The sequence below is a fragment of the Salmo trutta genome, chromosome 18 (assembly GCF_901001165.1).
Source record: "Salmo trutta chromosome 18, fSalTru1.1, whole genome shotgun sequence".
NCBI lineage: Eukaryota > Metazoa > Chordata > Actinopteri > Salmoniformes > Salmonidae > Salmo > Salmo trutta.
In genome coordinates, this window is record NC_042974.1 from 45,830,959 (window position 1) to 45,890,650 (window position 59,692).

At 42.8% G+C, this 59,692-nt stretch overlaps 3 protein-coding genes and 1 pseudogene across 4 annotated transcripts; 2 read left to right on the forward strand and 2 right to left on the reverse strand.

Annotated features, from left to right (window-relative positions):
- Nucleotides 1–252: 252 nt before the first annotated feature.
- Nucleotides 253–18,550, forward strand: eif4e1c (eukaryotic translation initiation factor 4E family member 1c). Of its 2 annotated transcripts, none has more exons than XM_029698773.1 (7): nucleotides 253–343; nucleotides 2,445–2,545; nucleotides 11,886–11,981; nucleotides 12,541–12,604; nucleotides 15,924–16,037; nucleotides 16,410–16,549; nucleotides 17,320–18,550. In XM_029698773.1, exons 1-7 carry the CDS (start codon nucleotides 326–328, stop codon nucleotides 17,432–17,434), a joined length of 648 nt encoding a protein of 215 aa, XP_029554633.1. In that variant the 5' UTR covers nucleotides 253–325; the 3' UTR covers nucleotides 17,435–18,550. The 2 variants fall into 2 exon arrangements, with proteins under 2 accessions (XP_029554633.1, XP_029554632.1); XM_029698772.1 differs by having other exon boundaries at nucleotides 254–358.
- Nucleotides 18,551–25,027: 6,477 nt separating this feature from the next.
- LOC115153376 (transmembrane protein 150A) lies at nucleotides 25,028–36,867 on the reverse strand. The gene is made up of 7 exons (XM_029698774.1): nucleotides 36,523–36,867; nucleotides 32,160–32,207; nucleotides 31,722–31,784; nucleotides 31,323–31,390; nucleotides 30,219–30,349; nucleotides 27,132–27,309; nucleotides 25,028–26,756 (listed from the first exon to the last, which is right to left on the reverse strand). Exons 1-7 carry the CDS (start codon nucleotides 36,780–36,782, stop codon nucleotides 26,569–26,571), a joined length of 936 nt encoding a protein of 311 aa, XP_029554634.1. The 5' UTR covers nucleotides 36,783–36,867; the 3' UTR covers nucleotides 25,028–26,568.
- A 3,872-nt stretch (nucleotides 36,868–40,739) lies between these two features.
- LOC115153377 (NFU1 iron-sulfur cluster scaffold homolog, mitochondrial-like) lies at nucleotides 40,740–48,218 on the forward strand (annotated as a pseudogene).
- Nucleotides 48,219–53,797: 5,579 nt separating this feature from the next.
- Nucleotides 53,798–54,975, reverse strand: LOC115152685 (rhomboid-related protein 1-like). The gene is made up of 2 exons (XM_029697422.1): nucleotides 54,927–54,975; nucleotides 53,798–54,069 (listed from the first exon to the last, which is right to left on the reverse strand). Exons 1-2 carry the CDS (start codon nucleotides 54,973–54,975, stop codon nucleotides 53,798–53,800), a joined length of 321 nt encoding a protein of 106 aa, XP_029553282.1.
- Nucleotides 54,976–59,692: the final 4,717 nt, after the last annotated feature.

The following is a 59,692-nucleotide window of genomic DNA, read 5'->3' on the forward strand; positions in this document are numbered from 1 at the left end:
TTCATTGTTAGTTAGAGCCGCCACTTGAATATCAATCTGGTCAATATAATAAATAATCTTTCTTCAGACAACCTTTATTATAGCAAGACTCCTGATATACTCGAAATGTGAGGAATTTTCTTTTGTGAACAGAAGTCAACACATTTCCATATCAGTCTGTAATGGAAATTGAAAGAGTTGTTATAATTGTCCATAAATAGTGATACAAGTCCTGCGTGCGGAAAGTATACCCTCAGATATAGTGGGCTTACTCGGTTTCCGTAGAATTTTTTAGTGGTTCGTGACGCACTAGCGCCGAACGGACAGGATAATTTTGACAGGCAAGATGGCGACTTCGGAGCCGGTAAACGAGATTGAGGTATATGGACATTTCGTGGTACCACACGACACATAAAACAAAAAATAAAACCAATCATGTTTTTATATTAAGTTTAATCTTATGGCAGTTAAATATACCTGGTTGCAATTGAATATTTGGCTTCGGAAGCTGTGAAACCTCGGGTGTCTGGATACAACATGTTCAGCAATGGATGCTAACGTTAGCGATGGATTTAGGGGGTGGCATTGGTGATAAGGAGGGACTGGACATCGGTGGTTCACACTTGGATCTTTAATTCAATATACTTTGATATATCACACTACCTATCATTTTAATTGTGTCCTTTCAAAGATATTGATCGTATCTGTGATCGGTTTTATTTACACTAATCAAAAACTGGTGACATCTGGACACGTGTGTCCGTGCTGCCTGTGCTAGCTAGGTTTTACATTCATTTGCTAACTAGTTGCTATGGGGCTACCTAGACCATTTTGAATCGGAAGGATTTGTCCAAATGTAACTACCTGTTCTGGGGCCATGGGGCTACCTAGACCATTTGAATCGGAACGATTTTTCCGAATGTAACTACCTGTTCTGGGGCCAATCTTAATGAATTTGCAACTGATCTATCATTAACTATTCGAATATCTGTAGCTAACTAGTTAGCTAGTTATTAGCTTCCTTTCTAGGCTAGGTAGCTAACGTTAGCTAAATGGTGTTCCTAATTTGAATTAGCTAATGTTACCTAGCTAGCTACGTAAACTAGCTAACGTTAGCTATACGACATACTCTGACATTAATTAATTGGGTAGCTAGATGCCAACATTAGTGTTTGAAAGTGGTTTAGGTAGATAACGTTAGTGACGTATGTAGACACCTGTTCGTCGAACATCACATTCCAAAATCATAAGCATTAATATGGAGTCGTCGTTCGCCCCCCCCCCCCCCCCCCCCATAAGTCTCCACTCTTCTGGGAAGACTTTTCACTAGATGTTTGAACATTTCTGCGGAGACTTTCTTCCATTCAGCCACAAGAGCATTAGTGAGATCGGGCACTGATGTTGGACGATTAGGCCTGGCTTGCAGTCGGTGTTCCAATTCATCCCAAAGGTGTTAGACAGGGTTGAGGTCAAGTTCTTCCACACCGATCTCAACAAAACATTTCTGAATGGACCTGCACAGGGGCATTGTGATGCTGAAACAGGAAAGGGCCTTCCCCAAACTGTTGCCACAAAGTTGGAAGCACAGAATCGTTTACAATGTCATTGAACGCTGTAGCGTTAAGATTTCCCATCACTGGAACTACAGGCCCTAGCCCGAACTATGAATTTAAAAAAACAGCCCCAGGTCATTATTCCTCCTCCACCGAATTTTACAGTTGGCACTATGCATTTGTACAGGTAGCATTATCCTTGCATCCACCAAACCCAGATTTGTCTCTGACTGCCAGATGGTGAAGCGGGATTCATCACTCCAGAGAACACATTTCCACCGCTCCAGAGTACAATGGCGGCGGAGCTTTACACCACTCCAGCCGATACTTGGCATTGCGCATGATGATCTTATGCCTCCATCACACCTACAGCGTCATTGTGCATTGCAGGACTTACAGTTGACCAGGGCGGAAATTTAATGAACTGAATTGTTGGAAAGATGGCATCCTATGACGGTGCCACATTGAAAGTCACTGAGCTCTTCAGTAAGCAGACTAGCTACCCAATGTCTCCTCACCCAAATTAGGGCAGTGTGTCAGTCGGAGCTTGTTCTTGATCTTTCAATAGTGAAAGTCTAGATCTTCACCACTCCTACAGAGATGTTGGTAGATATTCAGTAGGCATGTTGAGTCATTGTATGCATCATTCAGTTGTAGAAATGGCGGACATGGATCTAAAATTCTAGGTTTGGCTTGAATCCAAATTGTATATTCTAGTCAGACATGGATGGAATACCTGCACATTTAGTATTGATCTAGTATCAGAAGTAGTTAGTATACATGATTGTCCTTGATCTTGATATGATTGTAAATGTTTAGAACTATTGGCAGGATGGGTCTAAGGATATTAGTGTCAGATTTCCTGCAAACAGCTTATATTCTATTGATTGTTTTTGGTTTCATCCCACCCAGAATGCACCTGAAACAGAAGAGCCCCAACCTGAAGTTATCCTCACTGCACCACCTGTGGTTGCTGGTTCTCAGCAGTACATCAAACACCCCCTGCAAAATAAGTATGGACACCGCTGGGTGTGTGTGTGTGCTTGTCTGTATGTCTGTCTCTATTTAGGCATTACAATTAGTGCATTTTCCATCGAGACAAATTCTTGTGTAAGTTAGCACATGCAACAATTAGTGACAAAGGTAGACCGAAACATAAGCTTATTACTTTGCAGAATAACGGGTTTATATAGCATGCGAGATAGAACTAGAAGAGAGAGAATGTGACCTAATGTAATCTACTCTCAGTGATTGCCATATTATTCACCATAGGTTAATACACAGAGAAACTGCAGTGTTTGCCACTGTATCCCGTGACACACTACAGCAAGTAGCTGAGACTTTCTCTCTGACCCAGGTGGTGTACAGTAGCTGTGTAAGACATATGACTTACAGTGCATTCGGAAAGTATTCAGAACCTTTCGCTTTTTCCACATTTTGTTACCTTACAGCCTTATTTCAAAACGGATTAAATAAATGTTTTTCCTCATCAATCTACGCACAATACCCCATACTGACCAAACGAAAACAGGTTTTTAGAAATTGATCGTCCTGATGTTTCTACAACTCAGTTGGAGTCCACCTGTGGTAAATTCAATTGTTTGGACATGATTTTGGAAAGGCACACACCTGTCTATATAAGGTCCCACAGTTGATAGTGCCTGTCAGCGCAAAAACCAAGCCATGAGGTCGAATAAATTGAGCGTAGAGCTCTGAGACAGGATTGTGTCGAGGTACAGATCTGGGGAAGGGTACCAAAAAGGTCCCCAAGAACACAGTGCCCTCTATCATTCTTAAATGGAAGAAGTTTGGAAACTCCGAGACTCTTCCTAGAGCTGGTTGCCCGGCCAAACTGAGCAAGCGAGAGAGAAAGGCCTTGGTCGGGGAGGTAACCAAGAACCCGATGGTCCCTCTGACAGAGCTCCGGAGTTCCTCTGGGGAGATGGGAGAACCTTCCCGAAGGACAACCATCTCTGCAGCACACCATCAATCAGGCCTTTATGGTAGAGTGGCCAGACGGAAGCCACTCTTCAGTAAAAGGTACATGACAACCCGTTTGGAGTTTGCCAAAAGGCACCTAAAGGACTCTCAGACCATGAGAAACAAGATTCTCTGGTCTGATGAATGCCAAGCGTCACGTCTGGAGGAAACCTGGCCTACGGAAACCTGGCCTACCTACGGTGTAGCATGGTGGTGGCATGATCATGCTGTGGGGATGTTTTTCAGCGGCAGGGACTGGGAGACTAGTCAGGATCGAGGGAAAGATGAACGGAGCAAAGTATAGAGAGATCCTTGATGAAAACCTGCTCCACAGTGCTCAGGACCTCAGACTGGAGAGAAGGTTCACCTTCCAACAGAACAATGACTCTAAGCACACAGCCAATTTGATATTTCAGTTTTTATTTTATACATTTGCAATCATTTCTAAAAAAAAAATGTTTTTGATTTGTCATTATGTGGTATTGCGTGTATATTGGGGATAATAATTTGAAAACGTGGAGAAGGTCAAGGGGTCTGAATACTTAACGAATGCACTCTGAGTCCTGTAGATGTTTCAGCTTGAAGCAGTGCTTGTTTGGTACAATAGTTCAACTTTTTTGATAACTGGCTGCTGATTACAACACACTTGCTGCTCATTGTTGACACCAGGGTTGTGTTTATTCATTAGGCATAGGCACCAAACGGAAGAAAATTAAGTTTTGATTTCGGTTGCAAAACGTTTTAACACGTTATTGTGTGCCCAAATGAACACGACCCAGTTGGGATACTAGGGTCACGCTCACTAGGCCAATAAAACGCTTTGGTGCTTCCCAAAATGTTTTTCCCATATTTCCCTTTACATTTTCACAGCTAGCTTTAACCCTAAACCTAGATGAAGAACAAAGCTGATCATACTTGCGCTCTACAGATGTGACATTGTGATATCACCATTTTTGTTTCTTCTAGCACATCCCATCCAGTGGCTGTCTATTCAATAGGGCGCTAGGCCATAGACTACTGTAGGCAGTACAGCAGGCTGGGTAGAACTGCTGACATAGAGCACAGCCTTAGGATAGACCCTCTCTAGACCTTTCCGTCTGTTCTGTCCCTGCCTCTCAGGTGGAGGCGGTTCCTCCCTAGCCACCGATTCTGGACTAGTATGATGCTTTAAAACTCCATGGTTCTGGTCTTTTTTCCTGTTTGAAAACGTGATCTTAGTCCAGTGGATTTCAGATTCTATTGGTTTTGGTGTACTTTGCAGCCCTCTGAATGTTACTTTGGGGTGTCTTTGCACCAGAGAAAAAACAAGGCCAAACACTGCCTTGTGAAACCTCTTCCTCCTGTTTATTATGTTTTTCAGGGTGATACCAGGGATTAGGAAGCCTGGAGTCACTCAACACACACTCACACTGTGTGACTGTAGTAGGAATTACCTAAAGTCCACAGGCTTTACATCAAGTGACACATTAGTGTTTGTTTACACATCTGTCTGTGACCTCACCCTGGTTCACCAGACGAGTCATGGCACAAGCCGTCTTGTTTCTCAACATTATTGAGGATTTGAGAAAGTCGCTAAAAAAGCTTGTGCTATGTTCTTTTTCTAGTATTCGTTTCAGTATTTAACTTATTGGATACGCCCCCAGCGTATTCGTCAGAAGCCTTTATTACACTATGTCAGCCATGATTGGGAAAGGGGGATACCTAGTCAATTGTCCAACTGAATGTATTCAACTGAAATATGTGTTCTGCATTTAACCCAACCCGTCTGAATCAGAGAGGTGCGGCAGGTTGCCTTAAAACCTGTTGAGGACAGACGTTCTGCCAGCGGGACCCCTCGCCAACAGCCAATGGAATAGCAGGGCGCGAAATACAAAACAACAAAAATCTCATAATTCAAATTTATCAAACAATCAACTATTTTACACCATTTTAAAGATAAACTTCTCTTTAATCCAACCACATTGTCCGATTTCAAAAAGGCTTTACGGCGAAAGCATAACATTAGATTATGTTAGGACATCACCTTGACAAGAAAAACCACACAGCCATTTTCCAAGCAAGGAGAGGCGTCACAAAAACCAGAAATACAGCTAAAATTAATCACTAACCTTTGACGATCTTCATCAGATGACACTCCCAGGACTCAATGTTACACAATACATGTTTTGTTCGATAAAGTTCATATTTATATAAAAAAAAAACATTTTACATTGGCGCGTGATGTTCAGAAAATGTTTTGCCTCCAAAACTTCCTGTGAATGAGCACATCAATTTACAAAAATACTCATCATAAACGTTGATAAAATTTACAACAGTTATTGAAAGAATTATAGATAGACCGCTGTGTCAGATTTCAAAACGGCTTTACGGCAAAAGCACATTGTTCAATATTCTGAGTACAGAGCTCAGCCGTCAAAGCAAGCTATACAGTTACCCGCCAAGTTCTGGAGTCAACAAAACTCAGAAATAGTATTATAAATCTTCACTTACCTTTGCTGATCTTCGTCGGAATGCACTCCCAGGACTCCCACTTCCACAAGAAATGTTCGTTTTGTTCGATAAACTCCATATTTATGTCCAAATACCTCCGTTTTGTTTGCGCGTTCAGATCACTATTCAAAAGGCACAATGCGTGAGCGCAAAACCCTAGACAAAAAGTCAAAAAGTTCCATTACTGTTTGTAGAAACATGTCAAACGATGTTTACAATCAATCCTTAGGGTCTTTTTATCATAAGCGTATTCATTACAGAGGAAAAAGAAGGAACGGCGTGCCTGCGTGACCGCACAGTAAACAACTCATTGGCCTCAGGCAGTCCACTTGTTGAGTCAGCTCTTATTCTCTCCCCAGTCACAGTAGAAACATGAAACAAGGTTCTAAAGACTGTTGACATCTAGTGGAAGCCTTAGGAAGTGCAAAATGACCCCACCGACACTGTAGCTTGGATAGGCAATCACTTGAAAAACTACAAACCTCATATTTCCCACTTCCAGGTTGGATTTGTCTCAGGTTTTTGCCTGCCATATGAGTTCTGTTATACTCACAGACATCATTCAAACAGAGTGTTCAGAGTGTTTTCTATCCAAATCTACTAATAATATGCAAATATTTGACTCTGGGCCCGAGTAGCAGGCAGTTTACTCTGGGCACGCTTTTCATCCGAATGTGAAAATACTGCCCCCTGTCCCAAACAGGTTAATCGACGTCCACGTCTTCGGGGAACAGTGGGTTAACTGCCTTGCTCAGGGGCAGAACGACAGATTTTTACCGTGTCAGCTCAGGGATTCGATCCAGCAACCTTCCGGTTACAGGCCCAATGCTCCAATGCTCAGGGCTGGACGTCGAGACGTGTGCGTTGGGGAAGGGTGTCCCTCCTACCCTATAAAAGGTCAGACACAGCATCTCAGTCATTCAAACACATCTCGCTTTTCATCAGAAAGCTTACTGACATGACTGCATTTTCCAAAATGAGCTTAAACCTGTTGCATCTAGACGTTCCGCTCACCAATATCCAATGGTAGAGCGTGGCGCGAAATACAAAAACCTCAAATGCAATAATTTAAATTTTTCAAACATACGACTATTTTACGCCATTTTAAAGATAAGACTCTTGTTAATCTAACCACATTGTCCGATTTCAAAAAGGCTTTACAGCGAAAGCAAAACATTAGATTATGTTAGGAGAGTACATAGCCAAAAATAATCACACAGCCATTTTCCAAGCAAGCATATATGTCACAAAAACCCAAAACACAGCTAAATGAAGCACTAATCTTTGATCTTCATCAGGTGACACTACTAGGACACTATGTTTGCTTGAAATTTTCTCAGGTTTTTGCCTGCCATATGAGTTCTGTTACACTCAGACACCATTCAAACAGTTTTAGAAACTTCAGTGTTTTCTATCCAAATCTACTAATCATATGCAAATATTTGACTCTGGGCCCGAGAAGTAGGCCGTTTAATTTGGGTACGTTTTTCATCCAGCCGTGAAAATACTGCCCCCTATAGCGAAGAGGTTAACTGCGCACAGACAGAGCTTACAACCCACTCACCGGGCGCTATTCTCGGGACTGTGAGGTGGTGGCAATTTTCCTTTTCCTTAACCATAGTTAGAGGGAGGAACGGCTACAGCTGTAACACAGCTAACTCGTTCACGACCAAGTTAGCTGTATCCAGTGACTGGTCGTTAGCTAGCTAGCTTTTGTGGTTTTACTATGACCATTTACTTTTTTTTTACTAGCTACACCAAGCTATCTTTTCTTTTCACTGAGTGCCACCATCGGACATCCCTACTGGCGATTTCCTGGTTTAATGCAGTAGCGGAAACCACCACATCCCGCTACGAGGGTAAGAGGATACCCAAAGCCAAACGGGCAACCAGGCAATTAGTACCAGTCTTCCCAGAATGCCTGGATGAGGTTACCTGTAACTGGAGTACACCTTTCTCCTCCAAGAACCCTGTCCAAGGTGGGTCGGTGTTAGCCTGTGTTGGCATGGAAGGGATTGGGCTATATTTCTGTATTTGAGATTCTTCAAATAGCCACCCTTTGCCTTGATGACAGCTTTGCACACTCTTGGCACACTCTTGGCATTCTCTCAACCAGCTTCATGAGGAATGCTTTTCCAACAGTCTTGAAGGAGTTCCCACATATGCTGAGCACTTGTTGGCTGCTTTTCTTTCACTCTGCGGTCCAACTCATCCCAAACCATCTCAATTAGGTTGAGGTCCGGTGATTGTGGAGGCCGGGTCATCTGATGCAGCACTCCATCACTCTCCTTCTTGGTCAAACAGCCTGGAGGTGTGTTTTAGGTCATTGTCCTGTTGAAAAACAAATGATAGTCCCACTAAGTGCAAACCAGATAGGATGGTGTATCGTTGTCAGAATGCTGTCTTGAATTCTAAATAATTCACTGACAGTGTCACCAGCAAAGCACCATCACAAAACCACCTCCATGCTTTATTGGTGGGAACCGCACATGTGGAGAGCACCCATTCACCAACTCTGCACCTCACAAAGACACGGCGGTTGGAACCAAAAATCGCAAATTTGGACTCATCAGAACAAAGGACAGACTTCCAACGCTCTAATGTCCATTGCTCGTGTTTCTTGGCACAAGCACCTGAGTGAGCTGGGTGTGCAATTACGCAGGTACTTTCCCGAAACGGACGACACAAACAACTGGATTCGTTATCCCTTTCACATTTTTAAACAGTACGTTTATATTTTCCAACGGGGCTATACATTTGGGTGAGTTTTTTTTGTTGTTGTGTGAGTAGCCTCGTTTCACTGCCAAAAATAAAATGTAACCATCTAGTGTTCAGCGAAATAACACAATGTCAAATACAGGTAGCCTAGTCAAATAATTAACATCCAATCACATTAACTGTTACTCTCTCGCGGGAAACCTTCATTCTTGCGCAGACATTTAAAAACGAAACATGACAACTTGAAAAATAAGCCATAAGTTTTTTGAGCGAGAATTAAGACGACTTTTGAGTAGTCAGACATTATTTAAAAGCAACAAATACCATTAATTAGTAGGGGCTAGAAGCATCTTATATGGTGAGCTACCGAGTGGCTAGGACAGGCAAGCTCCATAGCATTTTTTTAAACATTTTTACATTTTTAGTCATTTAGCAGATGCTCTTATCCAGAGCGACTTACAGTAGTGAATGCATACATTTCATACATTTTTTCTCCGTACTGGTCCCCCGTGGGAATCGAACCCACAACCCTGGCGTTGCAAACACCATGCTCTACCAACTGAGCCACACGGGACCACTGTGGAGGACTTAATTCTTCCTGCTGCCGCGGATATGGCTGGGACAATGCTGGGGGAAAAGGCCAAAAAAAGTATATAGACAATGCCTTCATCAAACAACACTGTTTCACGACGCATCAGTGACATGGCAGGAGATGTTTTGAAACAATTACTGCTTCGCATACAAGCCAGTGAATTATATACGTTACAGCTGGATGAGTCAACAGATGTGGAGTGCCTGGCACAGCTCCTGGTATATGTCCATTACGTTTATGGGGGGTCAATTAAGGAAGATATCCTCTTCCGCAAACCACTGGAAACCAGGACAACATGAGAGGATATTGTTAAAGTACTGGACAGCTTTGTGACATCAAATGGACTTTGGTGGTCAAGATGTGTTGGTATCTGTACTGATGGCGCAAAAGCCATGACAAGGAGGCATAGTGGAGTGGTAACGTGCGTGCAAGCAGTTGCTCCCGACGCCACTTGGGTACACTGCAGCATCCACAGAGAGGCTCTTGCTGCCAAAGGAATGCCTGGCAGCTTGAAAGACATTTTGGATACTGCAGTGAAAATGCTTAACTTTGTTAAAGCAAGGCCCCTGAACTCTTGTGTATTTTCTGCACTATGCACTAACACTTTTACAACATACAGAAGTGCGCTGGTTATCAAGGGGCAAAGTATTGACACGTTTTTCTTTTAATTGAGAGACGGGCTTCAAGTTCTTTACTGACCATAATTTTCACTTGTCTGACCGCTTGCATGATGACGAGTTTCTCACACAACTGGTCTATCTGGGTGATGTTTTTTCTCGCCTGAATGATCTGAATCTAGGATTACAGGGACTCTCCGTAACTATATTCAATGTGCGGGACAAAATTGAGGCTGTGATTAAGAAGTTGGAGCTCTTTTGTCTGCATTATCAAGGACAACACACAGGTCATTGTATGATTATTTTTTTTTGTGTGGAAAGGAACTCAAGCTTACGGGCAATGTCAAATGTGATATAGCTGAGTGAGTTGGGTGTTCAATTTATTTTATTTAACCTTTATTTAACAGGGCAAGTCAGTTAAGAACAAATTCTTATTAACGTTGACGGCCTAGGAACAGTGGGTTAACTGTTCAGGGGCAGAACGACAGATTTTTACCTTGTCAGCTCGGGGATTCGATCTAGCAACCTTTCGGTCACTGGCCCAAAGCTCTAACCGCTAGGCTACCGGCCGCCCCTGAAAGAATGCAGGTACTTTCCCGAAACGGATGACAAAAACAACTGGATTCGTTATCCCTTTCATGTCCTGCATCCAATCCACTTACCAATATCTGAACGAGAGCCTCATCGAAATTGCAACAAGTGGTTCTGTGAAAATAGAATTGAATCAGAAGCCACTGACAGATTTCTGGATTGGGCTGCGCTCAGAGTTTCCTACCTTGGCAAATTGCGCTGTTAAGACACTGATGCCCTTTGCAACCACGTACCTATGTGAGAGTGGATTCTTGACCCTCACTAGCTTGAAACAAAATACAGGCACAGACTCTGTGGAAAATGATTTAAGACAGACTCTCTCCAATACAACCCAACATTGCAGAGTTGTGTGCATCCTTTAAAGCACACCCTTCTCATTAACCTGTGGTGAGTTATTCACAATGTTTGATGAACAAATACGGTTTTATATATAAGATGGCTAAATAAAGAGCAAAATGATTGATTATTATGATTATTTGTGCCCTGGTCCTATAAGAGCTCTTTGTCACTTCCCACGAGCTGTATTGTGACAACTCGCACTCATTCATATGTTTAATAAATGTGTCATATAGTGTGTGTGTGGCAGGCTTACAATGATGGCAAAAAACAACATTTGAGAGTGCGCTGACCCTGGTGCTAGAGGGGGTACGCAGCTGGAGGTTGAATGTTGAAGGGGTACGGGACTATAAAAAGTTTGGGAACCACTGCAATAGAGGAATGGCTAGGTCCAGTTTTTAACTTTTAATACATTTGCTGAATTTCTAAAAACCTGTTTTTTTTGCTTTGTTATTATTGTGTATTATGTGTCAATTGATAAGACAAACATATATTTTAATACATTTTAGAATAAGGTTGCAGCGTAACAATGTAGAAAAAGTACATTGGTATGAATACATTTCCGAATGCACTGTATAAATGTCTGAGCTATGTGTATGCATAAACTCTAATATGCGTATGCGTTTTTAATCAATCATCATCTTAGAAAGCTGTCCATTTCGTTGTTAGGCTTTGAAACAACATCCACAACAACCATGTTTTACACTCGGTTTCAAACAGTTGTTGAACTTCTATCTTCAAATTGATCAATCACAGTGATGTGAGTGTTTTTTATTGCAGTTGTATTGTCAGAGTGGTTAGATGGACAATTGAGTACTAGCCCATTAGCTTGGTCATTAGCGAGTTAGGTACTACCAATGCATGTCCGGAGTGCATAAGAGGAGATCACAGTTACTCAACGGTCACGTGGAATTTTACTGCGATCAGGTCTTATGACTGCTGATTGATGACAGTTAACGTCCAACCTGTTCTGTCTGTGGGTACTGGGGAGCACGATGGGGAATCTCTGACTGAGTCTTCTCTCCTCAGATGGGCCCTGTGGTATTTCAAAAACGACAAGAGCAAAAGCTGGACAGAGAACCTCCGTCTCATCGCAAAGTTTGACACAGTGGAAGACTTCTGGGCGTGAGTACTCGTCCTCTTTCTCTTCTCCTTATCCTCTTTCTCCTCTCCACGCTATGACGTACCCATGACAATCAGAGTGCATTGTACAGAATGGAAACAAGTTTCTATGTGGAGTAAATGACTGGCAGTTCTATGCATTGCATGGCTATCTATGCCTCATGTATTATTATGTATATATTTAACCTTTATTTAACTAGGCAAGTCGGGTAAGAACTTTTTTTAAAATTCTTTTTTATTTTTTTACAATGACGGCCTACCCCGACCAAATCCTAACCCGGACGTCGCTGGGCCAATTGTGTGCCGCCCTATGGGACTCCCAATCACGGCCGGTTGTGTTACAGCCTGGAATCGAACCAGGGTCTGTAGTGACGCCTCTAGCACTGAGATGCAGTGCCTTAGACCGCCGCGCCACTCGGGAGCCAAAATTAGTCATTAGTTCTCTCCAAATAGAAATGATGGAGAATGACATGGAACAGGACATTGATGTTTATAATCGTGGTGTCTAATATTGTTGCATATGGGCCTTTGTTTAAGTGTGCCTCTTGGTTTTGTGTTGTAGATTATATAACCACATACAGCAGCCCAGCAAGTTGGGCTTCGGCTGTGACTACTGCTTATTTAAGGTAAGTTCACTTCTGAAACAAACCGTATCCCTTCAGAGGACTTGTCGCTGTTCTGTTAAATGAAAACATCAGGGCCCGTATGCATAAACCATCTCAGAGTAGGAGTGATGATCTAAGATCAGGTTTCTCCTGTCCATTTAAATCTTATTATGATCTGATAGGCAAAATTGATCCTGGATCGGCACTTCTACTGTAAGACACTATGAATACGGGCCCAGGATCAGGGTTTCCATTAAGAAAATGTGGCGCCAGACAATATGTCTGTTAATTTACCGGCCATTTTGAGAAATGTACTGGACCCATATGCATTGGGTGCATAACTCATTAGGGCGTCTACCCACGGTGATCAGAATGACATAAATCACATTTAGATTATGGTAATGCATCTTAACAGAACATGCAACTCATGTAATGAAGCAGCCAATAAAACGTTATTTTCAAACATTTCCCAAAATACAATTTGGCAAAATAGCACACCTGGGAAAACACCACTGTAAACAGAGCACCTGGGAAACACCACTGTAAACAGAGCACCTGGGAAAACACCACTGTAAACAGAGCACCTGGGAAAACACCACTGTAAACAGCGCACCTGGGAAAACACCACTGTAAACAGAGCACCTGGGAAAACACCACTGTAAACAGCGCACCTGGGAAACACCACTGTAAACAGCGCACCTGGGAAAACACCACTGTAAACAGAGCACCTGGGAAAACACCACTGTAAACAGAGCACCTGGGAAAACACCACAGTAAACAGCGCACCTGGGAAACACCACTGTAAACAGCGCACCTGGGAAAACACCACTGTAAACAGCGCACCTGGGAAAACACCACTGTAAACAGCGCACCTGGGAAAACACCACTGTAAACAGCGCACCAGGGAAAACACCACTGTAAACAGCGCACCAGGGAAAACACCACTGTAAACAGAGCACCTGGGAAAACACCACTGTAAACAGAGCACCTGGGAAAACACCACTGTAAACAGAGCACCTGATAGTGGTTCCATTTGTGACAGAGATGGAAAACTTAGAGGGGGAATCTAAAGATGCAACAACTAAGATGTTGCTAATATGACTAGGATTATGCCTTTGGCTTCTGGACAATGAAAGACAGTTGCTATGAAAACCAGTAGAACAGGAGAGAAATGGCATAGTGGTGGGTCTAATAGGTAAGCAAATAGAAATACATTTGCCAAAATTATATAATTACTCCTGTCTATACAGAGAAATAAATTAAATAATTCCAAATACTTCACCAGAAAGCAGAACTTAGCCATAGAGGAATCGAGGATCATTAGCTTCTTGTAAAAAATTTGCTGTGGATTCTTTCAAATCACAAGCTTGGGAAGCCCGCCTATTTGGGAAGCCCGCAGTTTGGGCAGTGCGCGTGGCAATAGGCCTAGTTGCTTATTGAGTTAGGGCTGTCAGTGAAAAGCATCTAAAATATGTGTGAAGATAATGTGTCTTGAGTATAATTTAAACTGTTGCATCAACAAGAAGGGGAGGGGTGGGTGGCGAAGATATAGACGAGTCTCTCCAGAATGGCTCAGCTATATCCTGCCAATACTTGTGCATTCATTGTGTGAATTGTTTGCACTTAGATAAACATTTTAATAAATACCCATTTTATATGTCACCAGTAGTAGATGTACTATTAATCCCCACTTTGGTTACATTTATTTTAATGCATGTATTAGTCATTTGCCGTTCTCATTCTCGGAGTGGAAACGTTATTTGCGGAGTTCACAACCCGCTACACTTGTGAGAAACAAGTTTTGGTTTATTTCATAACCATCATTAATGAGATTTGTCAATTTTTTCATTGTCTTTTATTTGGAGTGCTCCGTGTGAGCAATGAGCATGCCTGGTTTCTCTGTCCTGATAATGTTGAGGGAGCGTGTGTGCCTGAGCACGCATAGAAGTACCTGGCCTGCTGCGTGGACATGAAGGAATTTTTTTTTTTTTTTTTTTTTACATCCATTGCGAATGATAATACACAATGAACAGAAGTATAAACGCAACATGTAAAGTGTTGGTCCCATGTTACATGAGCTAAAATAAAAGATCCCAAAAATGTTCCATATACACAAAAAGCTTATTTCGCTCAAATTTGGTGCACGTAATGTATTTACATCACTGTTAGTGAGCATTTCCCCTTTACCAAAATAATCCATCCACCTGACAAGTGTGGCATATCAAGAAGCTGAATAAAGAGCATGATCATTACACACGTGCACCTTATGCTAGGGACATTAAAAGGACACTTTTAAATGTGCAGTTTTGTCACAACACAATGCCACAGACGTCTCAAATTGAGACAACTGAAGAATTGCTGCTCAAACTGTCAGAAACCGTATCAGGGAAGCTCATCTGAGTGCTCGTCGTCCTCACCAGGGTCTTGACCTGACTGCAGTTCGGCGTCATAACAGACTTCAGTGGGCAAATGCTCACCTTTGATGGCCACTGGCACACTGGAGAAGTGTGCTTTTCACGGATGAATCCCGGTTTCAATTGTACTGGGCAGTTGGCAGACAGCGTGTATGGTGTTGTGTGGGTGAGTGGTTTGCTGATGTCAACATTGTGAACAGAGTTCCCCATGGTGGCGATGGTGTTATGGTATGGGCGGGCATAAGCTACAGATAGCAAACAATTGCATTTTATCGATGGCAATTTGAATGCACAGAGATACTGTGACGAGATCCTGAGGCCCATTGTCGTGCCATTCAGCCGCCACCATCACCTCATGTTTCAGCATGATAATGCATGGCCCCATGTCGCAAGGATCTGTACACAAAAATGGCCCCGTTCTTCCATGGCCTGCATACTCCACCAGACATGTCACCCATTGAGCATGTTTGGGATGCTTTGGATCGACGTGTACGACAGCATGTTCCAGTTCCTGCCAATTTCCAGCAACTTCGCACCGCCATTGACGAGTGGGACAACATTCCACAGGCTACAATCAACAGCCTGATCAACTCTATGCGAAGGAGATGAGTCGCGACACGAGGCAAATGGTCACACCAGATACTGACTGGTTTTCTGAACCATGTCCCTACCTTTTTTTAAGGTATCTATGACCAACCGATGCATATCTGTATTCCCAGTCATGTGAAATCCATAGATTAGGGCTAATGAATTTATTTCATTTGCCTGATTTCCTTTTATGAACTGTAACTCTGATTTTGTTTATAGGCTACTTTAAGGCAAGGTAAGACATGTCTCAAAATTTGCCGGCTAACGGAAACCCTGCCCAGAATGTACATTGGGGTCAAGTTAGCTAACGTTCCCCTACTGCTCTGTGTGTGTTTCAGGATGGGGTGAAGCCAATGTGGGAGGATGACAAGAACAAGCTGGGTGGGAGGTGGCTGATGACCCTCAGCAAACAGCAGAGACAAATCGACCTCGACCGCTACTGGATGGAGACGGTCAGCATCATCATCCTTAAACCTGGGTCCTGTTCTTAGACACCAAACGGAAGAAAATGGGACTGAAACAAGGATGGACTACCAGAACTGAAAGCTCATTTTCATTGCTAAATGTTTCCCGTTGTGTGCCCTGACGAATACGGCCCTGAGTTTTGAATAGTTCACTAGGACACACAAAAATATTTTTGGATGGTCCTGTCAGTTTTCTTCCATATGGTACCTAATGAACACAACCCTGCTGGAACTATCCATGACTATGCTTCCAAAGTATTGTCAAATAATCTAATGTATGGGATGGATTGCTAGAGGGTAACTTAACCTGTAAATAACATTTGATTAATTCCATAATATCATGTACTGTGTGTGTTGTAGCTGTTGTGTTTAATCGGTGAGTCGTTTGACGAGGCCAGTGAAGATGTGTGTGGAGCGGTGGTCAACATCCGACCCAAGGGAGATAAAATATCCATCTGGACCGGAAACTGTCAGAACAAGGAAGCCATCGTGACAATAGGGTAGGTCATCTCTCTGGCCCTTTGTCAATTGGGCAAAAGTCTGTCCTTTCCTCTACTCCTCTGTGACTTGGAAACCGATAATTGTTCACTTTTTTAATAAGTGAAGAGGATTTTCTTCCTCGAATGCCTTCCTCCAGTAGAGGATGCTCAGGTGTATCCTACCGCTGAAGAGTTTTGAAATCAGCCACACACCCTTTGTAACCACAGTTGTTTTCTAGAAGGAGAAAAGCGTGCACACATTGATTAAAAACAATATGCTGCTTATTATTTTATCCAACAATGTCTAGCACAACTAGCTCATTTCTTTTTACCACTTTACACATGTATTTTGGGATTGCACCCCTGTAAACGGAATTTTCTTAATTTCATACACGCACATTGGTTTCTACGTTTCCTCGCTTATCATTGACTTTTTTCAAATGGAGGTGAGGAAAAAACGTGAGGAGTTGATAAAACCCAATTGAGTCTCGTGCGCACACTCTTTTATCCATTACACATTTCATTTGGCACATAAGCGCATTCTGTATATTATGTGACTTGAACAGGTTCAGATAATCATATATGTATGTTATTGAAGTGTGAAACTTTTCAGATGAAAAGGTTTTCTTTTAAGTTAACCCGGGAGTGCAAAAAGTGTGTAGTTGGCAGAAATGCCATCAGTTCTGAGACTAACAACACTGCACTGTTTCTAGTTCCCCACTAAGTAGAGACAATGCATGTAAGACGGTACTGAGAACCTATTCAATATTATCTCACTCATCTCTCTCCAGACAACAGTATAAAGAGCGCCTGAGTATCCCCATCAAGCTCCTGATTGGCTACCAGTCACACGACGACACGTCTAGCAAGAGTGGTTCCACCACCAAGAACATGTACTCAGTCTGATCAACAACACCTACCCCCCCATCTCAGCTCAACTATCAACCCCCTGCACCACCAACCCATTAATACTTCTCAGTTGTCAACTGCTGTTAGTGTCCTTCCTTTTACCAGACGAGAGAATTGTTGAAACGTATACAAAATTAGAGCCGCCTCCCTGACACCCGATGGACCGGCTGGCTAACCTCCGGTTCTTGTCGGGAAGAAGAGGAAAGAAGGAAGGAAAGGACAGTGTCAGCTGAAGCTGTTGGGATTTGAGCTAGAAGATCGTTAAATAAGTTAATTTTAGAATTGGAGAGTATATGTGACTAATAATACCAGTGGCTTTCCCCCTACTAATGTAACTGTGGAGAAGATCTGTCATTTAAGGCTTGATTAAAAGACAGACAACTTTCTTAGCTGTAAAACCTTTTCCTTTTCTCATGCAGAGTTTATGATCATTCCCTGTTATGAAAAGTGTTTCTCACCAACCACCCAGGATAGAAAAGTAGACGAGATTCATTCATTCAGCAGATTTTAAAGGGCAACCAGTGTTTTAACCTTCTTTAATTGGAGGTGTTTGGCATGAGAAGGGATTGCAGATGCACCTGTTGCAGAAAAGACAACGGTACCTTCATTTTTTTTTGTGTAAAAGAATAGTAGCGGTAACAGAAGAACGGCCACATATAGTTTCAGCCATGCTGGGATTGTGGATCCTTTGCTTGTAGAACTATTTTGAACTTTTGTTTCCCTTACATGCATTTATGATATATATGCATTGCAGTTGAACTACATAGTTGGAGGACAACCATGAAAAAAAAACTCAAGTTCCTTACATTTTTTTTGTTTTTGAGGAGGTTAACGACATGGACTACTGCTTAATAATATAGAACATTTTTTACAGTGTATCATACTAAGTAAAGATGCCTGGACAAGTTTTAGGTCTGCTTCTTACCGTTTTCTTCCTAACAAACTGTAGAACATTTCGCACTACTCTGGGGCCTGTGCGAGTGGAGCAAAAAGGATATCTATCCATCGTGAAATGATTTAGCTTATAATGTATCTTTATTATCTGTAATTCCAGGATGTATATTACCTTCTTTCAAGTAAAGGTTAAGTGCTTTGCATTAAAACCAGAATCACACGGTGTCCTTTTCTGTGTCGTCTGTTTAGCATCACTTCCTATAGGGTCATGAGGGTGCGTTCAATATACACATTATACATAGATCAGAGCCCTATACCACATACAGTGCATTTGAAAAGGATTCAGACCCCTTGACTTTTCCACATTTAAGTTACAGCCTTATTCTAAAATGGATTAAATAGTTTTTTTTCTCAATCTACACACAGTACCCCCATAATGACAAAAGTTAACAGGTTTTTAGAAACAATTTCAAATGTATTCAAAAATAATAAATTACATAGGTATTTAGACCCTTTACTCAGTACTTTGTTGAAGCACCTGTGGGAGCGATAACAGCCTTGAGTCTTAGGTATGATGCTACAAGCTTGGCACACCTGTATTTGGGGAGTTTCTCCCATTCTCAGATCTTCTCAAGCTCTCAGGTTGGTTGGGGAGTGACACTGCACAGCTATTTTCAGGTCTCCAGAGATGTTCAAATCCAGGTTCTGGCTGGGCCACTCAGAGAGATTTGTCCCGAAGCCACTCCTACATGCTTAGGGTCGTTGTCCCGGAAGGTGAACCTTTGCCCCAGTCTGAGGTCCTGAGCGCGCATCAAGGATCTCTGCACTTCGCTCTGTTCATCTTTCCCTCAATCCTGAATAGTCTCCCAATCTCTGCCGCTGAAAAACATCCCCACAGCATTATTCTGCCACCCATGCTTCACCGTAGGGATGGTGCCAGGTTTCCTCCAGACGTGATGCTTGGCATTCAGGCCGAAGAGTTCAATCTTGGTTGTCATGGTCTGAGAGTCCTTTAGGTGCCTTTTGGCAAACTCCAAGTGGGCTGTCATGTGCCTTTTACTGAGGAGTGACTTCTGTCTGGCCACTCTACCATAAAGGCCTGATTGGTGGAGTGCTGCAGCGATGGTTGTCCTCCTGGAAGGTTCTCCCATCTCCACAGAGGAACTCTAGAGCTCTGTCAGAGTGACCATCGGGTTTCTTTTCACCCCCCTGCCCGAGGCCCTTCTCCCCCGATTGCTTAGTTTGGCCAGGTGGCCAGCTCTAGGAAGCGTGTTGATGGTTCCAAATGTCTCACATTTAAGAATGATGGAGGCCACTGTTTTCTTTGTGACCAATGCTGCAGAAATGTTTTGGTACCCTTCCCCAGATCTGTGCTTCGACACAATCCTGTCTCGGCACTCAATGGACAATTCATTTGACCTCATGGCTTGGCTTTTCCTCTGACATGTACTGTCAACTGTGGGAACTTATATAGACAGGTGTGTGTCTTTCCAAATCATGTCCAATCAATTGAATTTACTACAGGTGGAGTCCAATCAAGTTGTAGAAACATCTCAAGGATGATCAAATGAAACAGGATGCACCTGAGCTCAATTTCGAGTCTCATAGCATACTTATGTAAATAAGGTATTAATGTTTTTATTTTTAATGCATTTGCAAAAATGTCTAAACTTGTTCTCACTTTGTCATTATGGGGTATTGTGTGTAGATGAGGAATACAATTTCTTTAATCGATTTTAGAATAAGGCTGTAACGTAACAATGTGGAAAAAGTCAAGAAGTCTGAATACTTTCTGAATGCACTGATATGTGGTTTGAGCAGGTAGTTAGATAACTTTGGTCAACTGAGTTCAACTCGGGATAACCGGTACCATGAAAGTGGCTCACCTTTTAACCAGGTACATTTTTATGGTAACGAATCCTTTAAAACTAACCCCGTTTTATCCTGAATGAAGTGTCCAATTATTGGTTTATTCGGCTCCCCATTAGCTTTGCTGAAGCAGCAGCTACTCTTCTTGGGGTCCACACAAAAACGTAAAACACAACAAGTAACAAACACTGATACACTAATATACAGGAACAGTCACACAAATTATAAATACAATAGACAAACAATACTACTAAATTCTGTGTAGATTGTGTTTGTATGTCATGTCACAGTCCCCATGATGTTTTATTTAAAAAAATGTAAAGGTAATTTTGCTGTTTGCTTGAGTAATTGGAGATTTGAGTTCTATGCGATTATGGCTCTATATAATACTGTGAGGTGCCATGAATTTGTTTTGTACTTGGACTCTGAAGAGACCCCTGGAGGCTTGTCTTGTGGGGCAAGTATGGGTGTCTGAGCTGTATGTTATTTGACAATGCAGACAATCTGGAATTTATGACTAATATTTATAAAAACTAGAAGATAAGTTCATCTCTCAACCCTCAACCAGGAAAGACTGGTATGCATGTTGTTGATGTTCTGTAGGTGTAGTTAAGGGCAAGACGTGCTGCTCTGCATTGAGCCAGCTGCAGCTTTGCTGCACTTGACCATATTACTGGACGGTAATCAAGATGGGACAAGACCAGAGCAAAGCCCGAACAACTAGTACAGTTGATTTGTTATAACAGACATACCACCTCCCCATTTTTACAACAACTTTGTCAAGATGACTTGACCATCCAATGTTATACCTAGGAGTTTAGCTTCCTCAATTTGTTCAATGGTTACAGCCTTTATGCAAAACTCTGGTTTAGGTCTTAGAGAATGATTTGAACCAAATACAATGCTTTTAGTTTTAGATGTATTTAAGACCCGTTTGTTATTAATCACCCACTCTGATACTGACTAAAATATTATTTTGAATTTCAGTGAGCTCACTGGCTTTGGGTGCTGACAAAAGTGTGGAATCATCCATATATATATATATTCATTCAGCTTCGTGTAAGACCAGTGGCAAATCATTTGTAAAAATAGAAAACAGTAACAGCACAGCGCACTGTACATATCTTATGTTAGCGAAGCTCCCACTGAAGAACACTGGGTTATATTAGATTAATAACTCCAACCATATGATGGCAGTTTTTTTCAATAACAATGTATGATCAATGACATAAGACTACACTGAAATCTAACAATGCAGCTCCAACTACAGTATCACCTCACAAAAAAATATTGCCGTTTTGAAACGGCAGTAACGGTGCAGTAACTGCAGTCTACTGTGGTTTTTTGGATGCAGTAATTGCAGAATAACTGCAGTTATACTGCACTGTAACTGCAGTTATACTGCAAAATTACTTTAGTAAAAAAATAGTGTTATTTTGGACGCAGTATTTGCAGCATACTGCAGTTAGACTGCACTCTGACTGCAATTTTTTTTGTAAGGGTATCCATTTATTTTAACCAATCATCAGTCACCTGAGTCAGTTCAGTACAAGTTGAGTGCCCTTCTTTATGCATGCTGAAAGTCAGTAGTTAAAGTTTTCTCTGAAAAATGGCGTATTTGGTAAAACACAATTCTCTCCATCAGTTTACTAAGCGCAGGCAGCAAACTGATTGGGTGGCTGTTAGAGCCAGCAAAGGGTGCTTTAATATTTTTAGGCAGGGGAATTACATTAGCTTCCTTCCACGCCTGTGGACACACACATTCCTTTAGGCTTTGGATAAAGATATAGAAAATAGGGGTGGCAATACAGTCTGCCTCCATTCTCTATAGTTGCCCATCAAGGTTGTCTATACCTGGTGGCTTATCATTATTGATGGATAACAATAGTTTTTCCACCTCTCCCACACTAACTTTACCATTTATCTTGGTTTGATAATATAATTTCTTATAGTTAGTTTAAGTTTAGCCACAACATTTCTCAATGTACAGTATGTCAACCAACCTCTTTTGCATCATTTCTTCGAACCATACCGTTGTTTTATTCGTCATCAATCATTTCTTGAAGTGCTTGTCAACAATTTGCATGAATAATAGTACAAATACTTCAGAGCTGCAAGTTCAGGATAAATGAAATCAGAACCCCTCCCTTTTGCAAAGATTGCTTCATCATCCCATTCATGAGTAAAACGGCTGATTCAATAGTTGAATCATTTTTTTGTGTGTGTTTTAAACATTTGTAATGTTAAAATAGTGTAATGACCCTGGGTTTATAAGCGCGGAAATCGACTCTGCCGCTTGAGCATGCTTTTGCGGCACAGTCGATAGCGCGCCGGACTTCGGGCTTGAAGGTCGAGGGTTCGAGACCTGCTCCCTGCCTGTTCATTACAATACCTATCACATTACACATTTAATGACAGAATGCATTTGAAACTTGACACAGTAAAACTAGTGTATGACATAATACATTCATTTTATTGATATGAGTGGGGAAAATGTTGCTTGCGCATAGATAAGCACGCCTTAGAGTTAACAGTAGGCATTAACGATAAGTAATAAAATAAAGACAGCACTTCAACATTTCACAGCATAGTCTGCGGAATTTTCAAGAGCATTTGTCTATGTGCCACGGAGTCGCCCATAGATTGATGTGTCTGCATTGTGGCAATGAAGAGTTCAGCGTTCGTCTAGCCACGTGCGACATGCCCGCGTAATTTACAAGCCTGCTGGAGTAGCTTCGAGGTCCCCTGCTGGGGGACAACGAGACTCCAAGCTCCGCTAAAACCATTGACAACTGCGTGCTAGCAGAATGTCGCATTTGCAGATTTACGGTAGTTTATAGGCATAATATTTACAATGCAAGCTACCGGTAGAAACGTTGTACAGTTGGCTAAACATATTGGTAAGTTAAGTAGAGCTCATGTATTGTTTTCTCCAACCACCGTAGGCCTACCTAGCGAAGTGAGCTAACATTATTTTATCCCCTTTTCAACATTGTGAGTGTTTAATCGCGATTTATGTTGACAGACATGGTAGGCTACAGTGATTGATGGACCACGTCAAATTGGCTAGCTACGTTAGCTAATAACAGATCACATCCATATGGCAAGTTAGACAAGCTAACTTCCAAGGGATAAACTAGATGGCTAGGCTATATTTGCTTGCCATCTAGTGGTGATGACAGTAGTCCGACTGACAACTTTATCAGGATGAGGATCAATGGATGTTTACTGATCATGAAAAGCATGCCGTTACTTTCTGTGCAACTGATGCTAGAGCTAAATATGGAATAATTGGAAATGTGTAGTTCTGACTACTATGCTCTTCAAGAGGTGATGATATTATTTAAAACTAAATAGTTATAACATTTATTTAACAATCCCTTAAACGGCATGTAGTTGTCATTGGTTTTAGCAGCGCTGGGGGTCTCTACAGATGAATCCTGAGCTGGAATGTGAAGATGGTAGCCTGCTAGCTTTAGAAAACCCTAGGTAGAACTAGATTCAATCAGAGTATACCGCTCTGGTCTGAATAGATAATCCGATCTGTACAAAGCCTGTAGTGTTTAATAACAATCCCAGGAAACATATTGTATGAACATCAAATAATCTCCTAATAAAATGCACCCAGTATCTACTTTTGCTCTATGTTGAAATCCAGATCGTTCCCTACCCCTACAATGTACGTACATTTCAAAGGATTGGATATAGTAGCTTCACCTTGCCATATTGCTTCCCTAGCGGTTGGAGTGTTCGGCGCTGGTTCGAATACCCGAGCCGATAAGGTGAAAAATCAGCCAATGTGCCCTTGAGCAAGGCACTTAACCCTAATTTGCCCCAGTGGACCCGTACTACTATGGCTGACGCTGTAGAACAACACATTTCACTGCACCTATCTGGGGGAAGTGACAAAAACATATTTATATATATTTTTTAATAATTATGCACCCTTTGTACATAAAGTAGGCTAATCAATTTCAAGTACTTTTTGTTCTGTACATTCCCAAGTCATCCTCAGCCAGTGCACACACCCAACAGACATTCATTCTTCCAAGACCCTAACATTCAGACAGCTATCAGTCCACAGTGAGAGTCAACAACACAATGACTAGGTTTCCCAAACATCTCCGGTTCAAACTCCACCTGAGTTACCTGTGCACCTACAGTACACACCTGTCCCCACGCAAATACCACCTGGGAGCCAACAACGGTTAACACTCCACAATGCCATGGTAATTATATAATGATGGGACAACACCTACTGTACCGAACACCACTGACATGAGTCATGCCTGTGTTCTAAGAACACTTAATACTTGTGTTCCAGAGGTATGCATGTTTTTGACATTCATTGTGTTTGTACATTTCCTCAGACAATTGAGCAAGCGTGAAGAGACAGCACTAATTGTTTCCACATCTTCCCACATATGAGTGAGGCAAGGGGGATGTTTTTGTGGACACAACTCATATACAGTATCAGGGTTGACCCCAGAATTGACCCCAACTCTGTACAGTATACCCCAGGAATAGCTAAGTCACTCCCCTTAGATATGTTGACATTACATGCTTTTTACTGACTCCTGCCTGCATTCCTACACACACACACACCTATAACGAACGGCCTACACGATGTCCCCTTTGGAGCATTACATAAACACATGACAGACCCTGGAGTGAGGTGTGTCGATGCAGAAACCATGCGGTTGAACTTGTCAGAGAAGTTTTCACGTCACTGAGATGACAGCTTAAGGGATGTGACGATTAGAGCTTGTTATAAAGTGTGTGATATCATGGGACAGTCCTGCAGAGGAATCACAAATACAACAATGATTAGATTTCACCTTACACACGTTTTATTATTCAATTATGCTTGACAAAAGAAATGCCTCCAAAAATTAAGAGCCTTTTAAGGAAACCTTCCAAGTCGATATTTTCATACTGAATTAGGCTAAATGCTTTTATTTATTTCTACCCTTAGTAAATATCAGTTTGTCACTATTTCTTTATATATTTCTTTATTTATGTACCACTTTGCTAAGATGTAACCATATAGTCCATGATATATTGTTGTTGTAAACAAGTCTGAATCATCAGTGCACAAATCCCTGAATAGGAACACTGTAGAAAAGCAGTAGAAAATGAGACCGGTACATAAGAAGAAAGGAACAAATATTCCTTGCTAAGAAATTTGTTCTGTTCATAACATTTTCAGTTACATTGTTTCTGGATGAATGATTGCTTATGTTCTGGTTCTTCTCTCATTTGACAGGTATGCAGTAACACTTGTACAACCAGCTGTTCTGCCATCAAAAAGCTTTCCAGAATGACCTATCACAAAACACAGAGGCCTCTATTAATAAATCTTAACCACCACACCTGCCTGAATTTCCTGCCTCCTTCACATTACATCACCTGTTCTATCACAAAGGTTTAGAATCATCACTGGTTTCTAATCTCCACACTAATAACCAAATCAGCTGCTTGATCATCATTTTAATGTTAAAGCTGTCGAGAGATTACTGGCCGCAGATTCCATCACAACATTACACCTCAATACTTCACTTTGCAGACACTTACATTTTTATACAACAGTGTATATTTAAACTTTGTTCTGTTGTTGCCTGGCATACTTCAAAGGCAGAGTAATGCCCCCAAGACTTTACGTTTTAGACATATAGACAAAACATTGAAAAAATAACATCATTCACAATTCTCCATGGCCTATAAAATAGGACATTTCACCTTGATTCAATTCAGAACATGGGAATAGAAATAATGATTTTAGTACTTACAGTGACTACTACTCAAATGCTAAGGTGTCCTGGTATTGGTCCATCAGTGGCTATGAAAGTTGTAGGATTGACAGTTTTCCTTTTCCAAAGCTTTCAGAGATACTTTGATTTGTTGTGACCCGAATAACTCATCTTTCGTTTTGTATTTAGGGACTGCATAAGAATAATTATTTCAGCCCTGATTAAAAAAAATTAAAATCATCCTCAATAATAAGACTTGATCTGAGGACGAGATCAAAGGTTATGTATGATCCCCATCTTTGATACCACTAGGTCAGTGTTTCCCCAAACGGTGGGTCGTGGACAATTCAGCTGATTCGTTTTTTGGTCGCAGCCAGAACCGGTTACAAACAATTGTTCCCTTTACTTGGTTGGTCCAATTCCACAAGCTTTAGATTGGTCACAACATAGAAAAATGTGTAAACTACTGGGTTATTTCATTAGGGCACAACGCAATTTTTTTTTTAACCGACAAGTCCAGCTGGTCTCTCCGTTTTGGAACGTTTTCCATTTCATGCATCACATGACCCAAGTATCTCTTACAGTAGGTCTCCCCCAGCCCAGTAGCATCTTATCTTCTCAGGCCAGAAGGATAGGCTTCTCCTCATCTTTCTTCCCCAGCAGCGTAGACAACATGGAGGAGGAGAAGAAACAGAACTCAACAGCGAAGCTGAGCTCAAACAGCTCCAGGTTGACGCTCAGTATCCACTCAAACACGGCCGCTGAGTGCTTGTACATGTATTCCTCCTGTACAAACAAGATTGCATCTGTCGTGGTCAGAGGTCAAGGAGGGAGAACTGTAGTTGTTAATAGTAACCCTACGCATATGTTCAAAGGAACGTCGAAGATGTTCAAACATTACTCATCAGTAAACAGACAAAACACACAGATAGGCAACCTCACTGTCAATGTTCTGGATGGTATTTTGTTATCAAATACCACTACTACCTAGAAAGTTCTGTGCCTTTCAGGGCCTGTGAGCGTTTGCAAAGTTGAAGACGTATGTTTACTCTTGCATTGTGTCGTCCCTATAATTTTCCTCAGTATATGCACACACAGCAGAGTTTAATAGGTTCAGGGGTTATAAGGTCAGGGTTCAGGGGTTAGGCTTATAGTGTTCATCAGAGCAAGTGAAAGGATACAGCCAATAGTGACAATGATTTGGACCGCAGTAGACATGACCCGTGCTGGGTAGAGGAACCACTCCATCCGGGTCAGAACACACTTCCCTGTGAGCACCGTGAGGAGCAGGCTGTAGAAACAGACACACAGGAAGCTCACCGCAGCCCCCAGGTAATGGGCCAGCGTTAGGTACGAGGGCTGGAGGAGAGAGGACAGGTTACAGTTAGTATCAGGTACCTTGGCTAGAGAAGAGGCTTAAGACAAGGTTCCATTTAACTATTCTAGCGTCAAATGACAAAGCCAAAGCACTTCTAAGAAACCATTATGTCACACAATACTCCAATTCCTCAATGATGGATATGTTTGTGTTACAGAGAACATTCTAGGAACCTAAAAAACACTTATCGGAGTTGTCCCTGTTGAAATTCAGGACGGTCTATGCATATTCATGAGGCTAGCATAGCATCTTACTTTCCATTGAATACAGGCGGTTGACATCAACACCTCTCACCAAATATTCCAAAAAGGATTAAAATACCGAGATGTATCCACCAATCCAAAGAGAGGAAGAGGCAGGAGCTTTTGGCCTATACAGACTTTTGGTGTGTTCCTCTGCCCAGGTGTTGCTGATGCATGCCAGATCTCACAATGCCTGGATAGTTATTTTAAGTATCAGCTAACCACATCATAAGTTATAGCAATGGGCGGATTGGATTATGCTGAGCTGCAAAAGCGGTGAGGGAGGAGCTCCCTTCTCAGTAATCTATGCCGCTCAGTCATGTTGTCAGCCAGGCAGCATGGTGTATAGTCCAGAAACATACATCTCTTTTCCATAAAATATACAGTATGTTTGAATTTGGGAAGGCAGATGAAGCGTTTTTATCAAAAGCAATCACTTTTGCATGTGAAAACACAGAATCCTACTCATTATTAGATCACTTTTGTTTTGAGCCAACGTCGCCTTGGGCTTTGAATGTGGCACCTGGCTCACACCCGGGAGTTACCCCGGTTCCAAAACGAATCGTGCAAAACACGCCTACCCGGGTGCCCGAGACAGATTAATCGAATCCCCTCAATCTGTCAGACGATGACACAGTCGATGACATGGCACACAACCATTGGTTGATGCATGCAACGTCTGAGCATGGGAACTGGCTGCATCAACGGTTGGTATGGCAAATGCACCTCCCTCGACCGCAAAGTGCTATAGAGGGTGGCAATGGTGCCGACAGCCCAGTACAACACTGGGGCCGAACTCCCTGCAATCCACAACCTCTATACTGTATCAGGCGGTGTCAGAGGAAACCCCCAAAAATTGCCAAAGACTCCAACCACCCAAGCCATAGACTGTTCACTCTGCTACCGTCCGGCAAACGGTACCGGAGCAACGGCTCTCGGAACAACAGGCTCCAAGACAGCTTCTACCCACAAGCCATAAGGCTGCTAAACAGTTAATTAAGTGGTTACCCGGATTATCTGCACTGACCCTATCTTGCACTGACTCTATGCACACTCACAAGACTATACACTCAGTGTCCAGTTTATTAGGTGCACCCATTTAGTACCGGGTCAGACCCCCTTTGCCCCAGAACAGCCTGAATTCTTCAGGGAATGGAAACGTTGCTCTATTGGTATCAAGAGCCCTAACGGGTGCCAGGAAAACATTCCCCACATCATTACACCACTGCCGCCAGTCTATACTGTTGACACCAGGCAGGATGGGTCCACAGACTCATGCTGCTTACGCCAAATCCTGACTGCCATCAGCATGACGCAACATGAACTGGGATTCGTCGGACCAGGCAATGTTTTTCCACAATTGTCCAGTGTTGGTGTACCCACTGGAGCCGCTTCTTCTGCGGTCTCTTCACACTTGCTCAATTGTCTGAGGAAATGTACAAACACAATTGGGGTGTTGACAGCTGATAGGAGTGGAATCCGGTGTGGTCGTCTGCTGCAATAGCCCATCCGTGACAAGGACCGATGAGTTGTGCATTCCGAGATGCTGTTCTGCACACCACTGTTGTACTGCGCTGTTATCTGCCTGTTTGTGGCCAGCGTGCTAGCTTGCACGATTCTTGCCATTCTCCTTCGACCTCTCATCAACAAGCTGTTTTCGCCCACAGGACTGCCACTGACTGGATGTTTTTTGTTTGTCCCACAGTTCTCTGTAAACCCTAGACACTGTCGTGCGTGAAAAGCCCAGGAGGGCGGACGTTTCTGAGATACTGGAACCGGCGAGCCTGGCATCGACGATCATGCCATGCTGAAAGTCGCTTAGGTCACTCGTTTTGCCCATTCCAACATGCAATCGAACTGTAACTGAATGCCTCAATGCTTGTCTGCCTGCTTTATATAGCATGCCACATCGACGTGACTCACGGTCTGTAGGAGCGAACCATTTTGGTGAACGGGGTGGTGTACATACACACTCACACACACTACCACTCTCACATAAAACCCACACACATTCACATACACTACATATCCATACTCACACATAACACACACACACGCATACCGACACAACACAAACACACACCAGTGGAGGCTGGTGGGAGGAGCTATAGGAGGAAGAGCTCGTTGTAATGGCTGGAATGGAATGAATGGAACGGTATCAAACACATCAAACATATTGAAACCCCATGCTTGACTCCGTTCAATTCATTCCATTCCAACCACTACAATGAGCGCATCCTCCTATAGCCCCTCCCACCAGCCTCCACTGACAAACACACACACATACCGACACCACAAACACACACACACACACACACACACACACACATACACACACTTTTATACTCATCATGTGCTGCTGCTACTCTGTTCTTTATTTTATTCTTATCTATCCTGATGACTAGTCACTTAACACTGCCTTCATGTACATATCTACTTCAAATACCTCGTACACCTGCAACTTGAACTGGTATTGGTACTCCCTGTATATAGCTCCATTATTATTTTAATAAAAAATTATTCTCTGCATCGTTGTGTACAGTGTAGCCAGCCGTGCAGGCCTAAGTCGCATGTAAGTCACTTTGGATAAAAGTGTCTACTAAATGGCATATATTATATTTACTGTATGTAATACATGAAGTACTAACATTGCAGTTCCCAGCCACGAAGGCCCCGACGGCTGCCACTCCACCAAACACCAGGGCGATTCTACTGAGCATGGAGTGGACACTGTTCCTCTCCAAGATGTGAGCATGGTGGAAGATACAGAACACCATAACTAAGGAGGAGAGAGTAAAAATTGTTATTATAATGCATCTATAACAGTATAATTGATCAAATGTTCATAAGATGTTTATTACATGTTTATACAATAGGTGCAACATCACATCTGATCTAAAACAATGTGATTATCTGATTATTATTCAATAACACAACAATGACAACTCGTAATAACTTTTCTTTCAGGAAGATGTTTTCTGAGCAGGACAAGCAACACATTTGATATGAAATATGACTAGGGCCCTGTGCTTTGGTTAGTCATGTCATATGACCTGGATTTTAACCTTCATTTTAAGCCTTTTCCAGAAACAAGAATTCAACAAAAAATATAAGCAATTGTCTGAGGATGGTGCTGGACCATCTGATATAAAAAGAAAAGGGGACAGTTTGATAAAAAAGCTTTAAATAAAGGTTAAAATCCAGGTCATGTAACATCATTATCCAAAACACATGGCCCTAAATATGACATATCATATTGTAATTTTTTTTATCCTTTTACCACTTTTTCTCCTCAATTTTGTGATATCCAATTGGTAGTTACAGTCTTGTCCCATCGCTGCAACTCCCGTACGGACTCGGGAGAGGTGATGATCGAGAGCCGTGCGTCCCCTGAAACACGACCCCGCCAAGCCGCACTGCTTCTTGACACAGTGCTCGTTTAATCCGGTAGCCAGCCGCACCAATGTGTCGGAGAAAACACCGTACACTTGGCGACCGTGTCAGCGCGCATTCGCCCAGCCCGCCACAGGAGTTGCTAGAGCGCGATGGGACAAGGCCTTCCTGGCTGGCCAAACCCTACCCTAACCCGTACGATGCCTCATGATTCTCCCATTACATTACAACATTATGAGCACATACTCGCACACTCTCATCTTTGTGTCAGTATAGACATCTGCATAGTGCATAGAGATCCAGGTTGACCTGTGTATGTATAGAGTGGGTAATCTGTACAGTCACAGAGGTAATCTTACACAGAAATGAAGCAGCATTGATGGTGGCTGTGAACAAAGAGTTTTCTGGTGAGCTTGTTCCACTCGTGCTGCAACAAGGCCAAAGCATGTGTAAGAAACTATTATTTCAAACAATACGCAAATTCCCCAGTGACAGAGAACATTCTAAGGAATGTCTGTTAAAAAGCTGACTAAGTGTTCTGATGTGAATGGAACAGAGTTAAAGTTCAAATTCTAATTATATGTTAAATTCCATTTAAATTGACAAACTTAAAAATGAAAGTCTGATTCAAAAAAATGTATGTTCAGTAAGAATTTGTATGAAGTTTTTACTATAATTTCAATTATTTTCTTCACTTTCTGAACTGAGATTAAATTATGTTAGTTGACCTCAGCCTTGGTATTGTGGTCTATGGTTACCTTATGGTGGGAACTTGACAACATGCAATAGTTGTATTGTTTCCGCAGGGGTTCCCGGGGGCCCTGAAGACAGAGGGGAAATAATCATGGTTACAGACCTTCCTTTTATGTATAGTGTGTATACAGTATGCAGTGGTCTTCATCCCTGGTCTTGGAGGGCTACAGGGTGTGCAGGCGTTTGTTCCAACCCAATAGCAGCAACACACCTGATTCAACTAATCAAGTTGATGATTAGTGGATTCATTTAATCAGGTGTGTTGGTGCTGAGCTAAAACGAAGAGACTGGACACCCTGTCAATCTCCAGGACTTGTGTTGAACAATACTGCTTTATAAATATGCTTGTGTTACATTAAAGCAATGTATTTCATTGACATATAATTGGCTGAGATAACCATTCACAATGGTCTGTAGGAATTCACAGACAGAACACAACATACCAGTTGTTGAGGGAACACACATGGTCATAGCTGTAAGCCAGGCCATACCTGAAACAACAAAACAAACATACCCATTTGATATGATTGAAGTGCCTAATTATCTATGTTAGGGCCTTTGTTTTTTCAATGTATAATATTGTACTAATATTGTAATATTGTAATAATTATTTTATGAGCATTTATATTTTGTCAAACTTAAATAACCTGTTCCCTTTGGCTTTTATACACATTGCTTACAGTATATGTGGTGAATCGGTCTTTTAAGAAATAACTGTTTACTTAATTCTTTACCTAGTAACTAATTACCTGTTTTCTTATTGCCCAATGCATTAATTGTGTTGGATACGTTTTATTGAAACAGAAAGTGACAGTCAGTTCTAGTATGGTTGCTGATGGTGTTCAATGTGGTTTGACCTTTAAAGCTGCTAAATAGTTATCCGTCTCCATCCAGGCTTTGCTCCTACAGAAAAGTCATCCATCCACTTGTACTCGCACCCTCAACTTACAATATGATATACAGTACGCTCGCATAAAAAAAACACTGATAATCTTGAGAGGTACAATGGGTAACCAGGAACTGATGAGGGTGACTAAGCAAGAGTACACAGTTGGAGGTCATTAGAATATTATTAGCATGAAGGTTAAATAAAATGACTCACAACGTATGAATCAGTGAAACAATTGGTTTATATTTTGCACGTTGTGAGGTGGGGTGTAAGGTGGTGGCTCTGGCTCTACAGGTATCTTAAAAGATAACTCAACCGAATGAAAATATTTAGTATCAGCATGGGACTTTCTTTCTGGAAAGTTTTGTTCAGGGTCGGCCCTAGCCACTAAGCAACATTTTATTTATTTAACCTTTATTTAACTAGGCAAGTCAGTTAAGAACAAATTCTTATTTACAATAATGGCCAACCAAAAGGCCTCCTGCGGGGACGGGGGATGGGCACAACATGGCAGCAGTACAACATGGTAGCAGCACAACATGGTAGCAGTACAAAACAGGTTACAAACATTATTGGGCACAGACAACAGCACAAAGAGCAAGACGATAAAGACAACAATACATCACGCAAAGCTGCCACAACTGATCCAGAGGCAGCGCTCCTAGTGGCTGGGGACTTTAATGCAGGGAAACTTAAATCAGTTTTACCTAATTTCTATCAGCATGTTAAATGTGCAACCAGAGGGGGAAAAAACTCTAAACCACCTTTACTCCACACACAGAGACGCGTACAAAGCTCTCCCTCGCCCTCCATTTGGCAAATCTGACCATAATTCTATCCTCCTGATTCCAAGCAAAAATTAAAGCAGGAAGCACCAGTGACTCGGTCAGATGAAGCAGATGCTAAACAACAGGACTGTTTTGCTATCACAGACTGGAATATGTTCCTGGGATTCTTCCAATGGCATAGAGGAGTACACCACATCAGTCACTGGATTCATCAATAAGTGCATTGATGACGTAGTCCCCACAGTAACTGTACGTGCATACCCCAACCAGAAGACATGGATTACAGGCAACATTTGCAATGAGCTAAAGGGTAGAGCTGCCGCTTTCAAGGTGTGTGACTCTAACCCGGAAGCTTAGAAGAAATCCTGCTATGCCCTTCGACCAACCATCAAACAGGCAAAGCGTCAAAACAGGGCTAAGATTGAATTGTACTACACCGGCTCCGACTCTCGTCTTATGTGGCAGGGCTTGCAAACTATTACAGACTACAAAGGGAAGCACAGCCGCGAGCTACCCAGTAACATGAGCCTACCAGATGAGCTAAATCACTTCTATGCTCGCTTCGAGGCAAGCAACACTGAGGCATGCCTGAGAGCATCAGCTGTTCCGGACAAATGTGTGATCATGCTCTACGTAGCCGATGTGAGTAAGACCTTTAAACAGGTCAAGATTCACAAGGCCGCGGGGCCAGACGGATTACCAGGATGTGTGCTCCGGGCATGTGCTGACCAACTGGCAGGTGTCTTCACTGACATTTTCAACATGTCCCTGATTGAGTCTGTAATACCAACATGTTTCAAGCAGCCCACCATAGTCCCTGTGCCCAAGGACACTAAGGCAACCTGCCTTAATGACTACAGACCCGTAGCACTCACATCCGTAGCCATGAAATTATTTGAAAGGCTGGTCATGGCTCACAACAACACCATTATCACAGAAACCCTAGACTCACTCCAATTTGCATACCGCCCCAACAGATCCACAGATGATGCAATCTCTATTGCACTCCACACTGCCCTTTCCCAACTGGACAAAAGGAACACCTATGTGAGAATGCTATTCATTGACTACAGCTCAGCATTCAACACCATTGTATCCTCAAAGCTCATCACTAAGCTAAGGATACTGGGACTAAACACATCCCTCTGCAACTGGATCCTGGACTTCCTGATGGGCCGCCCCCAGCTGGTGAGGGTAGGTAGCAACACATCTGCCACGCTGATCCTTAACACTGGGGCCCCTCAGGGATGTGTACTTAGTCCCCTCCTGTACTCCCTGTTCACCCACGACTGCATGGTGCCAGGACAACAGCCTCTCCGTCAATGTGAGCGAGACTAAGGAGCTGATCGTGGACTACAGGAAAAGGCGGGCCGAACAGGCCCTATTAACATCGACGGGGCTGTAGTGGAGCGGGTCAAGAGTTTCAAGTTCCTTGGTGTCCACATCACCAACGAACTATCATGGTCCAAACATACTAAGACAGTCGTGAAGAGGGCACAACAAAACCTTTTCCCCCTCAGGAGACTGAAAAGATTTGGCATGTGTCCCCAGATCCTCAAAAGGTTCTCGGTGGCAGAGTAGCCTAGTAGTTAGAGTGTTGGGCTAGTAACCGAAAGGTTGCAAGTTCAAATCCCCGAGCTGACAAGGTACAAATCTGTCATTCTGCCTCTGAACAAGGCAGTTAACCCACTGTTCCTTGGCCATCATTGAAAATAAGAATTTGTTCTTAACTGACTTGCCTAGTTAAATAAAGGTAAAAATAAAAAAGGTTCTACAGCTGCACCATTGAGAGCATCCTGACTGGTTGCATCACCGCCTGGTATGGCAACTGCTTGGCATCTGACTGTAAGGCACTACAGAGGGTAGTGCAAATGACCCAGTACATCACTGGGGCCAAGCTTCCTGCCATCAAGGACCTATATAATAGGTGGTGTCAGAGGAAAGCCCATAGGATTGTCAGAGACTTCAGTCACCCAAGTTATAGACTGTTTTCTCTGCTACCGCATGGCAAGTGGTACCGGGGCGCCAAGTCTAGGACCAAGAGGCTCCTCAACACCTTCTACCCCCAAGCCATAAGACCGCTGAACAATTAATAAAATCACCACCAGACAATTTACATTGACCCCCCCTCCCTTTTGTACAAAGGGACTGCTGCTACTCGCTGTTTATTATCTATGTATAGTTACTTCACCCCCACCTACATGTAGAAATTACCTCAATTAACCTGTACCCCACACACTGACTCACTACCGGTGCCCCTAGATGTAATATAGTAAACGTAAATCCGGGACACTCAAATTAGAATGTTACGTTACACTGAGTGTACAAAAGATGAGGAACTCTTTCCATGACATAGACTGACCAGGTGAATCCAGGTGAAAGCTATGATCCTTTATTGATGTCACTTGTTAGATCCACTTCAATCAGTGTAGATGAAGGTTGAGGAAACAGGTGACATGGATTGTATATCAAATCAAGTCAAACTTTATTTGTCACATGCGCCGAATACAACAAGTGCAGACTTTACCGTGAAATGCTTACTTACAAGCCCTGAACCAGTAGTACAGTTCAAGAAGAGTTAAGAAAATATTTACCAAGTAGACTGAAATAAAAAGTAATAATAAAAAAGTAACACAATGAGAATAACAAGTAATCCATTACTTTTTTATTATTACTTTTTATTTTAGTCTACTTGGTAAATATTTTCTTAACTCTTCTTGAACTGTACTGTTGGTTAAGGGCTTGTAAGTAAGCATTTCACGGTAAAGTCTGCACTTGTTGTATTCGGCGCATGTGACAAATAAAGTTTGACTTGATTTGATATACAATCCATGTCACCTGTTTCCTCCCCTTCATCTACACTGATTGAAGTGGATTTAACAAGTGACATCAATAAAGGATCATACCTTTCACCTGAATTCACCTGGTCAGTCTATGTCATGGAAAGAGTTCCTCATCTTTTGTACACTCAGTGTAACGTAACATACTAATTTGAGTGTCCCGGATTTACGTTTACTAAATTACATCTAGTCTATGAGACCAGGCTGAACAGAAATCTAAGTCAATAAACTCAAGAACATGTTATTATTATCTTATAAGACATTAGAAGAAAATATAAATATAACTTACGTCACCCATGTGCCAATGAGAGACACCAAGGAGAGGGAGATGGGGAGTAGACTCCAGAGGACCATGTCTTGGTATTTTAGTGAGAGCAGCAGCAGAAGTACAGTTGTGACAATCTGGGTCCAGACACGGTCTGTCTTTCTGGCACTTTGAAGATTTCTGCCTCTAGATTCCCCCACAGCAGAGTCAGTCACCCATAAACCTGACGCCTCATTGTAACTGTAGAATCCCAAGAAGTATGTCCTGTCACCAAACTCGATCATTCAAGTATATCCAGCAGATTGACGTAGCACCAGTTTGTCTGTGTACCTTCCACCACCCAGGCAACATTCCTGCCATTTGAAAGCAGCAGAGGAAACGAAAGTTCTAACCACTATTGCCACTCCTTTTGGAAGGGATTACCACCTTGTCCTGTCAGAGGACAGACGTGAGGAAACAATGGGTGGGCCCTCTCAACGCTATCTCCCTGTTTGTTTTAAATTACATAGCACACACAGTAGACTGCATAGCGGTCAAACTCTTGTTCCCATTTTTACATTTTAGTCATTTAGCAGACGCTCTTATCCAGAGTGACTTACAGTAGTGAATGCATACATTTCATGCATTTTTTTTGTTTTTTTGTACTGGCCACCCGTGGGAACCAAACCCACAACCCTGGCATTGCACACACCATGCTGGCGTTGCAAACACCATGCTCTACCAACTGAGCCACAGGGAAGACCACACTGTTCCCCAGGGGCAGTGTGGAGCTCTAGCCAACTATATGTGGTCCCGTGTGGCTCAGTTGGTAGAGCATGGTGTTTGCAACACCAGGGTTGTGGGTTTGATTCCCATGGTGGACCAGTACGGGAAAAAAATTTATGAAATGTATGCATTCACTACTGTAAGTTGCTCTGGATAAGAGCGTCTGCTAAATGACTAAAATGTAAAATGTATATGTTTCTTAGATTCCTTTACTGAACTGTAAACTAAAACTTTCAGATGAGCTTAAAAAATATGTGTTATTAAAGTTGTCCTGAAATCAAACTGTATGCTATGGTAAATGATGAGATTGATTTGAAATAATTGGCCAACACAACTCATAAAATTGGAGTAGAGAGGGAGGGGGGAGAGAGAGAGAACTGCAGCTTTGTAGTAGATGGGTGTCGAAGTTCTGATTTGAATGCATGTCTTGTCATTCCTGTGTTTAACATCTTGTTGCAAATTGCGGAAACTATAGCGGCAAATTTGACAAAATGCATACCAAATTTAGAGATGATTATTTATGTAGTCTATCACACATATTCCCACTTCAGTGATCATTTACATTAAATACCTATATTTTGCTTTAGTAGCAGCAACAAAATCCCAATACATTCCATACAAGAATTCTGATTCATGTTTATCATTGCATAGTCTGCAGAACCAACAGTTAATTCATCTCAATAGTAGCTGGCTGTTCAGATGCCAATATTCGTACTTTCTATAAATGCATCTAGCTAGCTATATAGGTTGAATTTATGTTTATTTTTTGTAATGACTAAGAATATTTACTTAGCAAACGTACAATTAATAAACAGTGGAGCAATTGGAATCCATTTTAAACAGGATATGTCAAGCCAGCTGTCTAGAGTCCTCATTTTCAAAACAAATAAAATCATGGCGGCCCGCGTAAAATTGAGTTTTCTACAGTTGATTCGGTCACGAAATACATCACATTTTAGGTTTGAGTTTCAACATTTTCTATTAAATTAAGAGTTCTACTTGGGTATACCAACTTAATGAACGTCTTGCTGTGATTTCAGCTCGATTGGTTACCAATATCGTTAGGACGTTACAGTAGCCAAACCCTAACTGCCACATCGTCGATGTCAAACCAGGTCCTAGCGTAATCGCATCCTCATGTTGCGCAGCTGAACTTTCCCTAAATGTATTAATGATAAAGTTCAGTCAATCACGATGGGCCAAGAAGTTTAACAAGAACTCTGTTTGCCTGGGTCTTGTTCAGCTATCTAGCTAACATTAAACCCGTCATCAGCAACTTGATTGAGTGAAGTAGTTAACGACGTTATCTATCTAAAATCCATTCCGTTTTGTTCTGCAAGCTGGTCATTGAGGCATTACCTAGCCTAGTCAGTTTCACTGCACAACCATAGGTAGCTAACGTTAGCTGCTTTGTCGTTTCTTTGCTTTTTGACAGTCTCAAGTTAATGTTTCAAGACCATCGGACATTCATCCAACAGTCGGTTTGTAAGGATAAACCCACTCTGTAGAATGAATGTCCGACCATCTAAATACATGACCTGACATAACTGTCTGTTAGGTTTACAATTAAAACGAGAAACCAGTTCCACACGCAATACACATTGGCCAGAACTTCAGAAAACTTCTGCCTCTGACGGGACCCACACAGTTCGTAGGTGAGAAACCGTCCTTTCTGATCACATTTACTAACTAGAAGAACCACATTCAAAGGCAACAGTTGTCATATTTTCTGTAGTATATACTGAGTAGGAATACTAGTGGAACTACAGGTAACTGCCAAAATAAAGGAAACACTTGCGTACATTTTGGATGCAAAGTATATTGAAAGCAGGTGCTTCCACACAGGTGTGGTTCCGGAGTTCTTCGTGTGAATTTCTGGCAGACTAGACGCTGCTTTGCATATTTCTGCCTTTCGCAGGTCGGAGTGCAGATTGCACATTTTGGTCCCCAAAAAAAGTGGAAGGGGAAACTTAAATTGCACCACCATCTAACTCCTTTTCTCAAAACTCCCTGTAGATCTTCTGCACTACAATCTCTCACCCAAATATTTTTCCGCCCATGCGACTACCACATCTATGTTCTGTGATTTGCAGTTCATCAGTGCAGTTGATCACCATTGCTATAAACGCAAGAAATCCAACCTTACTGAAAAACTCATCCTCTCTGGGTCTTTCTTCAGGCCTACTCACTGGGGAACTCCCAGTTGAATCACTCACCTTTGGGCTGTCCTCTAGTCTCTTCACTGCCTCATAGGAAACTTTCTGCCCCACTCCACCGGTCTCTCTCTCACAGGGCACTTCGGATCTCCAACTGCATGGACAGTTGACACACAGTGATTTTTCTAACCCAACTTTACACTCCCATTGACTATGCCCTTCTGCACATTTCTCACATTGTGGGATCTCCTTTCTACACACTGCTGCAACATGACTGAATCCTTGACACCTAAAGCACCGTAGCGTGTTTGGAACATAGGCCCTCACAGAATTAGCACATATAACCTAACCTGACCTTATCAGGTAGAAACTCTGTTAAAGTTCAACAAGACAGACAGGCTATTCTCAGTTGCATTGCCACTGGGTCTACATCTTACCAAAAGGTAGGAATCACAAACACCAGGGATATTCTTTTTCATTTGATCCACCTCTATGCTCAACGCTCCCCACCAGTCACCCCTTTGAGCACGACACAGGCTGAGCCACGAGATGCGTGATGCACAGCGCCCGCTGCCTCTGGGCAGATGTAACCGCTCCCAATTTGTCCTTTACCGTGCCTGAAACAATGTACGGTTTGGCCAAAAAGCAGGAATCCACTTTTTCCTTAAATCTCACTCCAACCAGTCCAAAATAATCTGTGACAGGACTCCCATGGCAACCACTGGAAGTGTCTACCACACCTGTAGCTGCAGGTACTTCATCCTGGTCTGGCTCGACTTCAGAGCACTCACTACTGCTGACCGATGTTCTCAAGAACACAAGTAGATTTATAGGTCATTTTACTTGGTTTGTATTCAGGAGAAGAAAATTATTGAACAAAGGTTTGTACTCAGGAGACGTAGGTATGTACTTAGTGCCATTTTTATGCTTTTGTGTCATCGCACCCTGGTTCCCAAGTTAATTAAGAAATTAACATCCCATCATGCTTAGGGTCATGTATAACAATGCCAAGTTGCCCATCATTTTGGCTACCATGGCTAGAAGAAGAGATCTCAGTGCCTTTGAAAGAAGGGTCTCAATGGAGCATAGTAGGATTAAAGTGTGTGTGTGTGTGTGTGTGTGTGTGTGTGTGTGTGTCTGTCACCAGATCTCAACCAAATTGAACAGTTATGGAAGATTCTGGAGCGGCGCCTGAGAAAGCGTTTTCTACCACCACCATCAACAAAACACCAATGAGGGAATTTCTTGTGGAAGAATGGTGTCACATGCCTCCAATAGAGTTCCAGACACTTGTAGAATCTATGCCAAGGCCTGTGGTGGCCCAACTCCCTATTAAGACACTTTATGTTGGTGTTTCCTTTATTTTGGCAGTTACCTGTAAGCTATATGCTCAAATGATTGCGGTTACAGTTATATTGATAGCAATATAGATTTATTGATGTATAATGTATTGAGTCTGGGAGAACAAATGATGGGAATAGGATAGGTTGATTATCTCTTATTTTAAATGTATTTATTCTATGCTGTGTAATACCGTTTTTTTTTTTTTTTACTGTAGGGATTACTGTCATTTTCTGGTTTTGTCTATATTGTGTTTATTCCATCGGGGATCACGTTGGAAACAAGTGGAATTGCTTTAATGTGTTATTCCCTGGATTGTACTCAGTGCATCTTTTCCCCATATTGGAAATATGAACAATGAGCAGTAACCATGACAAAACCAGACAGTGTGAATAAACTGAGGTTTTCCAACGTGAATCACAAATTGTTCTTTAATCAGCTTGTTTGCTTTTCAGAGTGTGGGAGAACCAGTGACGTTTGTACATGAACTGCTGTAGGAGAACTCGAACCGAAGATAATAATTTCTGGTCTAGGAACATATTTCTTAGAGGTTTACTGTACTGATTAGCCTAAGTTACAGTTCTGTGCATGCCTCAAGTAAAAATATATTGCAAAGTGCAATGTGCTTCTCCACTGTTTGTTGACGCCCCCTTGGTTTTCACAGGAACCTGTTTGAAATGGAAGGAGTGAAAAGTGCGTTCTATGGCCCTTACTTCATCACAGTGACCAAGGTACCCAATAAATACACTTTAAAGTTTAAACCCTCATTTACCAACCAAATCAAATTTATTTATATAGCCCTTCTTACATCAGCTGATATAGCAAAGTGCTGTACAGAAACCCAGCCTAAAACCCCAAACAGCAAGCAATGCAGGTGTAGAAGCACGGTGGCTAGGAAAAAGTCCCTAGAAAGGCCAAAACCTAGGAAGAAACCTAGAGAGGAACCAGGCTATGAGGGGTGGCCAGTCCTCTTCTGGTTGTGCCGGGTGGAGATTATAACAGAACATGGCCAAGATGTTCAAATGTTCATAAATGACCAGCATGTTCAAATAATAGTAATCACAGTGAACAGGTCAGGGTTCCATAGCCGCTGGCAGAACAGTTGAAACTGGAGCAGCAGCACGGCCAGGTGGACTGGGGACAACAAGGAGTCATCATGCCAGGTAGTCCTGAGGCATGGTCCTAGGGCTCAGGTCCTCCGAGAGAGAGAAAGAAAGATAGAATTAGAGAGAGCATACTTAAATTCACACAGGACACAAGATAAGACAGGAGAAATACTCCAGATATAAAGGACTGATCCTAGCCCCCCGACACATAAACTACTGCAGCATAAATACTGGAGGCTGAGACAGGAGGGGTCAGGAGACACTGTGGCCCCATCCGATGATACCCCCGGACAGGGCCAAACAGGCAGGATATAACCCCACCCACTTTGCCAAAGCACAGCCCCCACACCACTAGAGGGATGTCTTCAACCACCAACTTACCATCCTGAGACAAGGCCCAGGAGGCCTGTAAACAGTAGCTATAAAAAGTGTTTGAGTAGGCTGCATAAATTTCATGACTAGAAGCTCAAAACACAAAAACTTCTGGGTTTTTTTTGTAAATTGAAATTTGCTATTGTAAATGTTAGCAACACCTCCGCCTTTGCGGGATGCGCGGGGGATATGGTCACTAGTGTAACCAGGAGGTGAGGCCTCATTTAACACAGTAAATTCATCAGGCTTAAGCCATGTTTCAGTCAGGCCAATCACATCAAGATTATGATCAGTGATTAGTTCATTGACTATAACTGTCTTGGAAGTGAGGGATCTAACATTAAGTAGCCCTATTTTGAGATGTGAGGTATCACGATCTCTTTCAATAATGGCAGGAATGGAGGAGGTCTTTATTCTAGTGAGATTACTAAGGCGAACACCGCCATGTTTAGTTTTGCCCAACCTAGGTCGAGGCACAGACACGGTCTCAATGGGGATAGCTGAGCTGACTACACTAACTGTGCTAGTGGCAGACTCCACTAAGCTGGTAGGCTGGCTAACAGCCTGCTGTCTGGCCTGCACCCTATCCATTTGCTCTGGGATATGGTGTGCAATTAGACCATGATGACTGAATGGATCATGTCACAAATACAATTTAATTTACATTTTCTGATTCAATTCATGGGCCATGTCCAAATTTTCAACATTCTCCCAAATTGTGCACTTGCACAATCCTTGTCATTGATTTGAAAACAGGATTGGTATAAGCATTGGCAAGAGTGAGTTTTCACCATTGCTAAATCCATGCAAGTGCAGAATTCGGGAGAAGCTTGGGGTATCGGGCCATGTTCACTTACTAACAGGCCTTTGCATGTTTTGTATTACCTTTGTCAGGCAGATGACGATGTGGAGTGGACAGACATCAAGCACCATGTCATGGATGCCATCACTAAGTGGAGACCCCATGACCACGGGGGTGACCCACCATGAGCGCAGTGAGTATGACAGGAACAAAACTCTTCTTCATATGGGTGTTGAGGGTCAATCTGTACTGTATTGTCATCTTGATAAATTACATACATCTAATGAAAATGTTAGTTTTTTTTATTATGAATTTAAGACTTTTCGACGTGCTGTTCCTGTCTTAGGTCACTTTGAAGATGATGAAATTGTTTCAATGATTAACGAGCTTCTAGATACACGGATCAGGTAAAATCCCCATATACTATTAGTATGATGTACAGTGGGGTCTGAAATTATTGACACTGTTGATAAACATTTACATTTAAGTCATTTAGCAGACGCTCTTATCCAGAGCGACTTACAAATTGGTGCATTCACCTTATGATATCCAGTGGAACAACCACTTTACAATAGTGCATCTAAATCTTTTAAGGGGGGGGGGGGGGTTAGAAGGATTACTTTATCCTATCCCAGGTATTCCTTAAAGAGGTGGGGTTTCAGGTGTCTCCGGAAGGTGGTGATTGACTCCGCTGTCCTGGCGTCGTGAGGGAGCTTGTTCCACCATTGGGATGCCAGAGCAGCGAACAGTTTTGACTGGGCTGAGCGGGAACCATGCTTCCTCAGAGGTAGGGGGGCCAGCAGGCCAGAGGTGGATGAACGCAGTGCCCTTGTTTATCATAAAGATGAGCAAAAATGACTGTATAAAATAAATAATTAAAACATTGAGCTATGTTGTATGCCCAAAAAAATTATATTATTTTGTACTAATACAACTGCTCAGAGAAAGAGAAAACAATAATAATTGTTTTTCTCAAAAAGATAGGGGCCAAAATTATTGACACCCTTGTTTTCAACACCTTTCAAGGATAATGGCACTGAGCCTTAGAGAACCCATTGGGAGGGATCTTGGACTATTCCTCCATACAGAATCTTTCAAGATCCTTGATATCATTCATCTGCGCTTATGGACTGCTCTCTTCAATTCAAACCACAGGTTTTCACTAGGCTGGACATTGCAAAATGTTGATGTTGTGGTCAATTACATTTTTTTGTGGATTTTGATGTGCTTGGGGTTATTATTTTGCTGGAAGATCCACTTTAGGCCAAGTTTCAGCCTAATGGTAGAGGAAACCAGGTTTTTGGCTAAAATGTCCTTGTACTGGGTAAAGTTCATGATGCCGTTGACCTTAATAAGGGCCCCAGGGGCTTCCCGAGTGGCGCAGTGGTCTAAGGCACTGCATCGCAGTTTGCGACCGGGAGTCCCATAGAGCGGCGCAAAATTGGCCCAGCTTCAGTTTATTTTTTATTTAACCTTTATTTAACTAAGCAAGTCAGTTAAGAAAAAATTCTTATTTACAATGACGGGCTACCCCGGCCAAACCCTCCCCTAACCCGGACGATGCTGGGCCAATTGTGCGCCGCCCTATGGGACTCCCGATCATGGACGGTTGTGATACAGCCCGGGATCGAAACAGGGTCTGTAGTGACGCCTCTCGCACTGAGATGCAGTGCCTTAGACCGCTGCGCCACTCGGTGTTTCCTCCGACACATTGGTGCAGCTGGCTCCCGGGTTAAGCGGGCTGGTGTTAAGAAGCGCGGTTTGGCGGGTCATGTTTCTGAGGACGCATGATTCGACCTTGACCTCTCCCGAGCCCGTTGGGGAGTTGCAGCGATGAGACAAGATCGTAGTCACGAAATTGGGGATAAAAAAAAATGATATATATATATATATATACACACTATATATATATATATACACACTGCTCAAAAAAATAAAGGGAACACTAAAATAACACATCCTAGATCTGAATGAATGAAATAATCTTATTAAATACTTTTTTCTGTACATATTTGAATGTGCTGACAACAAAATCACACAAATAATCAATGGAAATCCAAGGTCTGGGAGGACCTCCCTACAACGCCTGGGCATGCTCCTGATGAGGTGGTGGATGGTCTCCTGAGGGATCTCCTCCCAGACCTGGACTAAAGCATCCGCCAACTCCTGGACAGTCTGTGGTGCAACGTGGCGTTGGTGGAGGGAGCGAGACATGATGTCCCAGATGTGCTCAATTGGATTCAGGTCTGGGGAACGGGCAGGCCAGTCCATAGCATCAATGCCTTCCTCTTGCAGGAACTGCTGACACACTCCAGCCACATGAGGTCTAGCATTGTCTTGCATTAGGAGGAACCCAGGGCCAACCGCACCAGCATATGGTCTCACAAGGGGTCTGAGGATCTCATCTCGGTACCTAATGGCAATCTGGCTACTTCTGGCGAGCACATGGAGGGCTGTGCGGCCCCCCAAAGAAATGCCACCCCACACCATGACTGACCCACCGCCAAACCGGTCATGCTGGAGGATGTTGCAGGCAGCAGAACGTTCTCCACGGCGTCTCCAGACTCTGTCACGTCTGTCACATGTGCTCAGTGTGAACCTGCTTTCATCTGTGAAGAGCACAGGGCGCCAGGGGCGAATTTGCCAATCTTGGTGTTCTCTGGCAAATGCCAAACGTCCTGCACGGTGTTGGGCTGTAAGCACAACCCCCACCTTGGGACGTCGGGCCCTCATACCACCCTCATGGAGTCTGTTTCTGACCGTTTGAGCAGACACATGCACATTTGTGGCCTGCTGGAGGTCATTTTGCAGGGCTCTGGCAGTACTCCTCCTGCTCCTCCTTCCACAAAGGCGGAGGTAGCGGTCCTGCTGCTGGGTTGTTGCCCTCCTACGGCCTCCTCCACGTCTCTTGATGTACTGGCCTGTCTCCTGGTAGCGCCTCCATGCTCTGGACACTACGCTGACAGACACAGCAAACCTTCTTGCCACAGCTCGCATTGATGTGCCATCCTGGATGAGCTGCACTACCTGAGCCACTTGTGTGGGTTGTAGACTCCGTCTCATGCTACCACTAGAGTGAAAGCACCGCCAGCATTCAAAAGTGACCAAAACATCAGCCAGGAAGCATAGGAAGTGGTCTGTGGTCTGTGGTCACCACCTGCAGAACCACTCCTTTATTGGGGGTGTCTTGCTAATTGCCTATAATTTCCACCTGTTGTCTATTCCATTTGCCCAACAGCATGTGAAATGTATTGTCAATCAGTGTTGCTTCCTAAGTGGACAGTTTGATTTCACAGAAGTGTGATTGACTTGGAGTTACATTGTGTTGTTTAAGTGTTCCCTTTATTTTTTTGAGCAGTATATATATATATATATATATATATATATACTAAATAAAAAAACAAAGGCCCCAGGACTAGTGGAAGAAATTAACCCCATAACATCAGATATCCACCACCATATGCATCTTTCTTTTGACGCAAAACCCACGACTGGTGTGCGTAGCCAAAGAGCTCTATTTTCATGTCATCCAACCAATGCCTGGAGTTTGCTAAACGACATTGGCACTTGGATTGGAACTGGTGCTTTGGTCAGATGACATGACAATAGAGCTATTTGGCCATGCACACCAGTAGTGGATTTGGTGTTGAAAGAAAGATGCATATGCAGAAGAAAAAAACATACCTAACCTAAAATATGGTGGTGGATCTTTAATGTTATGGGGCTATTTTGCTTCCACTGGTCCTGGGGCCCTTGTTAAAGGTAGATTCAGCGACTATAACATAGATGAAGAACGTAAATAGCATAGTGGGTCATGCTGTGAACAGCGTGAAGTGAACCCGTGCACATGCGCAGATACTGTGTGTGACTGTGAGAGCGAAGTCTTGCATCTTGCTCATCTCAATATCTGCGATGCTGCTCGTGGCAACGTAATTTCGCTGAGTCGACCTTTAAGGTCAACCGCATCATGAACTTTACCCAGGACCAGGACATTTTAAACAAAAACCTTGTTGCCTCTGACAGGAGCCTGAAACATGACCGGAAGTGGATCTTCCTGCGAGACAATTATAATTATTTATTTTATAGTCTTTCTTGCTCATCTTTATCTAGGGTGCCAATAATTTCGGACCTGAATGTATGTAATGTTTTCGGTCATAATCATTACAGATCATGCGCTTTTAATCCCACCCCTCAGCTACTCTCATCCCATTCCACCTATCTCTGTAGACCACCCTCAGGCAGATTGTTTGGGCACTGAAGTTGTTCCACAAAGAAATTATAGAAATTATGTTGATATGAAATAAAGACTATAGTGATTTTAGTTTCAAGGACAGCTCGGTACAAATTCTCCCATCCCCTCCCCCCTCTTAAACCTCTCTTCTTCCTCCCCTCCATTCTTCTCTCCCTCCTAGTTTTTAATAACAATTGTAATAATACCTGTTATGTTGTTCAGTGACAAATAAACTCAACTAATAAACCCTCCCGTTTCACACAGCCCCACAGTGATGGAGGATGGCGGTGACATAATCTTTAAGGGCTTTGAGAATGGCACGGTAAAGCTGAAGCTGGTTGGCTCGTGCACCGACTGCCCCAGCTCCACTGTCACCCTGAAGAATGGCATCCAGAACATGCTGCAGTCCTACATCCCTGAGGTGGAACAGGTGAGAGGCAGACAGGAGGGAGGGACAGGGAGGAGGAGAGGGAGAAGGAGGGAGAAACCCATAGAGGCAGAATGAGGATACATGGATAAAGGGAGGGAGGAGGGGAACAGCATTAAGCTTTTATGTCTGTCAGTTATAGCTGTTCTTTTTGTTTTATTTCTGTAGGTGGAAGATGAAGTGGATCATGTCAACGCAAACGTTTTCACCGAGTTGAAACGCATGTTTGGAGACATAAAACTGTCTGCCCCCATGCCTATAGATAAACAGCCTGTTGTATAGATGTCATGCAAACCAGGTAGACACTGCTTCCACTACCCTAGTGCAATGTTCATGATGAGAAAATAATATTCAGCATTGCAATTTCAAAATATCTAGAAGTGTTCTGTGCGCTGTTGTCTATTAGTGTGGCGAGAAAATTACTGTTATTGACTCTACATAAAGATTTTCAGTGCACCGTAATTGGCCGTCATTTTGTAGGACTAACCTTGCTTCTGAATAAAAAATGTAGTTCACCGCACTTTAGAACTGGAAGTTGTCATTCCCACGAATCTAGTAAAAACAAGGATTATTATTATTATTAACTTCTATCACACCCTTCCCCTCCCCCCAAAAAACTCCCCAACCCCCCTGATCTATATCATGCTGAAACACTCCACCCTTAGTATTGTTCAGCATGTCAACAACCATTTCAACATTAACATCTCATACCCCCAATATCTCTTTTGCCGTCTCCACAAGAACCTTCAACCTGGCATTTCTGCTTTCCACAACCTGAGTCGTATTGATAACCTTACCAATAAATGATAATGAAGTTGACTTCATAGCTAAGTGTCCTTTTACAGTGCACATTCATGAGCGCAAGATTTCTGAATAGGCGTCCAAACCATGACAGGACCAGCAGAAACACCAGCCGGGTTATTCCTACAATGCGGTGCCATTTGGACCTCAAAACTTTTGGAAAAATGTTTGTATATTGTAGCAGGTTCAAGGGTGTGGGGTTTCCATGTCACTTCCTGAATATTGTAGGAGGGGGTTGATTTCTTAAATAGAGAATTACAGCAAACTAACAGGGTGGAAAGTGGTATCAGGGACACACAGAAAATCTTAAATAAAATAATAATAAATACAATAATCATGAAGAAGAAAAATATTGATGAAAGATACTTTAACTAGGACTATAAAATAATGAATAAAAAATGTTAAACATGTTATTATTTTAAGACTTATATTTCTTGTGGAAGTTGATAACACCTTGGGACATGGCAAAAATGCTTACATCCACTAACAAAAAGTGTTTAAAATGCATAAAATTCCCTTTCAAGATCCATATTTGGTGTTTAATGTAAAGGACACCTGAGATTATATTTAAAGCCTTTTGGAATCCACATTTTACACTAAATAAGAACTTCTATTTTCTGGGGACTGAAAAGGCACCGCTAGGCCTCCTGAGTGGTGCAGCGGTCTAAGGCACTGCATCACAGTGCTTGAGGCGTCACTACAGACCCAGGTTCGATCCCGGCTGTGTCACAGTCGGCCGTGATCAGGAGACCCATGAGGCGGCGCACAATTGGCCAAACACAGGGGAGAAAAGAAAAGACACCGCTTACTAGGAATAACCCAGTGCCGAAATTAGGTTCACTTAGTACAGGAGCAGCCATGGAAACTCCATCATTCCACCAATCTGTTTTACAGCTTCTGCATACGATACAACATGACTGATTCTATATCTCTGAGCCTCTCTCTGAACCTGGCATCCACCAAATGCTGCACTATGTTCCCCCACACAATTACAACACTTAACCTTCACATTGCTCCCACATTCACCGGAATCATGTTCCCCTCCACAGTCGCCACATCTTTTCCTTCCTTTACATTGAACAGCTACATGTCCCTTTCTTTGGCATTTAAAACACCGCAATGGGGATGGGACAAATTCTCTGACATTGAAACTAGGGAATCCTATGTGTACTTTCCCAGGCATAACCTTGTCAAACCTTAGCAGCACTGATAGGCACTTCTTTGACCTTCTTTCCTACTGATCAACCTTTTGTCCTCAATCACTCTGCCTCCCTTCACATGTTCTTTCATATCATCTACAGACATAGATATTCGGACCCCAGTGATGACTCCCCTCAATGTAGTATAAGCACCAGGGACATTTTTAATCTTCTTCCCATTAAGCTTTTCCATTTTCAGAATCTTCTCTTGCTGAGCCTGGCTACCACACAATATTAACAATCTACCATTTCCAATGAACCAAACTAATTTTACTTCACCTATCTCTTTCTCTACTGCATTAGTTAGTCAGATAGTGTTTGATGAGAACACAGGGCCTCACACCCTATCACCACTTTCCACTCCAACACATCACTACTCTTGCTTCCTACCTTGGCCCTCTTTATGCTTTCTTTAGAAGATGCTTCACTGCTTTCTGTATCATGATCTCTCTTCTTCCCATGTCTTTCCACTACCGACCATTCCGGTCCTTGACCCTCATCCTCCCGCTCCATATAATCAGAACTGACACCCATATTGTTCGCATAGAGGTCCTGGATGGCAGGAAGCTTGGCCCCAGTGATGTACTGGGCCGTTCACACTACCCTCTGTAGTGCCTTGCAGTCGGAGGCTGAGCAGTTGCCATACCAGGCAGTGATGCAACCAGCCAGGATGCTCTCGATGGTGCAGCTGTAGAACCTTTTGAGGATCTGAGGACCTATGCCAAATCTTTTCAGTCTCCTGAGGGGGAATAGGTTTTGTCGTGTCCGCTTCACGACTGTCATAGTGTGCTTGGACCATGTTAGTTTGTTGGTGATGTGGACACCAAGGAACTTGAAGCTCTCGACCCGCTCCACTTCAGCCCCGTCAATGTTAATGGGGGCCTGTTTGGCCCTCCTTTTCCTGTAGTCCACGATCAGCTCCTTTGTCTTGCTCACATTGAGGGAGAGGTTGTTGTCCTGGCACCACACGGCCAGGTATCTGACCTCCTCCCTATAGGCTGTCTCATTGTTGTCGGGCATCAGGCCTACCACTGTTCTGTCATCGGCAAATGTAATGATGGTGTTGGAGTCGTGCCTGGCCGTGCAGTCATGAGTGAACAGGGAGTACAGGAGGGGCTGAGCACGCACCCGAGGGGCCCCTGTGTTCAGCGTGGTGGATGTGTTGTTACCTACCCTTACCACCTGGGGGTGGCCCGTCAGGAAGTCCAGGATCCAGTTACAGAGGGAGGTGTTTAGTCACAGGGTCCTTAGCTTATCGATGAGCTTTTAAGGTCACTATGGTGTTGAATGCTGAGCTGTAGTCAATGAATAGCATTCTCACATAGGTGTTCCTTTTGTCCAGGTGGGAAAGGGCAGTGTGGAGTGCAATAGAGACTGCATCATCTGTGGATCTGTTGGGGCGGTATGCAAATTGGAGTGGGTCTAGGGTTTCTGTGATAATGGTGTTGATGTGAGCCATGACCAGCCTTTCAAAGCGCATCATGGCTACAGACGTGAGTGCTACGGGTCGGTAGTCATTTAGGCAGGTTATCTTAGTGTTCTTGGGCACAGGCACTATGGTGTTCTGCTTAAAACATGTAGGTATTACAGACTCGGACGGGGAGAGGTTGAAAATGTCAGTGAAGACACTTGCTAGTTGGTCAGCTCATTCTTGCTGTACACGTCCTGGTAATCCATCTGGCCCTGCGACCTTGTGAATGTTGACTTGTCTTAAAGGTCTTACTCACATCGTCTGAGGAGAGCGTGATCGCACAGTCTTCCTGTACAGTTGGTGCTTTCATGCATGTTTTCAGTGTTATTTGCCTCGAAGTGAGCATAGAAGTACTTTAGCTCGTCCGGTAGACTTGTGTCACTGGGCAGCTCTCAGCTGTGCTTCCCTTTGTAGTCTGTAATGGTTTGCAGGCCCTGCCATATCCGACGAGCGTCACAGCCGGTGTAGTACGATTTGATCTTAGTCCTGTATTGATGCTTTGCCTGTTTGATGGTTCACAAAAATGAGGAAGTTAGGTCAAACTGATTTAAGTTTCCCTGCATTAAAGTCCTCGGCTACTAGGAGCGCCGCCTCTGGGTGAGCATTTTCTTATTTGCTTATAGTGGAATACAGCTCATTCAATGATATGTTGGTGCCAGCCTCTGACTGTGGTGGTATGTAAACAGCTACAAAGAATATAGACGAAATCTCTCTCGGTAGGTAATGTTGTCTGCAGCTTATCATGAGAAACTCTACCTCAGGTGAGCAATGGCTCGAGACTTCCTTCGATATCGTGCACCAGCTGTTGTTTACAAAAATACATAAACCGCCGGCCCTTGTCTTACCAGACGCCGCTGTTCTATCCTGCCGGTACATCATATAACCAGCCAGCTGTATGTTGATATTGTCTTAGTTCAGCCACGACTCCGTGAAGCATAAGATATTACAGTTTTTAATGTCCCGTTGGTAGGATAGTCTTCCCAATAACTCGCCCATTTTATTGTCCAAAGATTGCATGTTTGCGAGTAGAATTGAGGGGAGTGGGGGTTTATTCGATTGCCTCCTACTCCTCAGATGGCAGCCCACCCTTCCGTCCTCTCTTTCTCCACCTCCTCTTCACGCAGATCACTGTGTTTGGGGCCTGTTCCAGAGGGAGCTGTATATCCTCCGCCTCGGGCTCGTCAGTCGTGTAAGAAGAAAAAGGATTCTGATAGTCCGTGGTGAGTAATCGCAGTCCTGATGTCTAGAAATTATTTTTGGTCATAAGAGACGGTAGAGGCAACATTATGTACATAAATAGTCAAAAAATAAAGTTACAAACAACGCAGATAAACGAACAAAAAAACAAGTCGGTTGGAGGCACGTGAAACGTCTGCCTTCTGTTCCTGCGCCAATCGAAAGTTTTTTGTTTCCCCAAACCAGGAAAAAATACAAATAAATCTACTATTAATTATGAACATATAGTAATATACACATCCACTATCAAAGGAAAAACAGAAAGAAAGGATTAACACCCCTTTTTTATGAGTACATTATTTACAAAAGTGTACAGTCCCTAAAAATGAGACACTGAGGTATAGACTGGGCCTTGAGAGACCGACCCCAATGCCCGCTGGGACACGGAAGTCAGGTGATGATAACATGGCCGTTGCCCTCCCCAGTTTAGTCTGTTAGAGTGAGAATTGACAGAGGCCAGTGTGTGCGTCTCTCTCTTTGCATTCCCACACTGATTTACAGCATCAGGCAGTGGTTGTTCTTGGAGACGGCGACAAAGGAGAAGGGTGAGGGCTGGTGTCTCTGGGGTGCACAGGGCAAGCGTTTTAGTTCCAACCTTATAGCATTAGCTAGATGAGATGCTGGTGATTTAGCAGGCTAGCATATGGTACTGGTTGAGATTATGCTAATCTGCTGAAGCATTTAGGTTGGGTGGAAAAGGAGAGTGACAATGGCTACTAGGAACATGAACGCAAGGTGGTGATGGTGAGGAGATGGTCAGCATCTATTTTTTCCCTTTTCCCTCTTTTCCACCTCTATACTTCCTAGCTGCATGCCTTGTTACATGTAATACATATTCCTGTGAATTCCTATCATTATTCCACAGTGTAGATCTAGTGTTTAGGTGCATGTAGAGCAATATAACACTGGTGCCGTACTGCCTCATGGCTTTCAAAGGGACAGTGAGGGATACTGATAGAACACACACAAGAAGCACCTAGAAGGTCATGAACCCACACAGAGGAGAACTGAAGCTGCATGGGTATTAATCAACATGTCTCTCTGACATGTTTGACCTCGAGGTGGGTAAAGCTTCAACACAAAAGACAAAAGGGATTACCTTTTTACATGGCTGCTCCACAATGAGGATATGAAGAGAGCTACACAGCTTTCACCTGCATATGTTGCTACCAAATTCCCTCCCACCACAAAACAGATAATTCTGATGAAATGGGTACATGGAAAGAATAATTCCTGCTCTGTACAGTTTTAAATTAAAAAAACCTTGTGTTTTGAATGGTGTTGTCAGGAGGTTGGTTGAGCAGACAGGAAAAGGATATGGTGAAGGAGATGGGTCTTGACATATAACAATGAGAGGGACAATGTAATGGAGCGGGAAGGAGCTTCTTGGTGTCAGGGAGTGGGCGGGAGCTGCACCCCCAGCAACTTGTAGGCGAAGATGTTCCAGAAGATGGCGAAGATAAGGAACATGATGATGGAGAAGATGATGACCCACCAGGAGCACTGCTTCTGCGGGCTCTCCCCGTAGCTGTGCAGGATGAGCAGGCCCATGCTGATGCCTACCACCGCCCCCAACAGGTGGGTCATGACGCTGGGCTGGGGCCCTGAAGAGTGCAAAGGCGGGGAGAAGCGCAGCCACACGGCACGGCCCACCTCCGAACTCACTGCAATGGAAAGGAGTGGAGGAAGTTTTAATCTCCTCCTCCTTTAGGCTACTGAACAGTGGGACGTGGCAGAGATGCAGGCCACAGAGACTTTGATATGTGAAAATGTAAATTTGTGACTTGTGTACTATCTTTCCAGTTTTCCTTACTGCATGTAAAATATTGTGTTGTGTTTGTCAATTTGTGTGCTGATGTCACAAAATGAATTTCTATGGAAATGGGCAGTGAAGTATATCATATCGTAAGTCATCAATATCAGTGGAAATGTGGGATTTGGCAGATTTATGGTTTTGAGTACAGTTCAGTAGAAGGCAAAAGCCAGGGTGCAGATTACATAAGAGTTACAATTATGGTCAAGACTAGGGCTATGTTAATGGTTAGGGTTCTGGCTAAGGATAGACTAGGTTGAGGTATGGAGTCAGACGAGGGACAGATGGAGGGGACATATTGAACAATAACGAAAGTTGTTTTTCCCCCATGTGGGGAAAAGTCACTGCCATATAGCATGGGTCATATCGTCAGAACAAAATACAACATACCCAATACTGAACCCGAGGGCCACTTATTTTTCCCCATTTACAACTGCACTTAAAGCAGTACAACAGCTCATTTTAGGAGGCCAATAAATCCCACTCAATTTATAATTACCTCGCAATGAAATTATACTGTGAGGCTGAAAGTTAAGGGGTGTTATACGCACACCTAACTGTTTAGTTAAAAAGGAAAGTCTTCAATGGAGCATACCACCTCACACCAATTATGTCAGGATGCAGCTATGATCATAACACCAATGGCTCCCTTGGGAATAAATATAGTGTGGCTATGGAATGAAAATATGGATATAGTATGAAACTTACTGCACACCAGCACCAGAATCATGCCGAGGAGCTTGTATGGACACCGCATGCCGCCCCAGTTCTGCAACACAGAACTAAAGAGGCATGTCAAACACAAACAGTCACTTCCAAAGATCTGCATATTTACAGCTTACACAGCGAGTATCTCGACCGTCTCTGTATTCTGTAAAAGAACGTGTGTAGACCACGGAACGATCAGAAATTAATTTCCATATAGACAGGATGAGGACAGGCCTACTAGACAGAGAAGTAATTATACACCTCCCTGCAAATCTATTAATCAGGGTTAAGATACCTTAACAGTGTTCTTCCTGGGAGAAAACAAAAGGCTTCTGCATCACAATAACATATTTATTCCCCAGGATGAAGAATTGCACCAATTATATCCCTCTTCATGTCCTCTGGGTCCTGGGAGAACCGGAAGGAGCAGCAGTGTTTTTCTCCATGCAGAGGAAGCCAGGCAGGCAGAGCCGAGCGCCATGCAAGATTAAAGGTACTAAAGTCAATAAAGCGGAGTCCTATAAACATGACTCTGCCCATATGATGAATATGTCTGTGGGATGGCAGGGTCTCATAAAAAGTGTAATATCACAAATAAATGATAAGTATCAGAGTAGGGGGAGGTCAACCAAGCAGCATAAATAAGGAGGGGGTTGGTGTAAATGTGATAGAGCCTCTCACTTTTCCCTTAATTTTTCCTTACTGAAGTTGGGTTTGTTTTACATGAATGTGCTCTCGATCGAGAGAAGTGTATCCTCCATTTTGACTGTCTCAATACCAAGCTTATGGATTTGAGTGAAGCTGGACCTCTACAGAGACAAGGTGATAATAGGGGGATTGTAGTACAGTATTCTGAAAGCTGAATACTGTTCTTTGGCATTTCTAAATATGTCAAAGACTCTGTCAGCACCGAAAAGAAGTGTCTGTTTTCAAGATGTCGTCATCCTATTATTGTCTTTAGCTTGTTGCTCAACATAAAACTTTTTTTACACAGACAGTTTGACATAATTTTTTATACACTCTCCTTGAAAGAGTTGTATTTCTGCTTTCACACGCAAATAAACTTCTATCACTAGCTTATCTCGGGAATGTTACTGTACTTGTGTGAGATCTGTAGTTCAGGGAGAGGAATCTGATGAACACCACTAACATAAAAACATGAGTGACATAAACATACACAACGGAATGATTTGAGAAAGATTAGAGAATTGCACACAAACAATTTCATGATAATGCGCGCACACACATAGTAGTTTTCTATAGTTCTTCTGCAAAAAGATTTTACAGTTGGATAAATGTAGATAAAATCAAGTTTTTTTCGCAAGGACTTCCACAGGATACTAACCTCAACATCAAAACCTTCAATCCAAATCACAATTCCATACCTAAAACCTTGATTTTGGACAAAATGACTACCATTACTACAGACTCGGTCAGGGACAGGTTGAAAATGTCAGTGTAAACACTTGCCAGTTGGTCAGCGGATGCTCAGAGTACACATCCTTTGCACACTCTTGGCATTCTCTCAACCAGCTTTATGAGGTAGTCACCTGGAATGCTTTTCCAACAGTCTTGAAGGAGTTCCCACATATGCTAAGCACTTGTTGGCTGCTTTTCCTTCACTCTGCGGTCCAACTCATCCCAAACCATCTCAATAGGGTTGAGGCTGGGTGATTCTGGAGGCCAGGCCATCTGATGCAGCACTCCATCACTCGCCTTCTTGGTCAAATAGCCCTTTTATTTTTTTATTTTACTAGGCAAGTCACTTAAGAACAAATTCTTATTTTCAATGATGGCCTAGGAACAGTGGGTTAACTGCCTTGTTCAGGGGCAGAACGACAGATTTATACCTTATCGGCTCGGGGATTCGATCTTGTCCAACTAGTCCAGCGCTCTAACCACTAGGCAACCTGCCGCCCCTTACACAGCCTGGATGTCTTTTGGGTGGTGGACCATTCTTGATACAGACAGGAAACTGTTGAGCGGGAAAAACCCAGCAGCGTTGCAGCTCTTGACACACTCAAACCGGTGCGCCTGGCACCTACTACCATACCCCATTCAAAGGCACTTGAATATTTTGTTTTGCCCATTCACCCTCTGAATGACACAAATACACAATCCATGTCTTAAATGTATCAACGCTTAAAAATCCTTCAACCTGTCTTCCCCCCTTCATCTCCACTGGTTGAAGTGATAGTGACATAAATAAGGGATCATACCTTTCACCTGGTCAGTCTATGTCATGGAAAGAGCAGATGTTTTGTACACTGTGAAATATTTTCCATATAATTATAATGTATTTATTATTTTTCACACAGTATTTCATATTTTCTCCAAGTTTAACAGAGCAGCAATGATACTTCAATCTTTTCCCCCAGTGTGGGTCACACTTATTGCTCGTCTTTAGACTATTTAGCCACTGGTCGAAGATGAGCCTTGTTACCGGTAATAACTCCCTACATGTATCATGAGTCATGACCGTAAAATACACTACACCTGTACATAGACCTGACCCCATTTCAGTAGTTAGAAAGATTCACACCCCTTGACTTTTTCCACATTTTGTTGTATTACAGCCTGAATTTAAAATGAATTAAATACAGATTGTGTCACTGGACTACACAAAACACCCCATAATGTCAAAGTGGAATTATGTTTTTAGAAAATGTACAAAAAATGTTACACCCCTTTGTCATAGCAATAAGTTCAGGAGTAAAAATGTGCTTAACAAGTCACATAATAAGTTGCATGGACTTACAGTGTGCAATAGTGTTTAACATGACATTTGATTGACTACCTCATCTCTGTACCCCACACATACAAGTATCTGTAAGGTCCCTCAGTCAAGCAGTGAATTTCAAACAATGATTCAACCACAAAGACCAAGGAGGTTTTCAAATGCCTCACAAAGAAGGGCACCTATTGATAGATGGGTAAAAAAACAGACAAATATCCCTTTGAGCATGGCAAATTATTATTTACACTTTGGATGGTGTATCAATACACCCGGTCACTACAAAAGAGATGCAGGCGTCCTTCCTAACTTAGTTGCCGGAGAGGAAGGAAACCGCTCATTCATTTCACCATGAGGCCAATGGTGACTTTAAAGCAGTTATATAATTTAATGGCAGTGATAGGACATAACTGAGGATGGATCAACATTGTAGTTAATCCACAATACTAACATAAATGACAGAGTGAAAAGAAGGAAGCCTGTACAGAATATACATTCCAAAACATGCACTAAAGTGCAAAAAAAATGGCCAAATAAATGAACTTTATGTCCTGAATACAAAGTGTTATGTTTGGGCCAAATCCAACACAACACATCACTGAATACCACTCTTCATACACTGAAAAAATATATAAAATATAACATGTTGGTCCCATATTTCATGAATTGAAATAAAAGACGGAAAACAGAAAGGAAAACGCTGCACACTGCTGCTCATGCTCCCAGGTGATATTTATTTATAACAACGTTTCGACCCTTAGGTCTTCATCAGGCATAAAAGATCCCAGATATTTCCCCTGCGCACAAAAAAAACGTATTACTCAAAAATTTTGGGCACAAATTTATTTACATCACTGTTAGTGAGCATTTCTCCTTTGCCAAGATAATCCATCCACCTGAATAGGTGTGGCATATAAAGAAGCTGATTAAACAGTATGATCATTACACAGGTGCACTTTGTGCTGAGGACAATAAAAAGGCCACTAAAATGTTCAGTTTTGTCACATATCAAAATGCCACAGTTTTTGAGGGATCGTGCAATTGGCATGCTGACTGCAGAAAGGGCATGCTGACTGCAGGGATGTCCACCAGAGCTGTGGCCAGAGAATGTAATGTTAATTTATCAACCATAAGCCGCCTCCAATGTTGTTTTAGAGAATTTGGCAGTACGTCCAACCATCCTCACAAACGCCGACCACGTGTAACCACGCCAGCCCAGGACCTCCACATCCGGCTTCTTCACTTGCGGGATCGTCTGAGACGAGCCACGCGGACAGCTGCACAAACTGTCAGAAACCGTCTCAGGGAAGCTCAGCTGCGTGCTCGTCTTCCTCACCGGGGTCTTTACCTGACTGCAGGTCGGCGTCGTAACCGACTTCAGTGGACTAATGCTCACCTTCGATGGCCACTGGCACGGGGGAGAAGTGTGCTCTTCACGGATGAGTCCTGGTTTCAACTGTACTGGGCAGATGGCAGGTAATGGCTTTGTGTAGGTGAGCAGTTTGCTTATGTCAGCGTTGTGAACAGAGTGCCTTATGGTGGAGGTGGGGTTATGGTATTGGCAGGCATAAGCAAGGGACAACGAACACAATTGCTTTTTTATCAATTTCAATTTGAATGCACAGAGACACTGTAACGAGATCCTGAGGCCCATTGTCGTGCCATTCAGCCGCCACCATCACCTCATGTTTCAGCATGATAGTACACGGCCCCTTGTCGCAAGGATCTGTACACAATTCCCAGAAGCTGAAAATGTGCCAGTTCTTCCATGGCCTGCATACTCACCAGACATGTCACATGTTGAGCATGTTTGGGATGCTCTGGATCGACATGTACGACAGAGTGTTCCGGTTACCGCCAATATCCAGTAACTTTGCACAGCCATTGAAGAGCAGTAGGACTACATTCTACAGGCCATAATCAACAGCCTGATCAACTCTATGCAAAGGAGATGTCGCGCTGCATGAGGCAAATGGTGAACACACCAGATACTGACTGGTTTTATGATCCACGCCCTTACTTAAAAAAAAAA

Excerpts from the sequence above, each read along its gene's own strand:
- eif4e1c (XM_029698772.1), top strand. The coding sequence starts at position 326 with ATGGCGACTTCGGAGCCGGTAAACGAGATTGAG. Across the intron at positions 359-2,444 it reads AGCCGGTAAACGAGATTGAG|AATGCACCTGAAACAGAAGA; the intron begins GTATATGGACAT and ends CATCCCACCCAG. Across the intron at positions 16,038-16,409 it reads ACCGCTACTGGATGGAGACG|CTGTTGTGTTTAATCGGTGA; the intron begins GTCAGCATCATC and ends TGTGTGTTGTAG.
- LOC115153376 (XM_029698774.1), bottom strand. The coding sequence starts at position 36,782 with ATGATCGAGTTTGGTGACAGGACATACTTCTTGGGATTCTACAGTTAC. Across the intron at positions 32,208-36,522 it reads CTCATTGGCACATGGGTGAC|GTATGGCCTGGCTTACAGCT; the intron begins GTAAGTTATATT and ends TTGTTGTTTCAG. Across the intron at positions 30,350-31,322 it reads CAATGCTGCTTCATTTCTGT|TTATGGTGTTCTGTATCTTC; the intron begins GTAAGATTACCT and ends TCTCCTCCTTAG.
- LOC115152685 (XM_029697422.1), bottom strand. The coding sequence starts at position 54,975 with ATGCGGTGTCCATACAAGCTCCTCGGCATGATTCTGGTGCTGGTGTGC. Across the intron at positions 54,070-54,926 it reads GATTCTGGTGCTGGTGTGCA|TGAGTTCGGAGGTGGGCCGT; the intron begins GTAAGTTTCATA and ends TTTCCATTGCAG.